At 40.1% G+C, this 72,089-nt stretch overlaps 1 protein-coding gene across 2 annotated transcripts; it reads left to right on the top strand.

The window, feature by feature from the left end:
- Positions 1 to 50,814: 50,814 nt before the first annotated feature.
- LOC147629117 (serine/threonine-protein kinase UCN-like) lies at positions 50,815 to 54,140 on the top strand. Of its 2 annotated transcripts, none has more exons than XM_086812369.1 (3): positions 50,815 to 51,202; positions 51,312 to 52,403; positions 52,515 to 54,140. In XM_086812369.1, exons 2-3 carry the CDS (start codon positions 51,943 to 51,945, stop codon positions 53,494 to 53,496), a joined length of 1,443 nt encoding a protein of 480 aa, XP_086668495.1. In that variant the 5' UTR covers positions 50,815 to 51,202; positions 51,312 to 51,942; the 3' UTR covers positions 53,497 to 54,140. The 2 variants fall into 2 exon arrangements, with proteins under 2 accessions (XP_086668495.1, XP_086668496.1); XM_086812370.1 differs by having other exon boundaries at positions 51,042 to 51,140.
- The last annotated feature ends 17,949 nt before the right edge of the window (positions 54,141 to 72,089 follow it).

Here is a 72,089-nt window from a genome sequence, read left to right as displayed (position 1 = left end):
AGCGACACAGTAAGTGTACTCATCAATCTTTGAAATATTAAAAGACTGTCTACTATCAAGACACTTTTCTAGATTAACAAGTACAATAAAAGGAACAATAGTAGCATGTGGATTGAGCTTAATCTTTTTCTTTAAATTCTCCACATGGACAATGTGTAGCTCTCTAATCTCCATTGACCTTCCTCCTATAAGAGTATCAATAGGTGGCCACTCAATCTTTTAAATGTGAAGATTAATAATCCTACCATTCTCCACCAATTTTTCTCGCTTGATTTTTTTTCTCATAGCATTTTGTTGTGATGCTATAATACCTAAGCTCAAGGTGTGATAGGAACATTGTCTTCATCTTCATCTTCCAAGTTGGAATATTCTGGAATTGGTGATCGAGATTTGAAATCTTTTTTAGAATGATTTCTACCCCTAGATGAAGCTCCAATATCTTGCTTACTTTGATAAGTTGGTGTGGCAACAATTGCTCATTGTTCGGGGTTGAACGATTGAGCTTTTGTTGGACCTTGTGTTGGTTGTGCTTGTAGAAAAGGTGCCAAAGCAACAAGTAGATTAGCAGATTTGGACAACATGCAGTAAAGCGAGTTGAAGGCCCACATTGACTGATCTGAAGGTTTCCTTGAGAAAATCAATTACACAATCCTCTATAGCAACTGTAAGAAGAACCTGTTCTCCTTCATCTTCTCCTGTATAGTTAGCATTCAAGACTTTTGCACAAATCTTTTGACCTTCCTTAAGATTTTGTGCACCACTAAGTTTTGCAATAACGAAAAACAATGTGTTATCTTAAAAAATAAGAGGATACCACTCATGATTTGGATATGAATGCCTTGACACATCAGAACGAGCAGAGCAAGGGAGGGTATTTGAGGTGGAGCCACATAGTAGCTTGTTTGTTTTGATATTACGGGATGCTCTTAGATCTATCTTAGCCGAAATCATCTCTCTATCATCCAAATCATAATTCTCTTTAGAAGGAGATGTTTCTTCTCCACCACTAGGAAACATAGGAGAAGCTGGAACTGGTTCTTTACTTGCCTTGTCATGGGAAGAACCCTTAAATGGAAAGTTGTATATAGTTTCAAAGGTGGCAATTGAACCTAGAGCCTTCTATGGCTCTTGTGAATCTCAAACACTTGAGTCTGCTTTATCCCAAGGTAGAGATGCTTCTTCTCTAATGTTACTATCCCACACGGAAGGTCAGAATGGGCATGAAGACAAGAAGAAATGCAACATCAAGTCCTAAAGCGGAGAATATGATCAAAGTTGCTCTAAAAACTCATAGACAAGAGCAAGCTAATGAAAGAAAGAAAGTTATGGATCATAGGAGAAAGTGTTTCAAAATTTCATAAAAATACCTAGGGTTAGTTATTAATGGAATGGATTAAAAAAACTCATGTTTTTCTCACTTCTTAAGGCTACCCAAGGACATCACCTGATGATACATTGTTACATATGCATTGGTTGGGTGTTTAGTGTACAATGGTTAAGTCCACCTAAAAGTCTTCACTTATTCAAATATTCATAATGATCCGATCTTGACTGTCACTATTATACATCATGTCATTTCTACATGGGAAGGACCATTGCCAAACATTCTATACTTGCAACTCAACAACACAAGGGAGAACAAAAATAAAACAGTTCCTAGCTATCTAGGCATGCTTGTCTCCAAAGGTATTTTTCAAAAGATGAAAGTTATTTTTTTACTAGTTGGCCACACTCATGATCACATTGATAGGAAAAGGAGTTGATTGAGAAGGCAAAGCAATATGCAGGTGATCAAGCATAATAATGGTGGGATGGCTTCTTCATAGAGCAAGAATATATACTAAAGAGGTGTCTTCATTAACAATTAGGATTTAAACACTACATTTGTATGGCCATCGATAACAACAACGAACCTAGTTCAAGAGACAAACATACCTATGGAGATTGAGCAACTACTACATTGTGAATCATGGGAGATGTATTTAAGATCTCAACGCTCTGCTAAAGGTGGTTACGAATTCAAGAGATGTGGAATGGTGATGCACAAGACATAAAGGAAGGCACTTTAGTACCTACTCTAGCACATGGGAATGCTTTAGGCCATCCATTTTGGATTGCTAAAGTTATAAGTATCCATGCAGATAAAGAATCTCAAAAAACAATTTCTCTAACTATGCATAGGTTTAGGACAACACACAAAAATGGATTTAAAGGGAATTATAGCCCAGAGATGGTAAGCAAGACTCATGGCAGGGGAAAACGAAAGAGAAACAAAAACACTCCAAGTACTAGTCTATTAGTGCTTGAAGATGTGGATATTTTAGTTTATTGTCCTTTACTCTCACAAAATCTGGTTACTTAAAAAAGTCTATAGTATCAATTCTTAAGCAAGAAATTCCTACTTTGAATGTTGGGGAGCATGCAAACACTGCATCACCAAATGTGCCGCTTACATGCCAATGAAGTAGTGGAGTTCTTCTTCCAAGAGTTCAATTAGAGGAGGGAAATGTACTTGTGGATAGTGAGAAGGAGTACACATCATGAACTTTCTCAAGGGATGAGACTGCCGCTAGTGATAGTGGAGGACTAAGTAGTAGTGAAGAATAAGTAGTGTGGGAGTTGCACTGAGTAGAGTACGGTTTTTTATTGAAATTCCAATCGTTAATGTAAGACTCCAAATTATGGCATGAATTTTTACTTTTATTTGGGAAGTTATCTACTTTTCAAGTAATATTTTGTTTAAAAATCTTGATTTTTTGAGTTTATTTGTCATTTTATATCATGTCGAATTTGTACACAGTGCCCAAAATTTTGTCATTTCTTGACATGCTTTACTCATAAAGTACAATGTTTTCAAAAAAACCCTTTTAAAAATATCTTTTTTGGAAGGAATATTTTAAAGATGCCAAATATTTCTTTTTTTAAGGAAATATTACCTATTTTACTTGCAAACATGTTCATAGAAGAAACGTCTCTTGGTGAGGACTCTTCTTCACAAATCAAAAACACATCAAAACATGCTCCTTCTACTCCAATTCAAGTAGAGGTAGAGTTAGAGGTCGTGGTCGAGACCAAAGTGGTTGGCTACCGACATTGAAACCAAAATTATGGAAAATAACAACCCAATGATTCACATCAACAATAGCAACAATTATACACAGGTGGAAGAGACCATTCTAGAGGCAGGGAAACCAAAGGGCTTGAGGTGGTTGGAAAAGAAATCAAAGTGCAAAAATAGCATAGAGTAATATTATTATGGCAAACCAACATACATGGCAAATGACTGCTTTAAAAAGTAGAATATCATTAAAAGTGAAAAGCTATAGCAAGGCAACTATGCATCATCTAGTAAATAAGGTGGTGATGACAGAAGTGAGTAGTTGTTTGTGATACAACACATGCTTAGTTCCACAACAAGAGATGTGTTAAGATCTAAGATATATGGTATGTACATTCTGGCTGCAAAAAATGGAAAACCAGCTTATGTAGAAACAAGTGATGATACTGCACATCCCATTAAGTATGTTGTTAAAGTTCTATTGTCTATGTAGGATGGAAAAATTAAGTACTTGATAGATATACTTCATGTTCTAAATATTACAAAGAACCTAGTTTCTATTAGACAAATGGTTGAGTAGGGCCTACAGGTGAGGTTTAATCCTCAAGAATGTTTTGTGAAAGACCTCAAAAATCAATGTCGCTTGATTGTAAAGGGTAACAGAAATGGCAAGATATTTACTTTGAATGTAAACATGCCTGAGGTAAAGGTAGCCATATTTGTTCATAGAATAGCTGTCATTGCATACATTAACATATGGCATAAGCATATTGGTCATGTGAATATACAGTAGCTAAAGTCTATGTAGGCCCAAAATATTGTTGTAGGTTTGCCAAAGTTTAAGGTTGATGGTATGCCAGCTTGGTAAGTAGGCCAAACATGCTTTCCCCATGAAAAACATGTCAATGCAAGGCCATTCGATGTTATACATTCAGATGTATGGGGACCAACAAGATTACAACAATTGCAGGTTGCAAGTATTATGTTACATTCATTGATGCTCACACAACACTAGGAAAGCGTGGGTTTATTTCATGAAGGAGAAAAGTGAGGTGTTTGCTTACTTTTGGAGATTTAAAGTCTTGGTTGAGAAGGAAAAAGGCATACAAATAAGATCAAATGGTGGGGGAGAGTATTTCTCCAATGCATTCTCAGTGATTTCTTGGGAAAGGAAGGAATTAAGAGATAGTTTACATGCAAGTACACTTCGCAATCAACAAAATGGTGTTGTGTAGAAAGAAAAAATAGACATTGAAGAAGTGGCGCATGCCTTGATGTTTGAAAAGGAAAAGCACTAGAAAACTATTGTGTACATTATGAACAGGACCCCTATTGTAGCTATTTATGGTATGATGCCTGAGTAGAACTTTATAGACATAAAACCGGATGTGTCTCACTTGAAAGTATTTGGGTGTATTGCATATATGCATGTTCTCAATGAAGTGAGAACAAGATCCAAAGGTAGAAAAATGCATCTTCATTGGTTATGCTTTGGAGAAAAAAGGTTATAGATATTATAACCCTACCAATCATAAGATGCGAGTAAGTAGAGATGTTGTCGTTGATGAGATGAGTAGCTAGTATGCAGTAGCGGTGAAGGCAACAGAAGATGAAAATGTAAGAATTACTAATATTGCACCACATGTAGAGCAGCAATCACACAGGTACTTAGTGGACCTAGAGAGTCCTCTAGTAGTGGATCCCGTGTTAGTCCATGGTTAGGTAGGTTGAGGACAGATGTAGGTACACATTTATCACACAAAGGGAAGGAAAAGGTAGATCAGTCTTTTGTGCCTATTCTATCAGTAGATCACTCATATGTGGATGGTGTCTCTAGTGGCTCTAAGAAAAGCCTTGATGAGGAGCTTGGCATTCCATCTATGGTTACTTCTGGTGTAAGGAGGACCAGGGCTCTTTTGAGGACACCTGGCAACAATGATCCAGGTGTACACAGGTCTAAGAGGGTTAGGTATCCTACTTACAAGTTGAGATATGATGAATATACAGCCCATCATTATGCTTACATTTTTAAATTAATACAAGATTTGGAGCCCACTTGTTTTGATCAAGCACTTGGAAATAAAAAAAATGGAAAGATGCAATAAATGAGGAGATAGTAGCATTGGATGCAAATGCAACATGGGAGTTAGTACCTTTGCCTAAGGAAAAAAAGAAATTAGATGTAAGTGGGTATATAAGATAAATCATAATGCAGATGGTTCAATGAGTAGGTATAAGGTGAGATTGGTTGACAAGGGCTGTGCGTAGACCTATGGCATTGACTATGAAGAGACAATTAGCCCGGTTACGAGAATGGCACCATGAGAGTTGTCATTGCTATGGCTACAGCAAAGGGTAAAGAATGCCTTTTTGCATGGTGATTTGTAAGAAGAAGTATACATGATGCATCCACCATGTTATGAGAGTGATGCACACCTAAATTTTGTGTGCAGGTTATGGAAAATCACCATATAGCTTGAAATAGGCACCCAGAATATGGTCAAACAAGATTGGCAACAACGAGTATCTTGTTACCATTGGGGCAGAAGAAGCTTTGGTGGCTTGTTTTGCTTGCCATCTGTGGCAATCCTTCTTACCATGCCCCGTGTAGTAGGGTTATAACACCTATATCCCTTTTGCTCAAGGAAATACCCAATAAACACACATTTTTCAGCTTTTAGATCCAGCTTAGTTCTCAGCTCATTTGGTACATGCACATATGCAATGCATCCACCCAAAGACTTTCAGATGAGACAAATCAGGTTTTCTGCTAGTAAACCTCTCCTCTGGAGTTACATCATGTATGGCTTCAGTTGGAGTCCTGTTCATAATGTAAACTACTATAGAAACAGTCTCAGCCCAATAGCTATGCGGCATATTCTTCTCTCCCACATCAATGCTCACCACGAAATCTCCAGCAATGTGCCTGTTTTTTTGCTCAGCAACTCCATTTTGCTGCGGAGTGTATCTGCATGTAAACTGTCTCCGAATACCATTCTTCTTCAAAAATTTAGAGTTTGCTTTTCAACCATAACTCTGAAATTCTGAAAATGCGTGAACACCTCACCCTTCTCCTTCATGAAGTATGCCCACACTTTCCTTGTGTGGTCATCAATAAATGTCACATAATACCTGCAGCCTCCCATAGACATGGTCTTCGTAGGACCCCATACATCTGAATGCACAACATCTAGTGCATTTCTGCTCACATTTCTGCTCACATTTCTCTCACGTGAAAATACATGCTTTGTTTGCTTTCTAAATTGGCATGCTTCACATATTTTCTACATACCTTCAACTTTAAACTTTGGCAGCCCTATCACAATTTCTTTAGTCTGCATAGACTTCATTCTCTGCACATTCACATATCCAATTATTTTATGCCAAATGTCTGTGTGTCTGCAACAATTCTTGAACCATTTGCAAACATCGCAGCACTCACTTCTCAGGCATGTTTACATTCAATGTAAACATTCTGCCCACTCTGTTGCCTTTTGCAACCAACCTGCACTTGTCTTTAAAGTCTTCAACATAACAAGCATCAAGGTTAAACCAAACCTGCAAACCCTGCTCAATCATCTGGCCAACTGAAACCAGATTCTTTGTTATGTTCGGAACATGAAGTACATCTGCAAGGTACTTCACTTTGCCATCCTGCATAGACAATGACACATCTCCAACATGGGCAATTGGATGAGCAGTGTCATCCCCTGTTTCCACAAAACTTGGTCTTTCAAGGTTTTTCATCTCCTTGAACCACTCCCCCCATGACTCATCATGTGGTTCGAAGCACCTGAATCAACGTACCATCATACATCATCTTTATGTGCTACTTCAACATTTTCAGACATGGCATTAACAACATGCTACATAACAAACAACCTTTCATTATCCTCATTGTTTTTGCTCGAGGATGCATAGTTATTTTGCTATAATTTTCCATTTTGCATGTCAGCCTGCTTCTTATAACAATTTGCCCCAATAGTGTCCAAAGCTACAACTTGGACGGGTGCCCGTAATGGTGCGACAGAGTATTTATGGTGATTCCCGCTTCAAGAGCATGTGGTAGCAAGTTAGGATGAAGTCCTAAGTGATGTACTTCATGGATATATTATGAGAGTAGTCATTGTAATAGCATTAGGCCTCTTATGAGCCTAAAGTGCCCAGCCGACCACAGTTTAAGTGAGTGTGAACACTTACGGCCATGTATATAAGTGAATTTCTCTCATAATACAAGATACTCTCCCATTGTGCAATTGAGTCTTGCTCTTGCTAATCCTCTTGCTAATCTCTCTCCCTAATGCATGCTATAATGTGTGAGTGAAGTAAGGTGAGAGGAGGGACGAGGACCCATAGTGCAATGCGACGGTGTGAAAGCTCACGGCGGGCGACACATTGGAATTGCTTCTCAAGGAGTTGTAGAGCTTGGAGACCTCAAGGGTTACAAGCTCAACCATTGGAAAGATCCTCTCACGACAGTTGCGGTTCACCAAGTAAGCTCTTTTTGGATGTGTTTCAAGGAGGGTTAGGGTGAGCCATAACATAGCCACTCGTGCCTGCCGCCATCCTCTACTATTTGGTGAAGGAAATTTGGATGGGACAAATTAAACTCTCTATAAAATCTATTCTTAATTCATATGAGTTATGGGAAGATGCACAACAAGGGTTGATGTAAAGCCAGGTCCTACTTTAGATCCAACAAATTCACTAATCCTCACTTTGGCATAGAGGCAAAGGAATTTATATACGCTATGTACCATCCTCACCACCGTCACTGATTTGGTGATGACCACAGCTTCTAAAGAAAAAACCAGTATGACAACAAGAAATCAGATAAGGATTTAAAAGCTTGATAATCATCCTGTAGCAGAAAGGCATTCTAAAGAAGAAGCAACATAGCTTTTCATATCATGGATAAAGAATCTACAAGATCTAATGGTGGTGGTGGGAATCACCAAGAACAATGAAGAACTAGCATGCAGGTGCATTAGAGTTTTACTCCCAAAGTATGATAGTTTGGTGAGGTGCACGACCGGCCTCTTACTTTTGAGGAGTTTGACGCAATGTTGGTGGAGGAGGAGATGTTTTTTAAAGCCAAAGATGGTAGGATGTTGCATTCTTTGCCCGCAAATGTAAAGAAAGCCAAGGAAAAGGGCTATAGTTAAACCCCAATTCTTTGAGAAGAAGATCAAAGGGCTATAGGATCTGGTGTTCAAGGAACAGCCTCATTAGGTGGAGGAGAAGTGAAGAAGAAAGAAGAAAGTTTTGTCATCCACCTCTCTTTTATGTGCATATCTACCCCCGTGTGTGTGTGTGTGTGTGTGTGTGTGAAGAAGTTTTCTTGAACAAATCTCAAGCTCACCCTCTCCCCTACATGCTTCTCGTGTATGTGTATCACCCTCTCCCCTACATGCTTCTCATGTAGTGTATCAAATACAATGAATTGGGCTTGCTTCAAGATGAATGTTGACCTTTGGAGGACTAACCATAATTGTTCATATCCTCTATCCATTATTATAATCACCATATATGCAACCATACAAATGTGATAAAACCTTTAAAAATGAGATGTGTCCGAGGAGCTAATAATGTGAATGTTATTCTTCAAAATCAAGTTTTCCTTTTTGAGATTTGAGATTTGGACATCCTTAAATTTGTGGGAAAAGAGAGAAATATTTTCTTTTTTTGTATGTCAAAATAAGTAGTTTTTAGCATTACTTAATAGATTTAGAAAAAATAGTACTCAATTGATATTTTGAAAAATGGAATTCCACTTGCTTCATTGTTTTCCTATAACTTAAGCATCTTTTAGATTCTAGAAACCATTTATTCCTTTTCATCAAGTAGTTTGAAGCAAAAGGTTGTGAACTTAAAATTCATCATTGTAAAATAGTCTTTAAAATCTTAAAGCACAAGTGGATTTTGGAATACACAACAAAGTCTTTGGATGTCCAAAAGGACATTACAAGCCCTCCTAAATTCCAATTTGATCTATTTATTGTAACAAAAAAGAAATGAAAGGTCCATAAAATTGTATAATAACAAGGTTAATGCTTAATTGCTAATTTTAATTGAATTGTACTATTGGAATCCCATTTAGATTCCAAAATTCATATGCCCTTGTTTAAAAATCATCTTACAAAAATATATCAAAATAAGTGTGCTTTTTTTACTTTTTTACTTCACATGAAGAATTATAGTAGATCTAAAATCCCATTTGGATTCTAGAATCCAAGAGCACATCATGATGTAAAGAAATTGTTGAGCACACAATAGTGATGCAATGCACTTGTTTTCATGAACGTTATAGTAGCTAAATGAAAATTGGAAAATATTTGGGACGTTGGTACACACAAGTGTGTCAATGGATTTGCTACATAAAGTGCACATGCTTTGGGAGGGATCATCCTGCATCTTGGATGGGCATGTCCAAGCCCTTATCCAATGACTTTTTGTAATGTTTTTTGTTATTTATTTATCAAATATTCACAATGTGTTTCTTTTCCAAAATCTTAGCAAGGAGTTGGTATGTATACATGCATTTTATTTCTCTATTTCCAAACTTTCATTACTGATTATACTATGAGTTACATGCATTTGTTTCTCTATTTCCTTACTTTCATTGATGATTATCATACTAAGAAGACATGAGTTGCAAAGTACCCTTTTGCAACTTGTGCATTCTTTTATGTATGGGGATCTTCCTAAAAATAAAAAATTGGGAGGAGTAAATAATCACCTTTCTCTATTTCCAAACTTTCATTACTGATTATACTATGAGTTACATGCATTTGTTTCTCTATTTCCTTACTTTCATTGATGATTATCATACTAAGAAGACATGAGTTGCAAAGTACCCTTTTGCAACTTGTGCATTCTTTTATGTATGGGGATCTTCCTAAAAATAAAAAATTGGGAGGAGTAAATAATCACCTTTCATTGATTATACTAATAATACATGAGTGTAATAAGTAGGTTTGGATGCACATGCACATGGAGAATGGGATCTAGGCACTTGGGCTTAAGGACATTTACATATATACTTTTAGGGGACCCTATATGAGGCATAGGGCTCATGGACATTTTGCCCTTTTTTACCATTATACTTTCATGAGTAATCTTACTCTTTGGAGCTCTAAGCTTCCATGGTGAACTTCTTCCTCTTGAGAAGCTATGTGTGTACTCCATATTATGAGTGCAATAGGTGCTACTCCCTATGATGAGTGGGACATGTGCATACTCCATACTAATGAGTGCAATCCTTAGGTTTCCTTCATTGCATTGGTATAAGAGCTCTTGGCTTAGATCCTTGCTCAAGGAGTGATTAGTGTTAATCATTTTAAGAATTGATTTTCACACAGTTTTCAGATTTGCTAATTTTTTGTTTGACAAGAGTAGCAAAGAAATTTTTGTTAATCATTTTTGAATTTATATTAAACACTATTTTTTGAACTCTAATCTAGTTTACTATTTGATTTCTTGAAATTCTTAATTTTCTTGATTCTCGAATTAAGAATTACAAAGATTTTAACAACCAAAATTGAGAGATTTTCTTGCATTATCTTGCTTAGAGAGCTCAAAGTTCCAATTACTAATCCATTAAGCCTCTATTTTAGTCCTATTTTCCAAAATCTTAGAGTTCTTGAAAAAGATTCACAAGCTTGGTTACTGAAGCAGTTTTGCAAAAATTTCATTGTAGTTTTCAACGACTGGTGCAGACTGTGCAAAGTATTCAGATTGCAAAGTTTATGCAGTTTGTTGTGTAGAAATCAAGATTGCTGTGCAAAAATTTGATACAGTTTCAAGAAGTGTGCAAAATCTTGGTACAGATTTCAAGATTATGTGTAGTTGATACAGATTTTCAAGATTATGTGCAGTTGATACAAATTTTCAAGATTATGTGTAGTTGATACAGATTTTCAAGGATTGGCGCAAATCTACAGTGCAGAATATAGAAATTTATAAATTATGCAAAGTTTATTGTGTTGAAATCAAATCTTGACACAAAAACCAAAACAGTAAGTGATTCTTGATCAAATCTTTCTGATCTTGATACTTTCTTACAAAGAAAATAGACAAAGATTACAAATCTGTTGGAATAGCACAATCTATACATATTAGCATAAATCTTGATGTATTAGAAGTAAAGAAGGCAAGAAAAGTATTGAGAAAACATTGCTTACAATATTTTAGCACATTGTCATCAAGAAATTGTTCTATTACAGATCCGAGCGTTAGTATTATGCAAAAAGCATACTGATAACTAGTTGATGAAAAAATATACAAGTGTTACAATTTCGAGTGCAGAAATCAAAAAAGTTTGTTGATTAACACTGTGTTTGCAAGTATGGCCTTGCTATGAGAATTGAACCCAATCCACTGGTGTGAGCCAGTGTGTCCCATACACCACAAGGTTCTCCTAACTTGCATACAAGGTTCCTTGAGAGTGATGATCTCTTGCAGATATAGTAAAGAACTACCTTCATACTACAAAGGATCATCAAGCATCTATCATTCATTTCAAACGGTCCAGTAGTAGCAAGCAAAAGCTACATTACTTGTAGTGTCTATACAGTTTCACTCCTCTCCAAGCGTAACGCATTGCTCAGGAATTCATGCTCAACCAACTTTATTCAACATCAGCACTTTATAGTTAACATCGCCTACCAAAGGCTATAGAGCCAAGGGAGATAACAAAGGAGCATGAGTGATGATGTGTCTGCTTGCTATTCATAACAAACAACCAATATGCAACTACATATCCATGAAACATATGATGTTGGGGCTGTTTGGAGCACCATTTTGATAGAAAGGTTGTGTACACACACCATCCTTATTGTGAGCAATAGATCACAGCTAGTACAGCTCATCACCACAACAGATCATAGTTGTAGCATTTGACGTTTGAGTGAGCAGAGTATCCAGATCGTACAAGAAAGGGAGGAAACAGTACAGCGTAGCACACCAGCACAGCACAGCGTAGCATAGCCAGCTCTCTTGTTTAAGTCCAGGGTATTCATACCCATGAGCGCCCATAAGTATATGCTGGGCTGCCTGGAGAAGAAGGCACCAACTATCGCTGTTGCTGGTGAGCGCAGGAAACACCCTTGCTCAAGCACGCCTTGAGCGTAAGCAATAGAAGGCGCTTCATCGCCTTCAGTGCGGCTCAGCACATCAAGCGCAGCAACCAACAAGCAACTGGACGTTTTTCTACAGCAACCAACAACCAAAAAAAGAATGCTCTCATTTTTTCTACAGCAACCAACAAACAGTCAGACGCTGCCATACGGGCGCGCTTCAGTGTCGAGCACACAGCATTAAAAAAAAGAGAGAGAAGAGAGTGATTAAACTAGCATCATAGAGCTTTGCACCTCTCAGCCGTCCTCAGAAAGTTGCAGCTCTCAGCCCACCAGCAGTTTGTGTGTGTTGTGTGTATGAGTATGTGAGAGAAAAAGAAAAAGTGTGAAAGGAAGAAAGAAAAAGGTGAAGTCTTTTTTAATCTCTTCTATCATCTTCTTAGCTTTAACCTTATTCTCACTCATATCTCCACCCTCCATCTACTTCACATCTTGTCCCTTCATTTCTTTGGGTTTTCTTTTTCCCATCTTGCCCATTTTGAAGCTTGTTCCCACTCACTTTTACATCTCCCATTTATCGCTTGGCCATTCAACACCCCGACCCTTACTTGTGCTAGTGGTGGTTCCCACGCATGATAAGTATGCAGTGAGTTAGGGGTGTTCACATGCGGTGATAGAGTTCGTCCTCATGCCTTGAGTTTGTGGAGATAGTTCATGTGTAGTGAGGGCATATTGGGTGATTGTTCACACGTGTGAGGTGTGTCACACGCGTTGATGTTTTATTTGGAGTTTTTCACATGTTTTGAGCGCCTCGTGGAGGTGGGGTTAGTGTGCAGTGTGGTTGATTTGGCACACTTTGGACATTCACGTGCACACTTTGGGCCATTAAGTGTATTTTGGGCATTCATGTACACACGTGCATCTTAGCCCTTGTTCATGCACGGGTGGTCATTCTGAGACTTTTAGTCATTATTTTGGCTTTTGCTCATATTCGAGTGACCATTTGAGCATATTGGTGCCTTTTCCACACACAGTGTGGGATTCTTGAGCACATTTAGAGGTGTTTCCACATTTTCGGGCTTTGGTGGGATGACATGGGTATCCACTACTACTTCTACCCCGCCTACGATTGCCGTGCTATCCACCATCTTCGTTGTCGACATCACTATGTCTCCATTCCAGATGTGCCGATCGTGCAGCATCTACTCGTACCCTATTACTCTGGCTTTATGGCCATCATCTTAATTTGCCATTTTAGGTGAGGAGTTATATATCATTTTTCAAGTTCATACATACATTTGGCACATCGTGGCTTCGACCTCTAAATCCTTCTTCACCGACATCATGCTATGATGACACATCATATTCGTGTCACATATGGATGCTTGAGCTTCAGCAGATGTTATTACCTAGCCAGTTTAGACACTTATTTGATGAGGAGGATGTTTGTGCTAGATGGTCTAGACGTTCTACACATGGTGATTTTGTTGAGGATCTATGTGGTTATCTTTACATGGATGTTTTGGCATTGCTTGCATGGGACGATGTATGTGGGGATTTGATTGGGTGCCCTACATTTGTGAGCAGAGATGACTATATACCTAAGGATGGGTCTCATTATGACATGCATTCAGTGGATGATGATGTGGATGGTAATGATGATCATCATGTTGATGATGATATTGATGTTGACACATGTACACATGGTGATAGTCATACACATACATGTGATGACATTGATGTATCACACCCGCATACCTATAATGATGTATCGTACACACACACACACACATGATGATATTGATGTGTCACACACACATACACATGATGATAGTGATATACGTACACATGATGCCACTGACACATTTGTACATGATGATGATGTATGTGATAGTGATAATGAGAGTGATGTGTGTGAGTCAGATCATGTGGGCATAATCTTGATGGGAGGGATGGCAGTGAGTACATCGAGCATTACGAGCATCATAGAGCTACCTATCTCTATTCCTAGTGATTCATAAGGATACATTATCTATGACCATAGTGATGCATTCCATGATCTTGATGGGCATTTGACCAGTCATGATCATTCGACTAGTTATACATCTTTAGTTACACATGGGATTGACACTTCACATGTCGTTGAGCACATCATAAACCATGAGGAGCATAGACCTGAGGTTTTAGTATTAGATGTGTTGGGCTACTCCTCTAGATTTATTACATGTGGAGAGATTTCGGATATGACCACTACTCCTAGTTTTCATAGCATTCCTGGCAGCATTTAAGTAGATCAAGTTGTTGTGATTGAGCAGTCAGGGATATTGCATGAGACTAGTGAGATGAACTCATAGAGGTGAGACATCATAGGAGTATGCATATCGATCATATTTTTATCATATCCTATGACGTTGACTTTGAGAGTTTTACAGTTGATCTAGGTATTTCCTCCAGTACTATTGGAGATTGATCTATCATGGGATTTAGGTCATATAGGGACACCAGTGAATGAAGTTGGTCTATACCTTTGGATGACCTTAGTGGCCTTGGAGATTCCATTAATAGTGAGTTGACTGATACCACTTATATCTCTTGTGTAGACACTTGGTCAGTGCTTAGTGATGACGATCTTTATGATGATCTAGTTTCTATTCTAGAGGGACACACACATATAGAGTGTCTTACACATGGAAATATTGTGCATGGGTCGGATCATACTCATACATACATAGATATGGTGGATCATGCTTTCGACTTATTGAGTGGTGCTACATGTGACAGAGGCATGAGTTCACATTTGACTCTACATGAGGCCGACCTTGAGCTATGTTCATTTGGCTCCTACGGATGTCAACACGATCCTGTGTTCTTTGGAGTCATGACTTTTTTTTTGGATGTATTCTTTGCCATTTGAGGAGCATAGTTTTTGGATATGTGGCTCGACATTCAGGTGCATCTATGACATATTCCGGTCTTGGCCTATACAATGATTCTTTTGTGCCAGGACTACTTGACATTTCGACCAGGAGTTTCGAGCTTCTTCGGTGGATACCTTTCATGCCAGATTCACAGTGTGGCCGTGAGGATGGGCTTATGAGTTTTCCTTTTGACCCCGGGGCTACTATCTCTTTGGAGTCAAGCTTTTCTTTCGATCTCCACGACCTACTACCATTCCACCTTCGACAGTTCGGGGTGTATACTAGAGGATACTCGACTAGATTCGTTATCGATAGTGGCTTCTTATCTACTACACTTGCACCAGACTATCATAAGGCCATTACCTTGGATTTTGCATGCCTCAGATTTCCTTTTGATCCAAGAGGTTGCATAGATAGCCTCATTATCAACGGGAGCCCTCCATCCTTTCCATTTGACCTATGGGTTCATATGATTCATGCATGGGTCTTCCACTACATTCAGTCACATGAATGTGATTTTTGTCTTTTGTACATAGCCACTTTCATATGTCCTTTCTTTGGGCACGACCACCCTTCGATTTTGAGGATGAAATCATTGTGGAAGGGGATGGTTTGTAATGAAGTAGGTTTGGGTGCACATGCACATGGGGAATGGGGTCTAGGCACTTGGGCTTAGGGACATTTACATATGTACTTTTAGGGGACCCTATATTAGGCATAGGGCTCATGGACATTGTACCCTTTTTTATCATTATACTTTCATGAGTACTCTTACTCTTTGGATCTCTAAGCTTCCATGGTGTACTTCTCCCTCTTGAGAAGCTATGTGTGTACTCCATTATGAGTGCAATAGGTGCTACTCCCTATGATGAGTGGGACATGTGTGTACTCCATGCTAATGAGTGTAGTCCTCCTTAGGTTTCCTTCATTACAATGAGTCTTCTTCTTAAAGAACAATTCTAAAGTTTTTCATTCCTTTAAGTTTGAATTTGCGAATCAAAGGTGTCCCAATCAGCCGCCCTTATACCAATTAACCAAGGTAGTATTGGTGAGTCTGCTTCAACCATAAATAACCCATTTAAGTATTCAAATGCTATAGCATAAACCTCAAGCATTTAACTCCCTTTAACATCAACAAAATAAGTTTATTATAGTAGCAAATTATGCTAGAAAAAGTAGCAAAATGATGATACAAATATGAAAGGTCTCAATGGCACTGCATGTCAGGTATATATTTTATCATATTTTTTATGAATTAATAATCATACAAAAATATGTTTAATTTGATTTGTACAAGATTCGGCTTAATGGAATGTGCAAGTGAGCACAAGATTAATATATGTGCAAATTTGTACAAAGTTATTTTATGTAACAAGGCCCAATAACAATTATATTTGGGCAAAGGTTTTTATATGTACAAACCATAGGGATTTTAATTTGATTAAAAATATGTAAAGCAATACCCCAAAAGTGGAAAAAGCAAGCCCAATTTGTAAGCTCATCTATTCTTAGCTCCTTGGGCTATTTTTATAAATAAAATTCTCTAAATACTCGTGTCATGGAAGTGGAGCTACACAGCATGAGGGGAGGGATATTGTTGGAATTAGGGTTGCAGAAAAGCACATAAAGCTTGGAGAAGAAGAAGCAAGAATGCACACAACACAAAGTGTATTAGATTGTGTTAATGTACAAAAGATAAGTTAGCCCTAGAAGGATGGGCGTATATACAAGTTGGGGGAAAAAACCTCTTAAAGAGGGAAAAAGTGCCCCGGCGGTCCTAAGTGTGTTCACACACATCACTGCCTATATATATGGCAACAAATTCCCCCTGGGAGTGATGGTGTGAGCGAGAGCTGACACTCATGTATAGGGGAGTGCCATGCCCGAAGTAGATCAATCCACAAAGGGGAGCAAGCCCAAAGCTTTGCGGAAAGCTTCGAACTTCTCACGAGGAAGCGCCTTTGTGAAAAGATCGGCGAGGTTGTCCTGTGTCGGCACATAGGCCAAGCTGATCTCTCCTGTTGTTGAGAGTCTCTCCCTGACATAGTGATAATGCACCTCAATGTACTTTGTGCGAGCATGAAAAATTGGGTTTCTCGCAATTGCCAATGCACTCTGACTGTCAGTGAAGATAGAGGTGGCAGCCAGACTCCTGTCCAACACCCAAGTCAGCCATAAGCCGTCTAAGCCACACACACTCAACCGTAACTGTGAAAGCTGCCTTGTACTCAGCTTCACAACTAGAAGTGGCCACAGTAGGTTTCTTCTTGCTCAACCAAGATATGCATGAGCTACCGAGCATGAAACAAAAACCACTTGTGGACACTCTTGTGTCATAGCAACCAGCCCAATCTGAGTCCGAAAAAGCATGTAAATCTGGCGGCAACGATCTCCCCTTGGGATAAAACAACCCAAGATGTATGGTGCCACTCAAGTAGTGAAAGATGCGTTTAACTGCCTTCCAATGCTAAGACCCTGGGCTATGCATAAACCTACTCACCTGTGAGACTGCAAACTGAATGTCCGGCCTCGTAATGCATACATAAATGAGGCAACCAATAGCTGTCTGATAGAGTGTGACATGAAAGTGATCTCCAGCATCATGAAGACTCAACTTCAAACCTGTCTCCATTGGAGTAGCAATAGGCTTACAGTCTTCAAGGCCAAATCTCCGCAATAATGTCTCAATATACTTTGTCTGACACAAAGCAATACCTCCATCACACTCCTTAAATTGTATCCCCAAATAATGATGCAAATGCCCCAAATCTGACATCTCAAAAGAGGCATTAAAATCAGCCTTAAAATCAGCAATATGACTCTCATTTGGTCCTATGAGCAGCATGTCATCGACATAGAGAGCAATGATTAGATGTACACCATCCACACGTTTAACGTACAAAGTGCTTTCTGTTGGACTATTCTGAAACCCATGTGCAGTCAAATATGCATGTATCTTTTCATACCAAGCTCGTGGAGCTTGCTTTAAACCATATAAAGCCTTTTTCAACCTGCACACTTTGTTTTCCTGCCCTCTTTGAACAAAACCACGAGGCTGTGATGCATACACCTCTTCATACAAATCTCCATTCAAGAACGTAGTCTTTATGTCCAGCTGATGTACATTCCAACCATTATGAGCTGCCAATACACAAATGCTACGAATGGTAGTCATACAATAAGTGGGAGCAAAGGTCTCATCAAAATCAATGCCCTTTTCTTGAGCATAACCCTTTGCAACAAGTCTAGCCTTATAGTGATCAACACTGTCATCTGGCTTTCGTTTCAACTTAAAAACCCACTTACATCCAATGGCCTTTTTACCAATAGGCAAATCACACAAAGACCATGTACCATTCTTCATTATAGCATCATATTCACTTTGCATTGCAGCCAACCAAATTTCTGAATTTTGTGCCTCATCAAATGAAAGAGGTTCTTCCTCTTCACACATACTAGACATAGCGAGTACGACTAGTCATAGGTGCATCAATCTTACTATCACGCAAGGTTTGCACCAGCCATTTAGGCATACCTCTAGCCTGCTCATTTTCAGTCCTATCCTCATGAATTACATCCTGTAAATCTGCATCAGAAATAGGCTGATCTATGATGTCGTTTGAAATCTGCATAGGCTGAATATTTACCTCATTAGGACTTACATTTGAATTCCCACCTGTAAACAGAGGCAACAATGTATCAAATACATCCCGTGAGCTCACACATGTCTCTTTGGTACATGATAACAAAGGCTGCATAGCATCTTCCACAAAAACAACATCTCGACTAATCAAGATACGCTTTGACTGCGGATGATACAATCTGTAACCCTTGCTCTCAGCACTATAACCAAAAAAAATGTATTTGACAGCCTTATCATCCAATTTTTTGCGTTGTTGCACAGGCACTAAAGCATAGGCCAAGCAACCAAAGACACGCAAGTGACCAATAGAAGGCTTCCTGCCATGCCAAGCTTCGTATGGAGTAATAGACTGTAAGGCCTTAGTGGGACACCTGTTGAGTACATATGCAGCACACATGACAGCCTCAAGCCAAAACGCATGTGGCAAAGCTTGGCTCTTGACCATACATCGTGCCATCTCCATAAGTGACCTGTTCTTCCTCTCAGCAACACCATTTTGTTGAGGGGTATACGGCACTGTACACTGGTGTTTTATCCCACGACTAGCCAGAAATGCATCAAACTCTTTAGACATGTACTCCCTCCCTCGATCAGAACAGAGGGTGCCCATAGTACAATTGGATACATTTTCAACCATAAGCATAAACTGTTTGAAGCACAAAAACACTTCAAACTTTGCCTTCAGTGGATATACCCATGCATGCCTTGAGTAATCATCAATGAAAGTCACGAAGTACAAGTGTTTACCAAATGACGGAGTTTGCATAGGCCCACATACATCACTATGTACAAGCTACAATTTGTGAGTGGCCCGCACAGAACCATCCTTTGGAAATGCAGAACACTGCATTTTGCCCAAAATACAGCCTTCACAAACATGTTTCAATGGTGCCTCAAGAGGGGACAATGAAGCAACCATATCAAATTTCTGCAAACACAGCAAACTAGCAAAGTTCAGATGACCAAAACGAGCATGCCATAGTTTTGCATCTGAAACTACCATTTTATCAGAAACTGCATTTGCTGAATCTTCCACACACTTGTCATAAGAATTGAGCCTATACAGCCCACGAAACAAGGTGCCAGATACAATAATCATATCACCAGAAGTCAAATCATGAACAGTACATCTGTCATCCACAAATTTGACTACAAGTCCAAGTCTAGCAAGCGCAGAGACAGACAATAGATTCTTCTTTATCCCTGGCACATACAAAGCATCTGAAAGTGTGAAAGCGCTGCCATTTGCAGCAGTAAGCATAATTTTACTAATGCCCTTCACTGGGTAAGAAGCATTATTGGCACATGTGACAGTATTCCCATTAGGGACAGCCTCAAGAGAAGTGAACATATCACGATGCGAGGTAATGTGCTTTGTAGCACCACTGTCAAAATACCATACATGAGAGTCAACAGAAACTGCCAAACATGCATCATGTACAGATGGGTCATACTGGCAATACACGCTAAACACCCATGCATAACATTTGTAGAATCTGCATTTGTAGAAGCATCCACTATTGTGGCTCCATTTGACTCTTTCTTCTTTGCCTTTTTAGCCTTTAGTTTAGGGCAATTCTTAATGACATGATCATTTGCCTTACAATAGTTGCACCTGGTCTTTTTCTTGCCTTTATCAAGAGCCTTCTCAGACTTATTGTTGCTACTTGTGGAAGGAGAAGAAGTTGCAGACCTACTAATAGGAGAAGAAACAGTGGAAGGGGCTGCCTTACCACTTCTTCTCTGCTGCTGCTGAGCAGCAATAAATGCTTGATCAACTGCACGCTGCCTGGCCCTGTTTTGCCTGGACTGCGCTTCTTGTTGCAAGAGCTTGTTGACTAAAGTATCATACTTGACAGCATCAGGTCTGTTCTCATTAAGAAGTCTCCACGTGGAAGCAAAAGTCTGATATGTCTCAGGTAAAGCATCAAGAACAGTCTGCACAAGAGAATGATCAGGAATAATCTCACGTGCAGAAATCAGCTATTCTTTGAGATCTTTAATCTCAGCAAGAAAAACATTCATGTCATCATCTTCTTGCATAATCTTCAATTCTAGCTCTTTACGCAGGTAAGCGATTTTTGCATCGTTACGACCTGCATACAAACCAGCTAGAATATACCAAGCCTATTTTGCTGTTTTAGCTGAACGAATATGTGGGATGATGTTACGTTTGATAGACAGTGTAATCAAGGCATGAGCCTGCGCATCTTTACCATCCCAACAACGAGCTTGTTCAGCAGTGGGTAAAACAGTAGCAACAGTAGAGCTGCTAGAACCTGCAACATCCTCAACAGATCCTACATCCACAGAACCTGGACGTACATCCGTACCCTGCACAATGTTCCACACTCCTTTTGCAACCAAAACATGCTGCATCATGTATGCCCAAAGTGGGTAGTTGCTGTCTCCATCCAGTTTGTCTTCGTCTTCGCAGACAACATGCGAAATACATCATTGTTGTTATCAGCCATGGTCACTGACTGAAACTGATGCAAAAGCTACATGTAATGAAGCAAAGACTGAACAGAAGATAACTTGTGCTATGTAGCACGGTCCACAGTAGAACACGTATTCCTGTTTTGCAGAAAATAGCACTGTCGAAATTTTTACAGAAAATGACGAAAACACCTGTGCAGAACTTGAAATGCAAAAACGGAGCTCGAAACAACCTCAGATGCAAATTCTGAGAACGCCAAGCCCTATGGGCTTATTTGCAGAGCATAGGGACCTGCAAGCGCTCGTAAAAACTCACCTCAATCGGAGAACGTGAGTCGGAGGGTGCTGGCGGCGTAGCCCTGGGAGCCGATGCCTGGTCTGATACCAATTGTTGGAATTAGGGTTGCAGGAAAGCACACAATGCTTGGAGAAGAAGAAGCAAGAATGCACACAACACAAAGTATATTAGATTGTGTTAATGTACAAAAGATAAGTTAGCCCCTAGAAGGATGGGTGTATATACAAGCCGGGGGAAAAAACCTCCTAAAGAGGGAAAAAGTGCCACGGCGGTCCTAAGTGTGTTCACACACATCACTGCTTATATATATCGCAACAGAGATTGCACCCAATCTTGTCTTGATGGTGATGTTATTCTATTTCTCTTGCCTTGTGTTATGATATGTTATTTGATTTCAATTTAATGCAAGTATTTGTTTTAATTTTTGATGTATTTTATGAGTTTTTAATCATTTCTTCAAGAAGTACAAAAGGGTCCAATGACACTAAGTACAAAAGGGTCCAATGACACTGCTAGGCAAACTTAAGTGTAATTAAAGAAATCCAATTAATAATTTACGTAAAGTCTAATCCAATTCATATTTATAAGGGGCGTGTTGAGAGAGAATATTGATGATAGTTTTACCAATCCAATTCCTTAGAAAAAAAATTAGAAATCAAATTAATAGTTAGTGTAATTCAAAAAAGGGGTGTATTAAAAACGTAGGGTAAATGTTGCTTTGCTATGTTATTAAGTGAAAATTATCATTGGATATATGGATGTGGAACACAATCAGCCAGAAGCTTCACCAACTTAATATACCTTGCTAAGATAGTTTTTGGCATGTGACTACGTATAAGCTTATGCCTCATCACATGGACTATTATGTCTTCTATAACTTATAGGTCACTATCACTCTACTACCCATAAAATAATTTCAACCATGGCATTGGGATTAGTGAGATATATCATTAACAGTCATGGCCCATGATTTCAAGTTCAGATATCTATTATTAGCTATATAAATAGTTGTATTCCCATTTAGCTTTCAGGCTTTACTTTGAACTACCTTTTCAAGTCTAGATCGTTCCCTTCTTTCATTGTTGTTATGCTAGTTCAGAGGGTTGGTTGTGCTAATTAAATTGACTCATAATATAAACTCTCTCATACACTTTACATTGTGTTTACACAACTAACATCTATTATAGCTCACCATTAGAGCTTCATACTTGTGATATTCTTTGTATTCAAGCTTGGTTATCGTAATATTTTACTCTACTCATATTGCATCTTTTTGACACATTGTGGTTGAGAAGGCTTCTATAGGATAGAATATCAAAGTGGTGCAAAAGAAGTCCACAATGGGTGTGACAACCAAACTTGCATGGCCATTACTCAAAATCCTATGTTACATGTTTGCACAAAACACGTTGAGATTCATTATCACTTTAAGTGGGAAACTCATCGCAAGATAGCAAATTGTCAGCTTCTTTGTAGAGTAGAACCAAATCCATTGCTATAATTATCTCTTTAGCAGATATTGCTAAGTTTTCATTTCTTAGTTCTCTACATGATGTAGATGAACCTTAGTGTTTTGAAGAGGCTCAAGAAGATCCAAATTAGGTTAAGGCCATGCAGAAGAAAATTCTAGACATTCATAAAAATGGTACTTTGGGATTTAGCTAGTCTACCTCTTGGTAAGAAAGCAATTGGTACTAAGTGGGTTTTGAAAAGTCAAGAGACAAAGGCTGATAGATCTATGGACAAGTTCAAGGCTATTCTTGTTGCAAAAGTTTATGCCAAGTAGAAAGGCATTGACAATGATAAAACCTTTTCCCCCACTTCTGGTATGACCACTATCAAAATTGTTACTACTTTGGTAGCTCACTATAGATGGAAAGTTCAGTAACTAGACATTAAAACAACATTGTTGAATAGTGACTTGGAAGAAGTTTATGTGAGTCAACCCACTAGATTTGCAAAACTTGGCCAAGAATAGAAGGTATGAAAGCTTAAGAAAGCTCTTTATGGTTTGAAACAAGCTCCCAGAGCTTGTTTCAACCCATAAAAAGCTTTCTTAAGCTTACATACCTTCTATTGAGTCAACCCACTAGATTTGCAAAACTTGGCCAAGAATAGAAGGTATGAAAGCTTAAGAAATATCTTTATGGTTTGAAACAAGATCCTAGAGCTTGGTACTAAAAACTTCGTGCCTACTTGACTAGACAAGGTTATTATAATAGTCATATAGAAGCACATATATGTCAAAAAGGACCACGATGATTTACTCATTATTATCGTCTATGCGAATGAGAAATGATGTCGCCTGGATGTACCCAATGAGGATTTGGTCAGAACCTTTAAGGCTAACCTTGCCTCAAACTTTAAAATTTCAGATCTCGGTCTTTTAATGTAGTATTTGGGTGCACATTTTACACACCAAGGTGATGGTACATCAAGGCACGACTCAAAAGGTTCAATATGGAAAGTTGCAATCCAATCTCTACACCAATGGAACCTAGTGTAACGCTCGGTTTGCAAGATCCTAGAGAATCATTCAACATTACCACTTCTGCTCAAGCTGTTGGATGCTTAATCTATTTGTGTAACTCACAGCCGGAAATCCAGTATGGTGTGTCACAACTTTCAAAGTTCATACATTGCTGGAGCCTCAAACATTGATATGGAATTAAACATATACTTACAAGGCACTCAAGACCTTGGATTGTTCTATGCTAAGGGGGGTGATTTACGACTGTAGACCTTCAGTGATTTACAACTGTAGACCTTCAATGATTTCAGACTGGGCAGGTGATTATGATACATGATAATACACATTTGGAAATCACTTCGTTGTTGGAAACTTATGCATATCATTGTCTAGTGGTCCCAATATGACAAATGAACATGTTCAGTTTACTGAATGAGTGTATATCCTGGCAACACTTGACCAGGCTCACCCCCCTAGAGACAAGGGCAATCCTTCTTTTGTTGTCTAGTGGTCCCAATATGACAAATGAACATGTGCAGTTACTGAATGAGTGTATATCCTGGCAACGCTTGACCAGGCTCACCCCCCTAGAGGCAACAAGGGCAACAGCCCCCCTAGAGGCAAGGGCAATAGCCCTATCTTTTATCTAGTGGGCTCACCATCGAAAGCAAGCTTTCGATACTCCGAGGTAAGGACTACCATTGAATATCACGTGAAGGTTAGTGAATCTGAGAATTGAAACTTGAGGTCTATGCCACCCATAACTTTAAGGCTTGGTGCCTCCAAGTAATTCTCCCTGGCTTCAAAGAGCTCTAGGGGTATGTATGGCTATGGTTAGGACCCTTGGCTCTCGTCCACCAACTTTTTTCCCTTCCCCTTTCTGGGGGTATCAGCTATCATTTTGGTCAAAGCCTTTCAAGGCACAGAGGTGACTACAATGCATCTAGCTCTGCTAAGATTTACTAATAATTCAAGTACAAGTGATGGACATACACAGTTTGTATTCACCATTTATTGTAAGGCATGCACTAGCTTATTGGTACCAATTCATCTGTATGCAGCAAAGGACTTTGCCAAGGCCTTTGTTGTTAAGGTCCCTTCAAAGCCAGCTCCATCGTCCTTCAAAAGGTTCCAAACACCGAGAAGTACTTCCAACCTTCCACCTCCAAAGAGACACCAAGTTCCCAATCAGAACTAGGAGACAGGAAGTTTCAAAAATGAGGGAAGACCTTTTCCTCGAAGCTCTTTTTCAAGAACTCCGGCTCTTTCTAGAATGCAGAGGGAAGAGCTTCGAAGTGAAAATAGGTGTTTCGATTGTCAAGGATTTGGGCACCAGCTCAAGGATTTTCCAACTCCTTCTATGGGCCAAGGAAGCCAAGGTCCCAGAGTTCAAAGACCGACTCCTTCGTATCAGTCCAATCAGGGCCCCCCTTGCCAAAATTGTTGGAATTAGGGTTGCAGGAATGCACACACAACTTCAAGAAGATAAGGAAGCTTGAGCACAACACCGTAGTGTATTATGCGTGCCAAAAATGAAAGATAACAAGCCCTAGAAGATAATGGGCGTATATACAATGCACGGGGGAAAAAACCTCCTAGTGAGGGAAAAAGTGCCCCGGCGGTCCTAAGTGTGTTCACACACATCACTACTATAATATGGTAACAAATCCCCCCTTGGAGTGATGCGGTGAACAAGAGCTAGCACTCATGTATAGGGAAGTGTCTAGCTATGTGGACGAATCCACAAAAGGGAGTAAGCCCAAAGCTTTGCGAAAAGCTTCGAACTTCTCACGAGGCAGAGCCTTTGTGAAAAGGTCTGCAAGGTTATCCTGTGTTGGCACATAAGCCAAACTGATCTCTCCTGCAGAGAGTCTCTCCCTGACATAATGGTAGTGCACCTCAATGTGCTTCGTACGAGCATGGAACACTGGGTTCCGCGCAACTGCCAATGCGCTCTGACTGTCAGTGAAGATGGTGGTGGCAGATGGCTGCCCAACACCCAAATCAGCCATAAGGCGTCTGAGCCACACACACTCAACCGTAGCTGTGAAAGCTGCCCTGTACTCAGCTTCACAACTAGAAGTGGCCACAGTAGGCTGCTTCTTGCTCAACCATGATATGCATGAGCTTCCAAGCATGAAGCAAAAACCACTCGTGGACACGCGTGTGTCATAACAACCAGCCCAGTCAGAATCTGAAAAAGCATGTAAATCTGGCGGCAATGATCCCCCCTTGGGATAAAACAACCCAAGATGCCGAGTACCACTCAAATAGCGAAAGATACGCTTCACTGCCTGCCAATGCTTAATGCTTGGGCTATGCATAAATCTGCTCACCTGTGAGACTGCAAACTGAATGTCTGGCCTCGTAATGCATACATAAATGAGGCAACCAACAGCTGTCTGATAGAGTGTGACATCAAAGTGATCTCCAGCATCATGAAGACTCAACTTCAAACCTGTCTCCATTGGAGTAGCAATAGGCTTGCAGTCTTCAAGGCCAAATCTCCGTAACAATGTTTCAATATACTTTGTCTGACACAAAGCAATACCTCCATCACACTGCTTAAATTGTATCCCCAAATAATGATGCAAATGCCCCAAATCTGACATCTCAAAAGAGGCATTCAAATCAGCCTTAAAATCAGCAATATGACTCTCATTTGGTCCTGTGAGCAGCATGTCATCGACATAGAGAGCAATGATTAGATGTACACCATCCACACGTTTAGCATACAAAGTGCTTTCTGTTGGACTATTCTGAAACCCATGTGCAGTCAAATATGCATGTATTTTTTCATACCAAGCTCGTGGAGCTTGCTTTAAACCATATAAAGCCTTTTTTAACCTGCACACTTTGTTTTCCTGCCCTCTTTGAACAAAACCACGAGGCTGCGATACATACACCTCCTCATGCAAATCTCCATTTAAGAACGCAGTCTTTATGTCCAGCTGATGTACATTCCAACCATTATGAGCTGCTAGTGCACAGATGCTACGAACAGTGGTCATACGACATGTGGGAGCAAAAGTCTCATCAAAATCAATGCCCTTCTCTTGAGCATAACCTTTTGCAACAAGCCTAGCCTTATGGCGATCCACTGTGCCATCAGGCTTACGCTTCAATTTGTATACCCACTTAGTGCCAATGGCCTTCTTGCCAGGGGGCAAGTCACATAAAGACCATGTACCATTCTTCATAATAGCATCGTATTCTGCTTGCATAGCAGCCATCCAATTTTCTGAACTTTGTGCCTCATCAAATGAAACAGGCTCACTTTCATCGCACATACTAGAAACAGCCAATGCATAACAATCTGACGCATAAGAGGCACCATGAGAGCCAGAACGAGTGCGACTAGACAAAGGGGCATCCAACTTGCTGTCACGCAAAGTCTGCACCAGCCATCTAGGCATATTCCTAGAGCCTTCAATCTCTTGTCTCTCATCCTCAAGTGCATCATGCACATCTGCATCAGATATAGGCTGATCTGTGCCATCATTTAAAACCTGCATAGGCTGAAAAACTGCCTCATGAGGTATTGCACTTGACTGTGCACCACTGAAAAGAGGCAACAATGTATCATAGACATCACGTGAGCTGAGATCTGTCTCCTTAGTACATGAAACCAAGGGCTGAACTGCATCTTCCACAAATACAACATCACGGCTAACCAAAATGCGCTTTGTCTGTGGATGATACAAACGATAGCCTTTGCTCTCAGCACTATATCCAACAAAAATACATTTGACAGCTTTGTCATCCAATTTTCTGCGATGTTGCACAGGCACTAATGCATATGCCAGGCAACCAAAAACACGTAAATGGCCAACAGATGGCTTGCGGCTATGCCAAGCCTCATATGGAGTGACAACCTGTAATGCTTTGGTGGGACACCTGTTTAGTACATAAGTGGCACACATGACAGCCTCAAGCCAAAAACCATGTGGCAGACTTTGACTCTTAACCATACATCTTGCCATTTCCATGAGAGACCTGTTTTTTCTCTCAGCCACACCATTTTGCTGTGGTGTATACGGCACTGTACATTGGTGTTTTATCCCACGCTCAGCCAGAAATGCATTAAATTCTGAAGACATATACTCCCCCCCTCGATCTGAACGGAGGGTGCCCATCTTACTTTCTGACACATTTTCAGCCATAACCAAAAACTGTTTGAAGCACAAAAACACTTCGGACTTTACCTTCAAAGGATATACCCATGCATGCCTGGTAAAATCATCAATGAAAGTCACGAAGTAAAGGTAGTTTCCAAATGATGGAGTTTGCATGGGACCACAAACATCACTGTGAACAAGCTGCAATCTGCGTTCAGCTCTCACTGATCCATCTTTGGGAAAGGAAGCACGCTGCATTTTACCCAATATGCAGCCCTCACAAACATGCTTGACAGGTGCCTCAAGCTTAGGCAAAGAAGACACCATTTCAGATTTCTGCAGGCGCAGCAAACTTGCAAAATTCAGATGACCAAAACGTGCATGCCACAGTTTTGCATCTGAAATAGCCTGCGTATCCATAATAGCACATGCTGAATCCTCTACACATTTGCCATCCATATTGAGCTTATACAGCCCTCGACATAGTGAACCAGATGCTACAATGATGTCACCACAAGAGAGATCATGAACAGTACATCTGTCATCCACAAATTTTACAACCAAACCTGTTTTGGCAAATGCGGAGACTGACAGCAGATTCTTTTTGATCCCTGGCACATACAATGCATCAAAAAGTGTAAAGGTGTTGCCATTTGCAACATTCAGCACAATCTGTCCAACTCCTTCAACGGGATAAGAGGAGTTATTGGCACAAGTGACAGTATTCCCTGTGGGAGCAGACTCAAGGAAAGTGAATAAACTGCGCTGCGAGGTGATATGCTTAGTGGCACCACTGTCAAAGTACCATACATCTGAATCTACTGCAGACATACATGTGTCATGCAAAGATGGGTCATAACTGCACTGCGCATTGAATGCCCATTCTGTATCTAGCACAACATTAGCAGATTCATTGTTAGAAGGAGAGGCATCTGCAACAGCCATACCAGCCTCTTTCTTCTTAGCCTCTTTCGCAGCCAGCTTAGGACACGCTTTGATGACATGATCATTTCCCTTACAGTACTTGCAAAATGTCTTCTGTTTGTCACCCTTCTTCTCATCTTTGTCTTCCTTCTTTGGTTGCGCAGCATTTGCAGATTTCTGCTTACTAGAAGAAAAGCCAGCTTTACCTTTCCCGCTTCTCTGACTAGCAACGAAAGCTTGATCTGCGACACGCATAATATTCCTGTTTTGCCTTGACTGGTCTTCTTGCAGCAAAACAGAAACTAACTCCTCAAATGATAAGGCATTGGGATTGCCTTTCATCATCAAGCGAAGAGTGGAAGCAAAACCCTGATAAGAATCTGGTAGACCATTCAAAACAGTCTGCACAAGAGAACTGTCTGACAGGATTTCATCTGCAGAAATGAGCTGCTCTTTGAAATCCTTGATCTTTGTCAAAAAGCTATCCATAGAATCACCTTCGTTCATATGCTCACTCTCCAACTGTTTTCGGAGATAAGCAACACGAGCCTCATTTCTTGCCTGATACAATGTGGCAAGTACATCCCAAGCATCCTTAGAAGTCCTGCAGGAGCGAATATGTGGGATAATGGTACGTTTGACAGACAGCGCAATTAAGGCATGAGCCTGCGCATCTCTACCATCCCAACGAATCTGCTCTGCTGAAAGTGGTGGTTCTCGAACAGCTGCTACAGCACTTGTGCCTGCACCATCATCAACAGTACCTGTTTCTGATGTGTTTGCAGCATTCCCAGCCACAATAGGACGTGCATCAATACCCTGCACAATGTTCCATAACCCCTTTGCTACCAATACATGTCGCATCATATATGCCCACAATGGATAGTTGGTGCCATCCAACTTATCCTCAGCAGCCAACATGCGGAATACATCATTGTTGTCAGCCATGGCCAATGACTGTACTACTAGATGTAAATGCTGTCTGTAAGAGGTAAACCTGTATAAAATCGATCTGTGCTATGTAGCACAGCCCAAAACAGACGAATGGGCACCTGTCCTGCAGATTTTAATCTTGACAGAAAATCTGCACAGTAGGACGAATTTGCCTGCGCAGTACTTGGAATGCAAAAACGGAGGGCGAAATGACCTCAGATCAAAATTCTGAAACGACCAGGCCCTACGGGCTTTCCCACGGCATATACTAACCTGCAGACGCTCGTGAAACCTCGTCGCAATCGGAGGAGATGAAGCGGCAGGTGCCGGTGATGCTGCCCGGGAGGAGGAAGCCTGCTCTGATACCAATTGTTGGAATTAGGGTTGCAGGAATGCACACACAACTTCAAGAAGATAAGGAAGCTTGAGCACAACACCGTAGTGTATTATGAGTGCCAAAAATGAAAGATAACAAGCCCTAGAAGATAATGGGCGTATATACAATGCACGGGGGAAAAAACCTCCTAGTGAGGGAAAAAGTGCCCCGGCGGTCCTAAGTGTGTTCACACACATCACTACTATAATATGGTAACAAAAATCAGGGGGCAACCCCAAAAGAGTGCCAGTTCACAGCCTGCAGCCTCCTCAATGCAAAGTAGTCTCAAAAATCCCTCCCAGAATTGGGGAAACCAAAGAGAGAGAGTTCCACCTCAGATTGCAGTAGCTAGAGCCGTCACAATAGCTGAGGAAGTGGAGGAAGAAAAAGGACGAATCTATGCCGCCATTGGGTAGAATTGTCAATTCTCATATCTCTAGACTCTAGTAGAGTACAAGGGTAAGCAATTCAAGCTTTTGATTGATTTACGCAGTACACATGTATTCTTTTATTTCCCCAGGATGTCTGCGTAAGTTAGTCCTAAATTAAAAATTAGGGAAACCTATGCAAGTGGAATTGGCCAATGGAAAGATTCTTTTCACACACCTTGAGACAAACCGTATTCAGTTTAATCTAGATGGAAACGTAACAGATTGCTAGTTCAGAGTCCTACCCTTGGGAATCTATAATGGAATCCTTGGAATGGATTGACTCCATAAGAATTAGGCTGACATTCACTATCACAATGGAACCATCTCTTTCCTTGACCTTCACGGGAATAAAGTTCAAGGAATTGGAATTTTCGGATCCCCAATGTTGCAATTATTCAAAGCTTCTAAATTGTTAAAGGGACTCAGAAAGAGGCAAGCTGTTTATGTCGTTAAGATGAATCCAGTAGACATAAAATTCAAGGCTAAGGAACCAGAGTGGTTAAGTGAGTATCCGATGTGTTCCTAGAAGAGCTGACTGAGATGCCTTCGTCTCGTGAAGTAGATCATGAGATAGAGTTAACCCCTGGAGCTTAGCCAATAGCCCAGCGTGCATACAAAATGCCAGTTCCAGAAGGCATAGAACTTAAGGAGTAGTTAAGACAACTGCTAGACCAAGGATTTGTCAGACCTAGTGTTTCACCTTGGGGTGCGCCTGTTCTCTTTCAAAAGAAGAAAGATGGAATGTTAAGACTCTGTATTGATTACAGAGGATTGAATCAGTTAACAATTAAAAATAAGTATCCTATCCCTAGGATTGATAAACTTCTGGATCGGTTTAGTGGAACCCAAATGTTTATGAAGATAGATCTGAAATCCGGGTACTACCAGATCAGAATCAAAGAACAAGACATCTCGAGAAGATAACTTTCAATACTCTATGGGCATTATGAATTCACAGTCATGCCATTTGGATTGACTAATTTCCCAGTGACGTTTAATCACCTCATGTAGAATATTCTCAGAGAATACTTGGATGATTTTGTTCTTGTTTTCTTTGATGACATCTTGGTATACTCTAAGAATGTAGCAGATTATGAAGATCACGTGTGCAAGGTCTTGGAGATTCTAAGGAAGCACCAACTCTTTGCAAAGAAGAGTAAGTGTACTTTCTCTCCTGCTGACCATAGAATGCTTGGGATTCATAGTATTTAAAGACAGGATTTCTCCTGACTTGCTAAAATCCAAGCAGTTGTGGATTGGTCAAAGCCCAAGATAGTGAAAGAAGTCAGAGGATTCTTAGGATTAACTGGGTGATATCGAATCTTTATACCCAAATATGCTCAGATAGCATCCCCTTTAACTAACCTTCTCAAGAAGAGTACCCTATTTTAGTGGACTGCTATGTGTCAGAGTGCCTTTTATAAGCTGAAGATAGCCTTAGTAACCAACCCTGTCCTTAAGTTGCCCGATTTTTCCAAACCTTTTGAGGTAGTTACAGAAGCCAGTGGTTTTGCCTTAGGTGGTGCTCTTATGCAGGAAGGTCATGCAATAGCCAATGAATCCAGAAAGCTCAGAACGCATGAGAGAAATTATGCTATCCATGACTTGGAGTTACTCTCTATAGTATATGCTCTAAAGTTGTGGAGACATTATCTCTTGGAACAGAGATTCACCTTGATGACTGATCATCAAAGTCTGAAGTGAATCTTCACCCAAAGGGATCCCAACATGCGTCAAAGAAGATGGATGCACACCCTGCAAGAATTCGATTTTGAGATTAAGTACCGGCCAGGGAAAGAAAATGTGGTAGCCGACGCGCTCACTAAGAAAGCCTCCTTGCTTGCAATAACATTGGTGTCAAATCCATTGATCAGAAGCAAGGGAGAAAATCATGCAGGACAAATTCTTTGCCCCTATTGCTATCCTACTAATGCAGGAAAGCAAGACTCCTCAAGAAATGAGTTGAGTTCTTGGGTACAAATTGGATGAAGGATGCATGTATTATAATAATCAGCTATGCATTCTTGGGTTGTTGCAAGATCAGGGTGTCCAGTTTTGTCCAGTTTATGCTGGGGACAGGGACAATGCTTAGAGAGTAAATTTTTGGGGGTAAGGTACTTCAAATGAGATCAAGCAACTAATAGAAAATATAGATGCACTCAAATTAATCCAATAAAACTTAAATTAATATAAATTAGTCAAATTAATCAAAAATACGATGAAATGATTAAAAAATGATCTTTTCATACTTAGAGTGATCGAATTTGTTTTTTTATAGATGCACCATTACAAGTATACTAGTCTCTATAGGTTTTATACGACTTACATAAAAAATATTATTTTACTAGAATTAGATTATTAATATTTACGGGCCTTCTAATAACCTGGAACAATTTTGAAAAAGAGATCATTAAAACTCCAACCATTGGATATGCAATTTTGACTAACCACCACATTATACTAATGTATCACTATCTACCACTCTTTTGATCTACAAGATTGAGCATTTTAAGTGGTAGTTATTGTGGGTACAAAAAGTGGTATATACTATAACACTTTAAAGACCTTGAAATATTTAAAGAAAATAAACAAATAGCTTAAAATTTTCTCAAAAAATCAAGTTAAGCTTTATATTATGTGAAGATCTAAGGTCCAAAGTGGGAATCTCATATGAGTTTATATGTAAAAATATTAGCATTTTATGGAATCAATCCAAATTTGGGATAGGGTGTATACATTGAGTTTGTACTTAAGGAAATGAGGACTTTCGATTATCTAATGCTTAATCAAATTATGCAACTATATTCCCAACTTTTCATGTGATGTTCCAACAAAAGAACTTGAAAGGAAATTCCTTCGTTAGCTAGGAGAGATTAGCCACTAAAGGTAAATAAATGACTATTTTTAATTGTTTAGAGGTTACCTAAGTGGATAAAACTTGGCACCCTGATCCTGCAACCACCTTCCCAATGATGAGGAAATAAAGGGAAAGATTCTGAGAGAAGCCCATGATAGCCTGATAGCTGGACATCCAGGGATCATAAAAACCTTCATGTCTGTGAAGAAAAGCTTCTTCTGGCCACAAGACTCAAAAAGGATGTACTTGATCATGTGCGACAATGCTTAATGTGTCACAGATTCAAGGCAAAGAGAGTCAAGATGCCAGAAAAGCTACATCCCCTAGACATTCCACAAATGAAGTGGGAATGTATTAGAATAGACTTTGTTCACTAGACTACCTTCACAGTGCAATCATGTGTTACAACTCCATTTTTGTGGTAGTTGACAGACTAACCAAGGTTACCTATCTAATTCCAGTAAAAGAAACCTACACTGCAATAGAAGTTGCCAGAGTTTTCCTCAAGGAGATTTTCAGATTGCATGGCTTACCTAGGAGAATAGTAAGCGATAGAGATCCTAAGTTCACATCGAGATTCTGGACTGCATTCTTCAAAGCATTGGGAACAGCCTATCACCCCGAGATAGATGGCCAGACTGAAAGAGTGAATCAGGTAATAGAAGATATCCTTCAGTCATGCTGTGGCAGAGAACCCAAGAAGTGGTTAGGCTATTTGCACCTGGTTGAGTTTGCTTACAATGCTTCTTATCACCGAAGTATCGGGATGAGCCCTTTCAAAGCTCTGTACGGACAAAATTACCTTACACCATTAACTTGGTCCGACCCATTGATCAAGGTGGTCGAGTTGTCCAGACAAATGCTTGATGATATGGACTAGCAAAATGAAATCAATCCATAAAGATATTAAGGCTGCCTAGGATAGGCAAAAGTAGTATGCTAATAAAAAGAGATCAGAGAGAGTGTTTGAAGAATCAGATATGGTCTTCATTCGAGTACGGCCCAAAAGAAGTTCTTTATCTTTAGGGAAGTACAAGAATCTCTCCCAGATACTGTGGACCGTATGCTGTTATAAAGAAAGTAGGAGATTTAGCTTATGAACTTCTTCTTCCTTCTCATCTCAAGGTACATAATGTATTCCATGTCAGTTTACTTAAGAAGTATGTACCCAGCCTGAGTCACGTGCTTGATGATGAACAATTGATTTTTCTGACTCAAGGCCAGATGGTACTCCAACATGAAGAAATCCTTGACGTTCGAGAAGAGAAGGTTCTTAGGAGTAGAGTCCTCAGAGAATTTTTGGTCAAGTGGAAGTTCTTCCCTTTAGAGGACACCACTTGGGAGAAAGAAGAAAAGTTAGTAAAGGATTCCCCCCACTTTGCAAGAAGAGGACATCTCGTGTTTTTCAAGTGGGAGAGGATGTAAGATTCCTCCTCATCCCTAAATGATGAATAAGCTCTCATTTCAATCCCTTATAATCATCCCCTATTTCAAAATGCAATAAAATATTGTTTTTCCTTGTTTTGGCCTAGAGAGAGTAAATATTCTAGAGAGAAGTAATTCAAAATTGAGATATCTCTGGATACAAAATTTCTCCTAAAATCTAAGATGAATCCCCCTGAAACAGAAGTTCAAAATAAAATTCCCAATGTGCATTACGAATTAATTGAATATGTGTATTAATTGAATATGTGCATTACGAATTAATTGAATATATGTATTAAAGGCCTTAGCCTAAGGATCCACATTTTCAGAAATTTTTAGATTAAGGTCCAAATAAGGTTCCAATGGGCCAATAGGATTAATCCAAGTGTTGGGATGACAAAAATGCAAAGAATAAAAGAAAATATCCCAAAAATGAGTAAGTACTCACATAAGATGAAGAGTTGACTAAGTACAAGGTTTATTAGTTAAAAATTAAGATTTATTAATTAAAAATTAGGATATTTTGATAAAATGATGAATTTTTGACATCTCAGTAAGGAGGGAGAGCCCCATCACGTAGGCACCTTTTTTATCATCATTACTTTGCTTTTTTAATTCAAAAAAATGAGATATTTTTATCTCTCCTCTCTCCTGATGCAAACTGGATCAAAAAGGGAGCCAAACTGATCCAAATCTTGTCCAAATTGGGTCAAACTGAAGCTCAAAACCTCTAGAACCTAGTTAGACTTGGTTAGTGGCCTCCCTCACCTATAAATAGACCCTCGTTCCTTTGTATTTTCATCTTTGAGTAATTACATGCCAGTATTATCTTCATTTTTAGTGTAATTTCTATTATCCCTCTGTTTGCCTCTTCTCTTGGGAGCTTTGGAGCTTCTCTATTCTCCATCCTCTCTTGGAGATTACCCTCCCCCTCTTGGTGGCCAAGGACTTGCTTGAGGGCTTCACTTCTATATCCAAATAATCAAGCCAAAATTAAGGGTAAGCTCTAATTTAATGGTTTTTTCTAATCCTCTCAATGATTTTCTTCTTCTCAATCCCTCAAAAGCTTGAGAAGCTTTCAATGGAATGGTTTTCTCTTGAAATCAAGTTTTCCAATGATTCATAATGTTTAATTAGATTAATGCTAGTCTTTATGCTTTCCTTTAAGAAAATCTCTCTTTTGGAAAGATTAATCATCTTTATGATTAGATCCTTGTTAGAAGGATGATTATCAATGATAATCTCTTTATTTTAATCAAAACTCTAGGCTTGATACGCTAGAGAAAGAGATTAGATATTTTCATGATTTTTAATCTAGTAAAAATGATGGTTAATTCTTTTTAGCTTGATTATGAGTAACAAAAATCATATTAACTCATTCTAAATTGAAAGAGAGTTATGCTAACATTTTTGGAAATGAGGAATGGTTATTTTAGAATAATCAAGAGATTTATTCATAATTATGCTTATAATTACTATAATTATGCTATGTATGTATAATTTGATTTTAGTCTAAAAGAAGAGTTCCTATCATATTTCCATTACAAGTATTCATTTTAAAATAGAAAATTAAACATTCTCAGCAAAGCTATAGCAAAATTTTTCAGAAAAAAAGATAAATCTTATTTTTATGCATAATTTTAATAAAGCAAAAAGAGGAATTCCTATCATATTCTAGGTATAGATATTTTATGCTAAAAGAATGATTTTTATCATATTTATGGAAAATAATTTTATAGTATTTATGCATATTTATTTAATTAGAGAAAAGTAAAAAAATTTATATATTTATTTTCATGCATAAAAACTTAGATGCAAAAAGAGGAATTTCCATGATATTCAAGATTCGAACATTTAAATGTTAAAAGAGGAATTTTTGGTATATTCCAAGATATGGATATTTTTATTTATTTAAAAGAAGATTTCTCATTATATTTTAAGTAGAAAAATGCATAAATTAATTTTGATGTTAAAAGAGAAGTTTTCTCCATAATTTCATGTAGGAAATTTCGGTATATTAAGTTTGAGGATCAAAACGATGAAAATAATATTTTAGATATTTCTATGCAGATAAATCAATAAAATGATATATACTCACAATTGGATTATTGGAAGAAGAGTTATTTTTATAAAATCCCATTATTCTTGAATAGAACTATTTTTTTTAACTCTATTGTGGCCAGGAAGGAATGAATTTTCATAAAGTTAGAATTTTTCCTTACGGTTGGAAGTCACGAGAAAATCTGGATTGTGAGAAAAAGGGTTTTGAGGAATCAAACTCAACGGGAAATTCTTACTTGCATAGAAACTCTATTTTTGAAAAGGATTCTTTTATGCCAGAATGCTGGAGGAAGTATTTGGCTTATGATTTAACTAAGGAGAGATTCGTTGTTGCAACAGCTGCTGGTGGGGAGTCGTCAAAGGACATCGCTCCGTGGCAAAGCCTGGCGAGGTCTTGACTAGCCTCGGTATGGTTAAGATGGTGCGCTTCCGGTACGATGGGCGAGGATCCACGAAGCATCTGTGAGTGAAGTGCTAGGACACCTAAGTAGGATCCTAGAGGGTTCTAATGACCAGATGATGCACAGGCTTGCCGATAAAAATGGTGCCAAAAGATAGGGAGAAAACAACCTTCATCATCACTGAATGGGGTGTGATGTTCGGCCTAAAAAATGTACCAGCTACTTTTCAAAGAATGGTGCAAGAGACTTTCTATGATTACCTAACAGACTTCATGAAAGACTTTGTGGATGATTTCAGTGTATCTGGGAATAAGACAAAGCACATTTATCATTTGAGGCTGTGTCTACAGAGATGCAGAGATACAAGGCTCAAGCTTCAGCAACAAAGAGTGCATTTGCAGTAAAATCAAGAACTCTGATAGCACACATAGTGTCAAAAGGATTGGCCATAGATCCTGCTAAATTGGAGGCCATATCCAGAATGTCTACTCCAGAGAACATCAAACAACTTAAGATGTTCCTTGGTAAGGTTAAGTGGCATTCTAGATTCTTAAAATATTTAGCACATGTGGCCAACCCATTGTATGCACTTACCAAAAAAGATGCAAAGTATGAATGGAATCTGGAGTGTCAAAAAGCATTCCAATGGCTAAAGAGAATGGTGTCAACTGCACCAGTGGTGACCACCCCAGGCTACAATGAAATATTCCATGTATATGTAGATGCTTCAGACAAAGCAGTGGCAGTGCAATGATGTAGGAGAAGCAAGAGGGGTACATGCAACCTATTCACTATGCAAGAAAAGCCCTCACAAGGGCGGGAAGGAACTATAGCACAACACGACGGGAAGGAACTATAGCACAACAGAGTGGGAACCTCTCTCAATGATATATGTTGTGAACAAGCTCCGACACTACCTCTTTAGAAAAAAAAATTATTTTCCATGTGGACCATTAAGCCTTGATTTATTTGGTGAACGAAGCTTTTCTGGTGGGGAAGATGGCAAGGTGGATGCTTCTACTTCAAGAATTTGAATTCACCATCTAGCACATGCTCAAAAAAGAAAATGCAATGGCGAACTTTCTATCCAGACTGGATTCCAAAGAACCGGCTCTAGATGGAGTGGATGACCAACTCCCAGATACCAACCTATTCACAGTAGTTGCTGTGGAAGTGGGAGAGAACTAGTATTATGATATGATGTAGTTTCTAGAGGATGGAACATTCTCGAAAGGTTATACTACTGAGAGAAAGAAAAGGATTGCCTTGAGGAGAAGAAACTTCATAATAATTACCGCAGCTCTACAAAAGAGGCATAGACTAGATTCTATAGAGGTATGTCCTGGACCATGAGCAGCAAGTGGTATTGAGGGAAGCACACTGTGGCATAACTGGAGGACACATGGGAGGAGAAATCACAGCCTGAAAAATTTTGCAAGCAGGGCTCTGGTGGCCAACAGTCATGAAAGATGCCAACAGCAAAGCAAAGCAATGTGATGTCTATTAGCAGATGGGTCAACGTGGTGATTTTGATAGATTGCTACTAATCCCATTTTGGATTAACAAAGAGGCTCCTCCAATGGAGGACATTAATAAGTGTCATGTAAAGGCACTATGAAAATTGTATTGAGATTCTGACCACCCAAGGCCTTAGTTAATAAGTTTTGGGTGCCCAAGTGTGAATAAGGGCCAGTTGTATAAAAGGCAATTCTCATAATGAAATGACAAAATCCCCCTTTGTGCTATGAAAACTCTTGTGCTTTGTTGAGAGAGAGAGAGAGAGAGAGAGAGAGAGAGAGAGAGAGAGAGAGAGAGAGAGAGCTCCAGTACATGTGCCTCTTTCATGCATGCATGTGTGTGAGAGAGTGAGAGGTTGATTGCCTTACATTCGTGGTGCAAGCGACTTCACGGGGTGACAAACGTGGAGATGGATTTTGGAGGAGTAGAGCTTGGGGAGCCTCAAGGGACGTCAGCTTGAAACAATGGTATAAGTACCCAACGATTGTTGTGTCTATTGCTTCTCCTGTTTGTGGTTATGTGGAGTCCCCTCGTGGTGGGAGGTGAGGTAGCCCATGACATTTTTAGCACTGCTACCATGGAAACACCTTTGTTTCTTCCACCCTCTTAGAGCTTCAGCTCCCACTATGCAAGATTCACCATTGCCTTTGCATTTGGAAGGTGCAATGTGAAGAAACTGTGTAGATAAGGTTTGAATGGTAGAGATGGAAGTGCAAAAAATCGTGTGTTGAAAGTGTGGGTGAGTACTTGGAAGAGCTTAGAGGAAAGCTACACTAGTTTTCTCTTTCAATTTTGATATTTTTGTCACCAATCTTGCTATTGTGAGCTAGCAGGGGTAACACTTTGTTTTTCTATTTTTTCTCAAAATTCACAAACATTACAAAAATAAAGAGCCATTGGTTGTGTTAATAACTTGCATTGCATTCCTAATCCTTAGCACAACCATTCTGGATCAATTGGATAGGGAAATAACACTACAAAATATCATTCTATCGTGGTAGTTAAACACATGAAAGTGCAAAAAATAGTTCACGATGTGAACCATTTCCTGCTACTTCACGATGTGAAGTGCCTTTCGTAATTAGCATTAGGATTTTTGGGACTAGGGCGCCTTATCCTACACATCTGGCTGATACAACAAAACTGAAGAATCTTATCATGCGAAATAGCAGTGAAGCATTTTATGACGTGAACCATTTCCTATTTCACGGTGTGAACCATTGCCTACTATGTCACAGGTTAAGCCTTCACGGCCTAACACTTCACGCGCGGATGCGCCTAAACTCACGAAGGCAAGACATAGAAAAGGAAACAATGCTCTGGCTAAAGCCGAGAGAAAGGCTAAGAAGGTGATGTCTCAGACAAAAGATGAGGAGAACAATGGGCTAGACCTACTCCCAGTGTGCCTGACCATTTTCAAACATACAACATTGACAAACGAAAAGTGGTCCAATTGACAACTAAAAGGGTAAAGGAAGATGGCCAATCCACGTCTTATGACGGTCCAGCTGAAGTTAAGGAGGTTGATCTTGTTGAGACAGGGGAGGATCCCAAACCTGTCTATATTACTAAGGATTTGACTACAGCTGAAGAACAAGAACTCATTGATCTCCTCACAAAATTCAAAGATTACTTTGCTTGGAAATACACTGAAATGAAGGGTGTACCACTTGAGGTTGTTCAACACACGATTCTGACCATGGACGGATCAAGACCATCCAAGTAAAAGCCATACCAGATAAATCTGAAATACGCAACAATTATAAAGGAGGAACTTGATAAACTCATCGTTGCGGATTTCATCTATGAAATTGAGCACACAGATTGGCTCTCACCAATCGTGATCGTTCCAAAAAAGAATGGAAAATTGAGGGTCTGTGTTGATCTCATAAAGGTCAATGCAACGACCAAGAAAGACCACTAACCCCTGCCCGTATACTGAACATGTATTTTGGAACAGGTAGTAGGTGAAGAAGCTTAACTCTTCTTAAATGGGTTTTTAGGTTATAAAATCAGGTGTCCATAGAGCCAAAAGACTGGCACAAAATGGCCTTGAATATGATGTGGGGAACCTAAAAACCCATTTAAGAAGCTTAACTCTTCTTAAATGGGTTTTTAGGTTATAAAATCAGGTGTCCATAGAGCCAAAAGACTGGCACAAAATGGCCTTGAATATGATGTGGGGAACATATGCTTATAAGGTTATGTCTTTTGGCCTCACCAATGCCCCAACAACCTTCACATGATTGATGTGCACAGCCTTCAAGGACTACTTGCAAAAGTGGCTGGAGGTATTCATTAATGATCTATGTGCACACTTTCGTTGGACTGAACATTTAGCTTGCTTGAGAAAGGTGTTTGAGTGATGTCGATTATATCATATATCCTTAAACCCTTTAAAGTGTCAATTCTGGCGGCTCAAGCACGGTGTAATCTTAGGGCACATTGTGTCTAAAAATGGTATATCTACGGATGAGATCAAGGTAAAATTGATCTTGGAGTTACCCCCACCAACCAACTATAAAGGTGTACAGAGGTTTATGGGCCATGTTGGGTATTATCATCATTTCATCTTATTCTATGCTGAAATCCCCAGAGCATTGTATAGACTACTCATTATCTTTGAATGGATTGAGGAATGCCAAGAAGCATATGATAAGTTAAAGAAAGCACTGGTAAGTGCACCTATTCTAAGGCCACCCAACTGGGATCTTGTATTCCACATATACATCGATGCATCGAATTTTGTGATAGGATGCGTATTGGCGCAACCTGGGGAATTAAAATTGGATTACCCAGTTTGCTTTTGCAAGTCGTCAACTAAACGATATAGAGATGAACTACACCACTACGGAGCATGAAGGGCTGGCCATGGTTTATGCTGCAAAGAAATATCGACATTACTTATTGGCCAGCAAGTTTGTATTCTTTGTGGACCATTAGGTCCTATTATATTTGGTTGAACAAACCTTGCACCACGAGAAGAATCACATGCTGGTTACTTCTACTCTTGGAACTCGACTTTACGGTTACAGTAAGAAAAGAAACACAACATGTGATGACCTACCTGATGCTCGTGTGTTCAAACTTTACATGAAGCTTGAGCGGAGTGAGGAAATTTCAAACTATCTAGCTCATGGTTTTTCGCAAGATTGACCTTTGAACAAGGATAAAATGCGTTGGCTCATTAAGTTGGCTGCACCTTATCAATTGATTACTAGAGAATTATATAAGCTAGGTAAGGATGATATCTTAAGAAGATGTGTGAGAGAAGATGAATTTATCATGATATTAGAAGAAGCACACTCAGGAATAGCCAGAGGACACTTTGCAGGAAAACCTCACCCCGAGGTCTCTAATACACAAGTTCGTAGTGGTGTATTTGTCAACTACAAAAACCATGGGATTTTTGAATGTTAATATTTCTATCAGAAATAATCCCTTGGTTGGAAAGGTATTTGTCATGCCTACAGGATCCATGGAGGGGAAGAGATGATTCTTGGACGATCCTGGATTTCCATTAGTAATTGTCACATCCAATGGGAAGAACATGCAACGCAACTCAATGATGGCAAGGACACCATTACCATGCCATTATGGAGTCCATTAAATAAAGGAAAATAGGCAATGACATGTGACATGGAGCCACCAGTACACCAAAGAAAGTAGAGGCCATAACAGAGAAATCCTCCATGTCACAACCTCATCTCCATATAAGAAAACCACAAGCAAATCATATGACATATCATTAGAAAGATCATGAAAAGTAGATCTTATAATTTCAAACCCCGAAACATTTGTAGTTGCTAAGCTCAAGATATACCATTTTCCTCAAAATCAAGTTTAAAGGCTACTGTACAGTCCACATCATCACTTTTGAACCTACTTTTTGTACATCTTCCATGGGTCATGTCAAAACCCCATCATGTTATATATCAATAGAAAGATCTTGAAGAGTAGATTCTATATATGCAACCTCCAAAAAATTTGGAGTTGATTTACAAAAAATTTACCATGGCCCTATTTTTTATGATGTGGCATTCCTTAGAGGGCCTAAAAATGAGCCCAAATTTCCCCTAATGATGACAACAAATGCTCACATGGATACGAGCTTGGTGCCGAATTCCTGAGACATCCTGGCTGTTGTCAGATTCCTAAAGTTGATCATAGTCCTTATCGATCAACCAATGGAAAGGTATGATGGATTTGAAGCAAAACAACTTTGCTTTGACATGAACACATGCCCCAATGAAAGAGGCATGATGCTGTATTATCATCACCTACAATGTCTTCCCAGCTACATGCACATCACGTTTGAAGACATGGTGGACACTGGGTTGTTCTGGACATCACACTCAACATTCAGAAGAACCCTGAAAAAGCTTCAATCATGCTGGAACTTCTATAGACACTAGTTCGATGACCAAGTCTTTTGACCTCACGTAAAAGGTTCTGAGGACAGAACCTACATCAGGTAGGGAGGGATGTTAATCCCATTTTGGATTAACAAAGATGCTCCTCCAATTGAGGATATTAATAAGTATCATGTAAAGGCACTATTAAAGTAATATTGAGATATTGGCCACCCAAGGCCTTAGTAAAGTATTGGGCGCCCAAGTGTGAATAAGGGCCAGTTGTATAAAAGGCAATTCTCATAATGAAGTGACACAATCCCCCTTTGTGCTATGAGAACTCTTGTGCTTTGTCTTGAGAGAGAGAGAGAGAGAGTGAGTGAGAGAGAGTGCTCTCGTACATGTGCCTCTTTCATGCATGCATGTGTGTGAGAGAGTGAGAGGTTGATTGCCTTGAATTCATGGTGCGAGCGACTTTGCAATGATAGTGTGGAGGTGGATTTTGGAGGAGTGGAGCTTCAAAAGTGAGCTTGGGGAGCCTCAAGGGACATGAGCTCAAAACATTAGTAAGTACCCAACGACGATTGTTGTATCTATTGCTTCTCTCATTTGCTGTTGTGTGGAGTTCCCTCTTGGGAGGTGTGGTAGCCCATAAGAATTGCCTAGATGCTGCCCTATGGGCATTTTGTACATCTTACAAAGTCTCAACGGGGCTAACACCATTCAAACTAGTTAATAAACTGGAGGCAGTAATGCCCATGGAATTTGTGGTGCCCACTTTGAGAGCAACCACCTGGGCCAAAGAAAAAACAGACGATGGTGATACATACACACTTAAGGGAAAGCGCACAGGCTGCGAGATCTGTGGATCTCAGGTGCGGAGAATCCAATGCGGAACGCTCACACCAAGAAGCTAAAGGATCCTTGAAGTCCACTAAAGTGACTTTCAGTTTATTCAAAGATGATGTGGATGATGAAGAAGAATGGCAAAAAATAGCCCAGAAGGCCAGCAACAAAAAGAGAAAGCAGAGAGTGGATGAAGACCTGTTGCTAGACCCGGAAGAAATAAAGAAACAAAAAGCGGAGGAAGAAAGGAAAAGGTAACTGGAGGAGAGACAAAAGCAAGAAGGTCTGCAGAAGAAGAAAAGAAAAAGAATCTAGAAGAGGAGAAAAGAAAAAAGGAGGAAGAAAAAAAGAGAAGAAAAGAGGAGGAAGAGAAAAAGAACAGAGAAGGAGAACAATAGAAAAAGAGAGAAGAGGAAGCACAGAAAAGCAAGATGTCTTCAGGGGCAGAACTTTCTGTACCACCAGAACTTTGGCCTTGGGTGGCAACTCTAGCACAAAAAATGCAAGAAGGTCCAAGCTACAACCCAAAGCTACTCGGAGAACTGGAGGTGCAACTCCCCAATCAGCACAGCTGAGCATGAATAAAGGGTTAATGACCGTGGCCCAGAACATTCTTTCTCAGGCCATCACACTGCAGTGGAGGAATATGAGTTAAAGGCTCGAAACTCTATTCACTAGATGTGCGCCTTGAATCATCAACAACACAAGCTGCTCATAAACGCTACAGCCAAAGCCATGTATTTGGAGAGAACAAAGCACCGATCATAGTTCAACATAATGTGGAGATGTAGAACAAGCTTGCTATGGTGGAAAAGGCCTTGGTCTAGCAAAAAGAGCTGAGTAAAGGGAAGATCAGAACCCTCACCAATAAAAAAACATGCTCTAGGGTTAGGTGGAAAGACTCAGGAAGAATTAGCAGAAGCCCAAAAGCTAGTCAAGTTCTAGGGTGACACCATCCAAGGGTTGAAAGAAAAAGTGTTGGAGAACACTACAGCTTTGGCATTCGCCCCCAGACGGAGGTCCAAGCCTTGAAGAACCAAGAGGAAGAAGAGATAATGTGCCTTTCGCTTGATGCTAAAATAGCAATTATAAAAACAAAAAAGACCACACTTAGCAAGGTGTGGGACCAAGCCCTGGAAGCATTGATTAAAATACAGGATCAAATGGCTTGTAAAGCTCAAGAGGTCATTCCTGACCTAGATGAAGATGATGATATAGACAAGCAGTAGCAACAACCACAGCAAAAGCAACAAGAGAAATAGCAACAGCAACAGCAACATCAATAGAAGCAACCGCAATAATAGTAGTAGAAGCAGCAGCCTGCAAGCCAAGGGAGTCCCAAGCGGAGCACTTCCGAAAAGGAGAAACAAACAAAAAGTGAGGAGAAAAGCCTGGTGCAAGCCCTGAAGGCCATAGCTTGGAAAGAAACTCACTCGGAGAAGGAGGCTAAGAAACTAGCTAAGAAATATAAGGAATTACAATAAGAATTGCAGGATATCACACCCTCCCAAGAATATGTAGAAATTCCGAGAGAAGCCTATGAAGTAAGAGACAAAGCAAAAACATAGGCATAAGAATATAAGGAAAAGTTAGAGAAAAGCACAAAATTTGAAATGGACATAATCAGTGAGCGGAATGGCCTTGAATTGGGTTACCCTTTATCATGAGCCAAAGTGTGGATACACAATCGTGCTATGAATGTAGGAAAGTTGTGAGAACAATAGACACTAATGAACTGTCTAGATAGGCCTCATCAATACATGCTATGTGAGATCTTTGATCCTTGAAAGAAACTCATCCATTAAGTCTATACTCAGACTCTAACTACTTATACAAGTAGGCTACTCATACTTGGTACACACCTGTAAAGCATAGCAAGCACATCCCATGAATGCTTAATGATTTTACATGAGTGAATATGGGAAATAATGCTCATTTTCACAAAAAGTGTCACCATTGCATGCACATGTGCACGTGTATTCCTCTCATCCCACCTAGCTTGTTCCATTGTGAAAGGTGTGGAGGTAGATACCACAATTACATGTGAACTAGCATCACCATCCAAAGTACCTATTCTATCTTATTTTGGCGAGACAAGGTGTGCCTCAATGCTAATAAAAACATTCCAAAGCCCTTTGGTAACCAATACATGACACATCATATAGAGCCACAATGGGTAGTTGGTCCTGTCAAGCTTATCCTCAGTAAAAAACATCCCAAATATATCACTACCTACCATTTTAGTCTTTGCAAATAATGAATCCTTGACACAAAATGCAAACATCCCAATAACATGTGGTTATTGTTAATTCCCATTAAATGCAACTAAGATGGGATCACTGATGGAAGAAGAAACATGTAAAGTGTATGAAAAATGATAGTGTGGAGTGTAGAAATGTTACCAGTAGCAAGGATGCAAAAATAAATAAGACAATGATGACGAAGCTATTGATGATGAGCACAAAGATGCAAAGTCAACCACGATGTAGGAGTGACGATTATGGCCCTATATGCACACCAAATGTAAGCTACTCTACACTGCAAAAAAAACCTAAAATCAAACAAAGATAGTTCAAATTGACTCTCCCCTAGGATATCTACAAGAACCTTTATAGCACGCGAATGAGCCCTGGAACACACTTGAAATGGACCAAAAGATGTAAAACATTTATGTTAGCAAAAGGCATTAAAAATTTGCTAACATAGATAACATTGCACTATGGGGTATACCTTCTCCACCTAAGAGGATAGCTCAATGTGAGACAATATGAAGAGTAGCTCAAGGAGGTGATGATGAGGGGGTGAGAGCAAAGGAAACCTACTCTGGTACTAATAATTGGAGTGGATACAAAGATAGCAACATAGACACACATGCAGGAAACAAGTAGAGTGATAGAGAGAAGCACAACACTAGTTCCATACCCCTCTTCTCTAATGCCCTCAATTTACCTACCTTTCGGATTGTTTTTAAAATTTGTATTTTATCTACAAACTTTGACTAATTGAAGGAATTCCCATCCCTTCTTTCCAAAAAGAGATAGCTTTTAAGGTCGGGTCCACAAAGAGGCTATCCTTTTGAGAAGGGAGCTATTCACTATAAGCTTTCTTTTAGGAAATATGTGTCAAAACCATTTTCCCATCACTGAACTATTCAAATAGACCTCATCAATACATGCAAGCTGTTCCCTGAGATCTTTGATCCTTGTGAGGAACATATCCTTTTAATCTCTCTCATTCATATGCTCGGACTCTAGCTGTTTGTATAAGTAGGCCACTCATGCCTCCTTACACGCCTGGTAAAGCTCATAATAAGCACATCCTAAGCTTGCTTGGCAATTTTACTTGAGCAAATATGAGAAATAATGTTTCTTTCATGGAAAGTGCCACCAACGCATGTGCATATACATCTCTTCCATCCTACCTAGCTTGTTCCATTGTGGGAGGTGCAAAGATAGATGCCACAGAGATAGATGTCACAGAGAGAGATGCCGCCTCTATTATGCAGACGTACGAAGATAGATGCCACAACTACATCTGAACTAATATCACCATCCAAAGTACATGTGCAAGACAAGGCATGCATCAATGCTAATAACAACTTTCCAAATCCCTTTGGAAAAAACCAATATATGACGCATCATATAGGATCACAATGGGTAGTTGATCGTGCCAAGCTTATCGTCAATGGCGGAAAGCATCCCAAATACATCACTACCTACCATTTAGCCTAAAAATAACGAATCTCTAACACAAAATGTAAATATCCAAACTACTTGTAGGTACTTTAAATGCCCACTGAATATAACTGAGATGGGGCTGCTAGTAGATCATTGTGATAATGAAGGAAACCTGCAAAGTGTGTGAAAAATGGTAGATTGTAGAGTGTAGAAATGTTACTAATAGGAATGTCAAAATCAATGACAATCGATGAAGATGATGTCGAAGCTATTGATGAGATGAGCTCGAAGATGTGATGTCAATGAGATGGACGACGATGGCCCTATGTGTACACCAAATGTATGCTACTCTGTAGTGTAGAAAGCTACTTCTCCCCTTAGATTTGGAGTTTAGTGTAGAAATCTACTTCTCCCCTTAGATTTGGAGTTATCTCGTGGATTAGCAAAAAAGAAACTTATTATTGCTCTTTCTTGTACAGAAAGTGAGTATAAAGGAGAGTGGTTTACTTCTTGTGAAGCAATCTCATTCATTATGAATTTGGGAGACATGGATGTAGTCTAGGAGTAGCCAATGAATGCTACACCCTAGGCTCTTTTTTCTTTGGTTTATGATGTATACACATAAGCCAAACTTTATTTTTGTACTTAGAAGTAAATTGGTTGCTTCGAGGCAATTTGGGAGTATACAATATGGTATGATGCCAAAACATAATGGTTCATATGCATTTTTCTTATCTTGCATCATTTTATTTTGTGTAAAGTATGTTTATGTGCTTTTTGTGATTGTGAAACTTAAGAAGTTGCATCTTGGCCCATTCTACCTTGCAAAAACTTCCATGATCAACCTTGGTATTATTCTTGCAACAACATTCATAGATATGTTCTTAGATGTGCTTACATCGAGGCAGATACTGATTGTTATGTTAACTCTTTCCATTAAGCCTTGAGGTATCCCTTGGTATAACCCTCAAAATATTTGAGACTAGAGACTCAGGCATTACACCAAGGTGCCCATTCCAAGGGTTATAGTGAGGCCTGACAATTTCAAATCAAGCAAAAATGAAATACCCACCCTTTGTCCCCAAGAGGCACAGCTCAAGTGGTTTGAGCTTAGGACTCTCAAACATGAGGTCTTGGGTTCAAATTCCCTTGCACCCCAATGTCTATGCTCAAGCGTTCCTGCGATTTCCCGCCAATTCTTCTCATGGCGTTCCTAGGTGCGCAACACCAACCCGTCAAGATCAGGGATAGTGCCTGTTGGAGCATCTCAACCCACAACATGTGGTGCCTAGTTTCGACTATGCATGGTGTTCCCTCCTTTCGGCTGAGCTACTAACTTGTTGGGTTCATCGTGAGGCTTGTCCACCACTATCTTAAATGTGGCCAATATTTGGAAGGCCCCTTGTGGTACTACTGGGTGTGTGTTTGTGTGGTTAGTACTAGTGCGAGGGTATTGAATGAGGTGTCCCACTAGGGCTATGTGTGTAGCTGAGTGAAATCCCCATGTGCAACTAGGTAAGGGAGTGGGGGAATGGCCCACTCATCTAAATGAAAAAAAAAAAGCCCACCCTTGTTATGATTCTCTAAAGTTGGTGCCTAGTTTCGACTATGCATGGTGTTCCCTCCTTTCGGCTGACTTGTTGGGTTGATCGTGAGGCTTGTCCACCACTATCGTAAATGTGGCCAATATTTGGAAGGCCCCTTGTGGTACTACTGGTGGGTGTGTGTCTGTGTGGTTAGTACTAGTGCGAGGGTATTGAATGAGGTGTCCCACTAGGGCTATGTGTGTAGCTTAGTGAAATCCCCATGTGCAACTAGGTAAGGGAGTGGGGGAATGACCCACTCATCTAAATGAAAAAAAAAGCCCACCCTTGTTATGATTCTCTAAAGTTGGCAAGTGCATTGTTGTGCTGTAGGCCTTATTTAAGGTGTTTGTAAGAAGATGCTTGTAGTAAGAAGACCTCGATGGTGTGGCCCACGGGTGAAGGAAGTATGTCGTACTTTTGGGCTCCCAAGGACATCTCATGGGTTATTTATTTTAGTTGTACATATATCAAAAGCATTAAAATAAGATGATAATGACTTTATGTGGTACACATGCAATCACCCTATGCATGGATGGATAAATATTTGAACGGAAAGTTATGGTGGAAAGCATAAAATATGGTATTTGAAGGAGCTAGGAGAAAAGCAGGTTTGTTGGCAAGGGGGAGAGAGAAGGTTTGTTGGCAAGGGGGAGAGAGAGGGAGAGAGATTTGTTGGCAGCATGTCATGGAGACAAGGCAATGACCAACATTAGTATAGAGATTGTGCTGTTGGTTAGAAAAAGAAAGACAGCAAAGAGCATCGGTAAAATGGAATGTTGTAAAAAGCCGAGGTATTTGGGGTGGTTGAATAGTAGATAATTGTCGAGTTACTTGGAGGAGGATGCCGCAAACCAAGATGTAATGTCGGAGAAGCTCGAGACACGAGGGAGCTGCACGGAAGTGCAGAGGAGGAGGGCTGCAGGACCAGGTCACAGGAGTGCTTTGACGCCAACGAAAGCATTCTTTTGCTTAGCTTTTACATTTGCCGGAGTCTCAAAAATTTGATTAAAATTAGGATGTTCACATTCTGTGCTTAATGGGCGGGCGGGCGGGCGGGCATATTATTTGCTGGAAAGCGAGATTCGCACTGGCTGATGGGATGCTAGGCTAGTAACCAAGTCAGCCCCGTTCCTAGTTCAAGCTGAACTAAATGCGGGCGCTCTCAGTCGAGGGTAAGAAATTTTATATTAATCCCTTTTCCAGGTTACGAAAATCGAGACCTTTCTTAGTGGGTTGGGTTACGCAATTATATTCGTCGCGTGCGCGCGCGCCCTTGCTCGCGCAGTCGCGCCCGCTCTCTCTAACTTGGCTGCCCTCCTCCTCCGGCGTCTTCCTCTCGCAACTTTTAACCGTTTTCAGTTGCCTCAATCATGAATGCATTTTGAGCTCGTCGCCTCCTCCAGTCCCATGAGCCCCCGCCCACTAGTACCCCTGCGCGCAACCACAGTAAGACGAGCGCCGCCCTTTTTGGCCATATTTTACCCCTCTTCCTATCATGGCTGCCGTCCTTTTTACTCCATGATCTTTTTCTGGTCTGAGAGCCCTCTGAGGTCCCTTTCAAAGCAAGCGAGTTTACCACTACACTTTACCTTCCTTTTAATGTTCTCCTCCACATTGCAGGGCCATTCATGACAGAGGAGGAGCAGGCTTGGCCTTGACACCAACATTGACGTTTGATTTGATCACTTCCTCTCCTCCCCGTGCGCTTGCTTGGCTAGCTAGTAGCAATTGGGTAACAGCTTTCGTCAATCACCCTTATTTACTTCTCATGCTCGTGCTAGAGGACGACATTTGGTGGGTGTGCTCCATCCGTGGAGCCTGTATTATAGTTCTCTGTGTACCGAGTAATGTTTGCTGCCACTTGCTGGTCCTGACGAGCATGTTCCGCCCTGTTTGCATGCAGGCAAAGGGTAGTACCCTACACTGATTTGCTGGCGCTGCAACGATCCATCAACGTTACTACTTACAGCTGCTGATATGGACGTTCCGTTACTGCTGATCCCATCGGCGTTCTGACGGCACCCTTGCTCCGTTCAATTATGTGATGAGGTACATCCCGCCACGCCCATCAAATGTCGTCAGCGTCAGCCCAGCTCGTGGGGGGCGGAGTGGTGGGGCAGTGCGGCAACGGCAAAGCCATCACTCATCTACCTTGAAAGTTGAGGAGGCAGCTGCATCTTATGTATTCACCATGCCTACATCATCATCATCATGACATGCTCGGTAAAAAGTGCAACAAGATGATGGCGTAATGCCTAAGGCAAAGAACGTTCACTCGCATGGTAATGACTGATCCGTCACGGGTTTTCACATGTCGATTGCTTTGATCAGTAGAAGAAGGGACAGCCGTCTCTTCTAGCTGCAGACTACGTCTCTCTGCAGCATCAGCTACAGCCCTAATTTGGCTCACGGACGCTAGGGAGCAGTGCGACTGCAGCTGATCCCTCAATGCCATCGCCGCCCAGGTAGTAACACTTCGCACAAAAATTAGCCTGTTTTCTTGTGCGTTGCCTAGGACGTCACATGCGTGGAGCATGAGCATGAGCATGATGGAAGAGGACGCTGATCGCTCTCTTCCTCATCTAGCTTCTCCACAAAGCATGCTGGCAACCCCCTGCAGCGACCAGCGCTCGCACCCACTAGACGACGCACCCCTCAAGCTATTCAGCAACGTCCATGACTTCAGACCTGTGGGCACTCTCGGTCGCGGTAACATGGGAACTGTTCTGTTGGTAGTTACTAGGCACTCCAGCACTCCTTTTGCCCTGAAGATCACGAGAAAGCATACAAGCAAGAGGCCGCTGCAACGGTCTCAACGAACGGATGTCGAGAGAGAAATCCTCTCCACTCTTCACCATCCCTTCCTTCAAACACTCCATGGCCATTTTGAGTCAGACAAGCACTCTCTGCTGGTGATAGACTTCTGCTCAGGTGGCGACCTTAATGTGCTCAGGCAGAAGCAGCCAGACAAAAGGTTCTCTGAGACAGCAACTAGGTGAGAAATCTCTGCATATGCTTAGTTAATTACATCAAATTTTCCTTTTAAAATTACAATTCCCATTTCACTACTACTAAAATGTTTTAATGATTTTGGTGTTGCGAGTAGGTTCTATGCTGCAGAGGTTGTAGCTGCCTTGGAGCATCTTCACAAACTTGGCATTGTTTACCGTGACCTCAAACCAGAGAACATTCTGGTTGAAGGGAGCGGTCATATAAAGCTCACAGATTTCGACTTGTCTCTCAAGCTAAAGCCGAGACCGGCGGCGCAGGGAGGCGCACCGGGCGCGGCTGATCAGGTCATGGTGCAGGAAGGTGCGTCTAAGCAAAGACGCTGCGCCAGCCTCGTGTGCTTCAGATGCAGCTGCGCCAGCTTGATTACAAGAGAAGACAAAGAGGCTCAGGAGCCCGACAAGCCTAAAAGGAATGCGGGGGGAGATAAGGTAACGCCGGAGGGCACGACAGACAGCGTCTGTTTTGTTGGGACGGATGAGTATGTGGCACCGGAGGTCCTGCGCGGCGGGGAGCATGGTTTCGCCATGGATTGGTGGAGCTTTGGGATTTTTCTCTATGAAATGATCTACGGCACCTCTCCCTTCAAGGGCGCCGGCAGCGAGGAGACTCTCCGCAACATCATTGACAGGGAGCCGGAACTCCCAGGCATGCGCACCCCCGCCAAGCACCTAATTGGGCAGCTGCTGGTGAAAGACCCCTCCCGACGGCTTGGCTTCGTAAGGGGGGCTGAAGACATCAAATGCCACCCTTTCTTCCATGGCTTACAGTGGGAATGCCTACCGCACATTTGCAGACCCCCCTTCATCCCTCCACCTTTCAATCTCTCAGAATTCGAAGAGAGGGCCAAGCGGAAGCAGCTTCAACTGCCCGTAACTCATACTCATGCCTCTAAGGCCTGGCTTGATGCTGTTGTCGACACAATTGCAGAGGAATCTTCTCATACACAGTCGTCCTCTTCAGCTCTCATGAGCAGCAGCGCTGATAGCCAAGATCAACAGTTTCGTAGGGATGAGAATTTGGAGGAAATTTTCAGCAGCGCCGAGTGGAGTAGCGAGCTGGATGCACAGCCAGCTTGAAGGTGACTCCAAGTTCTGGCCGGGTGCCAGCATTTGATCACACTGCAGGATTGCAATGTGAGGAAGCCACCATGGCCAATTTGTGGTGCCAATACCGATCTCTGGGAGCTGGGATTGATGCAGATTGCGGAGCAGCTAGCTGCCCTGGTATGCTTCGGGCACACGTGAGGCTGCATGCTCGACCAGGGTCAAACTGTCCTTATTCTCAACTCCCAAGAGTGGGTTTACTACTCCCGAGTTCTTGCTTAATTTGCCCAAATCAAATCAGGGTTGAGATTTGGAGCTTTATTGGGCATTAAATACTCCAAATATAGGATTAACACATGTAACCACAAGATCAAGTGCAACATTTAAAGTTTGTTGTTTAGCTAATCAGGCGAACTCTAGTGTTAGTAAATGGGGGAAATGTCATTCCCACACAAACAGATGGAGTCTGCAAACGTGCAGACTGCATAGATAGAGGGAGGCCAAATTGCCAATGACGGGGAGACACGCACTTTTGTATAAGTGTGTACAGTGTACTTACTGCTGGATAACTGCCATTGTGTTACTGCACTCCGATAAAATATATTTTTGTCCTGCGGCGCCAGCCTTTGTAAAAGGAAGGGCGCAGAAATATATGTATTGGAATTTTGGCCACGATATTCCATCGCCCTTTGCGCACACTTTTTTTTTCAAAATATTTATAATATTAAAACTCACTTTTTTAAAAAATATTTATAATATTAAAACTGAAAGCCCATATTTATAACTCTGGATTGACTTACGAAAGCTCACCAAAAGTACTTGTATCCCAAGCCTACTCGGAATCATACTTATTACAATTCAGTAATGTGCAAAGCAAATCCATATTTATAATATTAAAACTGAAAGCCCATATTTATAACTCTGGATTGACTTACGAAAGCTCACCAAAAGTACTTGTATCCCAAGCCTACTCAGAATCATACTTATTACAATTCAGTAATGTGCAAAGCAAATCCTATCTTTCATCCTCCCAAACAAATGAAGATTGACTCTAGGATACATGGTAACCCAAGTGCATCATGGGCTTAGTGGTGAAACCTTTAGGTGGGAGCCTTTCCAATACATACTTGCCTGTCCGAACCTTAATCAAAGGTCTAGTTCCTAGAGGATTTTCCACAAATGTCACAAATGTATATACGGGGTGTTTTTCCTTGAGATACCATCTCTTGGTCTTGGGTTCAAACTTCGGCCGCTTGAACCTCATATCTTTAGTTAGACAAATCTACATACAATCATATGTTAGGAATTCCTAGTATGTACCAAAGTCTGCTACACTGTAGATCATCTGATCCCATCATGTTGGGATTGTATTGCCTGAAGTGTGTTAGCATCATTCAGCTTGTTAATATAGTATACAGACCTGCACAAATGAACACATTTATACATTGTTTCATTGACATTCAAACCAGTTCCCTCCCCCCCTTTGAAACACTGAGCTATTCCTAGAAATCCATATCTCCCATAAACAGTAGCCATATCTGATAATACTAAACAACAAGTTAGTAACCTCTTTTGATTCCACCCCCTTCCCAAGACCCAATCTCCCCATAACCCTTGAACTCCCAAGCACCCTGCCAACCCATTTTCCCATCCTGGCCCAAAATCCCCTAATAGTGCTCAGGGCACTCCCAGAAGGTATGCCTCCCATCTTCCAAGGTTGATCTACACCTTGGGCAATATCCTAAAGTAAAGTTTCTCTGAAGGAGTTTGGATCCAACTGGTAGTACTAACAAGCAAACTCTCCATAAGAATACCTAAAATTTCAAAGGCATGTTAGACTCCCAAATGAGTTTCCATCTCTTTCTCCAAGTTCCAACTCTCCTTTTTATTTTCCAAGCTTTATTGCATATAGATCTGTTTTCCTCAATTCTAAATACAAGGCTTTAGCTAATCCCTTGTCCAGCTTAACCCCATTGAACCACATCCAATCTTTAAGCCAGCAGGAATTATCAAATATAGTAAAAACCCAAACTTTTTAGATTTCCCCCAGCATCTGATTAACCAAAAGTCTGTCTCTTCTGAACTGTAACCCAAACTCTGTGGCTAGCTGATTAAGCTCTTTCCAACCTACCTAAGACCAGTCCCATCAATCTGCAAGTCTTCTCAATCCTTTGTTATTCAATTTCTTGGCCATATTAATATTTAACAGAGCCAAAGGAGGGTTGAAGTTGTGGGATCACCAAATCCCAAGATTAAAGAAAGAGTTGCCTGTGACTCTTGAACAACCATCCCAATGTGACAGAGTTAGCATTTCCTTTCACTTGCCACATAAAAAGCTACAGAATGAGGAGTTTGTGATCTTAAGGGGGCAAAAGAAAAAATCTTGTTTCTCCAGTTGAGTCCCATCCACATACCCTTCTGAGAGACATGAGAATCTTCAACCACCTCTCTAAGAATTATGACCCATATTTCTTCCCGAGATAGACATTTGGGGAGAAGGAGAGCAATCTTGGCAGAAGCATAAGTGGGAAGATGCAAAATCCCCAAACCTCCATCCACTTTAGGCATGCTTACTTTGTCCCAGGCGACTAACCAAGTAGGTACTCTTTTGCCATTGGCTTTATTCCTCCACAGAAAGTCTCTAATAAGGCTTATAATCGTGTTCCACTGGGCTTTAACAAAATTGCAAGCCTGGAATGGCACTCTCACTCCTTCCCATTTCTTAAGTTTTTGTAGAAATCTTTCAATGGCCCACTCAGAAAGCTGTTTATTAGTGACCTCTACCCCAAAGGGTGCTCCCAGGTGTCTGATGATCTGACCCCTCCTAACCACCTCACATCCCCACCTATCCAAATCAAAGTCATTATCTTGTGTTAAGCTGATCAGTTTAGTTTGCTGAATATTGCATTTAGATCTAGAGGCATCAACAAATTCTTGTACTATGGACAAGACTTGTCTCATATTATCCCCATCAGCCCTTAAAAACAACAAGGAGTCATTAGCAAAGCATTACTCCCCATTCCTCAACCTCAAACCAGCAACCCTACTTTTCTCACTTGCTTCTTCTAGAGCTACAATCAAAGGGTGAGAGGCTATGGCAAAGAGAAGAGGAGCTAAAGGGAAACCTTTCCTGACGTACCTTTTAATTTCAAATCCCCCCACTATCCTACCATTTAAGAGGAGGCTAGAAAAAACCCCTAAAGATAGAGTGAAGATGCAAGAAGCTATCCTGATACCAAATCCCAATTTTTCCATGACTCTTGCCACAAAGGACCAGTGAATCCTATCATAAGCTTTTTCTAGATCTAATTGAAGCATGATACATTTCTGATTGGTTCTTATGGCTACATATACCATAGCAGCCAAGATATTATCATAAATGGATCTACCCTTTATAAACCCATGTTGTTTCCTAGATATCACCTTCTGGAGGATTGGGGAGATCATTAAAGCAATGACTTTAGCTAGAATTTTGTATACCACTATCAGGAGAGTAATAGGTCTCCAATGATTGAACCTGCTACAAGCTGTTTGTTTAGGGATGAGTTTCACCACCCCCTCCTTCGAGTCTATATCCAAAATTCTAGAGCTAAAGGCTTCTCTACACATGTCTCATATTATATCCTTAATAGAGGGCCAAAATGAGATGAAGAATTCTGTAGAAAGACCATCCCACCCTGGAGACTTTTCCTTGCCCGAATCGATAAGAGCTAACCAACATTCATCAAGCTCAACATTTCTCTCAAGCCAATTGAATTCTCCAGTATCAATACTTTATTTAACCAGTTTAAGCATGTTATTTTCTGCAATGAACCTTGATCTGGAACCATCTTCCTTGAGACTCAAAGTAGTCCCTAAATAATCCATCCATCTCCTGGCCCACCACTACCTCTATATCCTGAATCACTAAGCCATTCTCATCCCTAATGTATCCAACTATCTCCATGTTATCCTTCTCTTTAAATAGATGTATATCAGGTTTTCCTTTTAGAGGAAAAGGCACTCCTTTTGAGGACACCCAGTTTGTTATCCTTCTCTTTAAATAGATGTATATCAGGTTTTCCTTTTAGAGGAAAAGGCACTCCTTTTGAGGACACCCAGTTTGAACACTGCCAGTTTTTCATCTTCCTCTCTGAGGCTCAGTTTGGCATTTTGTTTAAAGGTTGACCTCTCATCTGAGAGCTTCCCTAATTGCCTTTTTCTTTGCAATGCTTCCAATTCGTCACTCCACCGTTTTCTTCTCTCTTTCCTCTCATAAGCTCTCAACTTCCCTACCCTTCTAATGACTCTCCTTGCATCTCATTAGCAAAAGCCCTCCAAGCTCCTTCACCAATGCCTCTTTTCCTTAATCTACTGATAGCTTCATCTGTATATTTTACAGTTCATCTTTCAACAAAGAGCTATTTACCCTTAATTTCCTAGAAGGAAAGAGGCTCAGTTTCTCCTCCTCCCAACCATGAACATGCCACTCCCACTTTAAGGGCATATGATCTGAGAGAGCAGAAGAATTATCTATCTTAATCTCAATGGTGTGAGGAACCCAAGAATCTTGGTGGCTAAAGAAAACCCTATCAAGTCTAGAGGAGGAGCCAAAGTATTGTAGGCTGAAGTATGTGTGGCCAAGGTCAAATCCCCACTCCCCCAAACTCCATCCATCCACTATTCCCAACTTACCTCTGAGTTCTCCCCATTTCTTTTTTTCCTTCCCCATCAGGATGGTGCTTCCTCCACATCTGTCAGATGGTTTCTCCACCATGTTAAAGTCACCCAATAAAATCCAAGGGCCTTGCATATTATGACCACAGAGCCAGTCCCATAAGCCTCCCCTTTCTTTATAATTATGAGCTCCATAAATACAACCCAAATTCTCTCTCCCTCAACTTGGCATTATACTACCAGAGCACTTCCACTGGGGTGGTTAGTAATAAGGCAAGGGTTCATGGACTCCTTTATAATGGTCATCACCCCATTGTAACCCTTGTCAGTTCCCCCATAGTAAACTTCCCAATCCTTATACCTCTCCCTTATAGTCACTTTTCCCCCAAAAAGATTGTGTTCTTGAATTTCCAGCATAGGCAATTGCTCCAAAAGGTTGCATTATTCTTTTTGTCTTTAATGCCTTTTACATTCCATGTACATCCCCTCATCTCTACCTTGTTATTCATTGAAGAGCAGTTTCAGGGACCATCTTAACCTCTTGACTACCTCCCTCATCTCAGGAGTAGGGTTCTGGGCCATCTTCCAAGCTGTCTCCAGTTGCCAATTGAATTTCTCCATGGAAGAAGTCTCACTATCCATTTCCCCCAAAGTACATTAAGGGGTTGTGGGTCACTAGGAGTACTGACTGGGCCCTTCTCCTCCTTATTAGATTTATTTCGTGGTTTTCTAGCTTCTTCCTTGGTAGTCCTTAGGTTGGATTTACCTCTGGATTTTTCTGTAACCTTAGTCCAGCCCCCTTCTACAGCACACTTCCCTGAGGATTCAGTAGCCTTTTTCCCTTGTCCTCTTTACCCTTGTTAGCTACCGTTTGTAAGCTATCTAATTCCTTCTCCCCCCTAAATCCCTGGCCTCCTTTCTTTCTTCACTCTCTTTTCCTTGGGGGCTGATTACCCCACAAAATCTAGCTATATGACCAAGATCACCACATTTGAAACATGCCCCTGGAAAAGGGCCAAACTTTAGGGCTACTTCTATTTTACCCAATTCCCCAAAGTCCATCTCCAACGTTTTCAAGGTTTTGATCCTAGTATTCCAAGATATGCAGACATTATTCACTTGACGGCCATAATTCTCAGCTTTAGGAATGAACAAAGGTGGACCCAAGTGATTTCACCAAACCACCTAGAGCTGGCCGAAGCCAAGGAGGGAGGCCTACCAACTCAACCCAAACTAGATAGGCATTTTTTAGGCTTTGGTTCACATCAAAAGAGTGGATCAAATGGTACAGCATGCACAAGTTTAGGGCCATAAACAGAGGAGCTTTGGAGAACAAGTTAGAGACAACCTGCCCTTTAGAGAAAAGGACATTAAGAAACCCTTTCCCAAGATAAAAGGTTTGAAGCACCACATTTTCATGCAAAACTTCTTCAAGCCATCTGCTAAGCTCAGCTTTAGAGCGGGGCCTACCAGCGTAGAACAATATAACGCTACAGAACGAGAACAGATTCACCTGCTTCTTTACCAAGTCGGTAGAGACCTTGGTACATACCTTGGATATAGACGAGTGCATATAAGAAGTACTGGGACGTAATCTGCTTGCTACCCAATCTGGATAAAGCCTTTTCTTCTCTTGAGTCTCATCTTCTTCGTTGCGAGACCGCTTCATTTCATCACAATCATTTGCACCCCAATCGCCCTAGCTTTGGGCATCTTGATCCCCCAGCTCCCCAACGTTCTGCATCCAATCTAATCCCATGCCTACCTATAGCAATTCTGTATGCGCAACGTGTGTCGCGCATGCACCCCACTACCCCAACTTGAGTGCAGCCGGCCACGTTCCCAATAATCCTTACCATGCAATGATGTAAACTCTACGGCACTTCTAGTTCGCCCTATGCCAACTCACAAGTTCATAGTATCACAAACTTCTATCATCCTCACTCTTTCTCACACATATTTAAAAACAAATCTATACAATTAACAATACAAAAATTATACTAATACCGACATTATACTATGTTTAGGTTTTTATTTACATTCATTAAAATAATACAATAGTTGATATATAATTATAAATATAAAATAATAGCATCAACATACCAATTTAGATGATTAAAGTACATAAACACATCTCTCTCTCTCTTATATATATATACATACATATATGTGTACAAGGGTCTAATAGTTTCAAGGCTTGCCAAGGGTACAATCGATTCTTGTCTTTGGCTTCATTCTTCATGAGCTCCCACACTTGGATATCCATCCCCTTCCAAGGATAATCTCTTCTAGTGTTATCCCTAGAGTCATAACATATAAGCTACCTTCCACGGGGGTAAGAGTTGATGTGGAACTGAAGTTTTAACATCCCTTTTAAAGGCATGTTGAGACATTTTGTACCAGAGCTTTTGTACTAGAGCTTGAGTTGGATCAAGGGGAGGTTTTCCTAATGAGACCTAAGTCTCATATAAAATTAAGTTTCTTTCTGTTCTATATCTAATAAAGTAAGTTTGACTATTGTTTACAGGGAAGTTTAGGCAAAGCCTTGTGGGTTAAACCTCTTCTTCCTCATGATCATTATGCAGTTTTGCTATATGGATAGGTATAATACTTCTCCTTTGATTTTCTCTTTCTTCTCGGTCTTTAGCTTCCCGTTGGGCTCATCTCTTCATCTCAACCTCCTGTTTTCTACTTACTTTAACCTTGTGAATGACTTAAAGTTGTTCATAGGACAACATCCCATAGTAATTTCTAAGTTTACTCCCATTCAGGAATCTCTCCATTTGGACTCCATCAAGGGTCTCTAGGCATGCTATCCCTCTAGTCTCGTGCATCCTCTCAACTTCAATTTTTTTTCGTTGAGGTTATAAAGTAGGACTAGGTCCCCTTCCTTAAACCTCTTAGTCTTGATGTTGGCATCGAGCCACCTTTTTCTTATCTTTTTTCTTGGTATACATGCCCACCACTGTGAGTGTAACCTTGCTTCATCAAGTTTCTCGAGCTCTACAACTCTTTTAGACAACACTTTGCCCATCCATTCCATTTTCTTTGCTAACATAGTGCATAGGACTTTATTAGTTCTCTTAGCCTATTCGTGGATAGTCTAGGAAGACTTATGGGTGTACTATAATGAGTTCTTCTAAGAGGAGCTCCATCATGCCACTTAAGAAATTGGTTCCTTGTGGTCACTAATTAGCTCTAGAGGACATCCAAATCTAGTGATGATGTGCTCATAAATAAACTTGGAAGTTATTCCTAGATTAGCTTTTACTATGGCCTTAGCCTTAGCCCACTTGGTCACATAATTAGTAGCCACGATGATGTATGGTGCTTGTGTTCTTTTAGCAGTAGGGCTAATGGGTCCTATGAAGTTAATGCCCATTTGGCAAAAGGTCTTATGGACATGATTGCTTGTAAAGGAATTTTTATCCTTTTGTTGTGGGCGGCATGGTGAAGCAATGGCACTCATTGCAATGTTTGACATATTCCATTGCATTGAAGCTGAAGAGTGTCAGCAAAAAATCTAGAACATCCTCAATCTCAGCATAACCTAGATGGTCTTTTGGGTCCCTTACCCTCATCTCTTCACCACTAGGAAATTTTTACGGCACTTTCATTTTGTTACCTTTGAGGGGGGGGGATGGGGGGGAGAATGTGGCTTTTCCTTTACTATGATCCTTACCTCTTTTCTTCCTTTAGAAGTTTTTGGTGCTTACTACTTAGGTCATAGATTGAGGAGTAGCCTCATTTTTCTTTTATTGGGCATGTGCCCCGAGTCATAATCATCTCACTAGTACTTCCTTTTCTTTCTCTGAAAATTTTTGGCTTAAATGATACTAACTATCCTAAAGCTTGTTGGTGGTGTCTTAAATGACATTGACTATCCCAAAGCTTGCTAGTGGTGTTGCACTATGATTTGGAGTGGTGGACTTGTGTGAGCACTCCACTAATTAAATGATCTATGTTGCACCCCATGCACCATCTATGCAAAGGTGGAGAATCAGTCATTATTGCTTTTGTGAGGGCCTTGACATCTAAAGCAAGCAAGAGAGGTTCTTCGTGGGGGCATTTAGACACTTTGTGAGGGCCTTGACATGTAAAGCAAGCAAGAGAGGTTCTTCTCGGGCCATTAATGCCCTGTGGTCTCTGTAAGCTCTCGTGATTGTATTTGTATTAAGGTAGTCAATTGTTGTGCATCCCACATCATTGGTCCTTGTTGTCTCAAATGATATTCACTTCTTCATGAGCTTCCAGGGATTGAGTTTGGATAGTCAACATAGAATTCCGATGTGCTAGTAGGGGGTTTATTTGATATGTGTTCCATATATCTACTAGCCTTGTTGACATGGTTCCTGGAGATGTTGGGTATGGTGGTAACATCGGATGGAACATCTGATGTTCTATACAGGTTTCTCTACCAATGTAGGGTTCATCCCTACATGATTAGCAATTGGTTCAGTTTTGTAGGTGGGGCTAGTAAATCCAATGGCTAAGGAGCTATGTCGCTAGCAATACAGACACTCCTATCATTCTTTCCATTCATTATGCGTGATAGCAATTCGACAATTCATGATTTCCATATATTCTATAATATCCACACCACTAGTTCCCTCTTGCTCTCAAGATTGGGCACTCATGCATTGTGTATTTCCTTTTGCAAACAACACACCAAGTCATTTCCTATCTTGGAGCTAAAATGGACAACTTGTCTCTTTATAGGAGAGGCTTGCCACACTTCTTCTAGCCCTTTGATTGCTGCCTTAGTAATGTCTCATGTGCTCTCAGGCTCTTCTGTTTTCCTAGTGTCTTGACTTTTAACATTGGGTTTGTTTTGACCAAAGAGTCTAAGTCTTTTGTTTTCCTAGTCTTGACTTTAACAATGGGTTTTGTTTTGACTAAAAAGTCTAGTCTTCTATTTTCCTAGTGTCTTAACACAGGAGGTTTTGTTTTGACACCAGAGTCTGGTCTTCTGATTTCTTTGGAATGGATGCCGTAAAGGTTCATCAAATCTATTACATCTAGGCAACACTCCACTAGTGTTTTATGTCTTCGGGCATACAATGTATCATGCAATTGTTTGCTCCTCAATCCCTCCAAGAACAATGAGATCAGCTTGTATTAGCTTGATTTTTCCTCAAGAGGACATTTCTTCTCTCACAGACTCATGCTCAAGCTGCTTGAATTGATAGAATTATGTAACTAAGCTATGCTTGACACACCAATCTTTGAGAAGCTTGTGGGGGTAAATGCTAGCTCAAGATCCTACATGGTCCATTTTTATGAGTCTTCTCGCATTTGAAACCACAATAATTCATTACCTTTTAGGGTCAATTCGAAGGCACCTATCTTAGTTCTCGGATCAGTTACCCTCTTAGTCATATATATTTGTCTAAATGCGACAAGGTGACTATAGGGATCCCCTAATCCTAATCCTTCAATTTCGGACACTAGATTAGATATGTGTGAGGCTCTAAATGTGGCAAGGTGGCTATAGGGATTCCCTAATCCCTCAAACTTGGACACTAACTTAGATATGTGCGAGGCTCTAATCCTTAGATGGCTATGGTCATATTCCTTCTCTCGTTCCTCTTAGCAGTCTAACCACCATGGGAATGACATCTAGCACTCTCCTCTTTTTATCAGGAATATAAACTCATGCTCTATGTTATGTAGGCTCAACTATTGGTTCTGGAGCCATCGAGGTTACATATCTAGGTTCATCTTTGGGAGCTACATTGTGCATAGGATGGTCCTATGTACCCATAGGCTGGTACTCCGTATGCATCATTGGGTATCCCATTGACTACTAGTAGGCTCATAGTTTATGATTGTGTAGTCTCTCTATTTCCTAGGCCCCCTGAGTTGGTACTCTAGTCTCTAAGGGAGTGGTTACCCTTGTTTTTTTGAGGGGTATTGACTCTCTTTGGATGGCACCATTTTCCCTCGTTCTTTCTTCTCTGATTGGGTTTATGGAGGAAGGAATCCAAAAGTTGGCATCCCATTGCAGCTTTAGAATGAGAACTCTCGCTTCTCCATTGGACTACCTCTTCTTGAGGTGATTTCCTCCTACTTTCCTTTCAATCTGGTAGGCCAAGGGTGGTGTAATGCCCCATGTCTAGATCTTTATATATTTCTTGCCTCCTCAGCAAGCCTTGGGGTATAGGTGTTATCTTCGTCATCTCAACACATGTTGTTGAGTCAGTGGTGGATTGCTAGTAACACTTGCTCTCACTAGTAGGGAAGAATCGAAATGACCCCTACAAGTCCCTAAAAATATCAATGATTATGTAAAGGTCAGGTAAGGCATCCTTATATAGCACCATTACTTCACTGTCAATAGTAAACCTCCTCAAGAAGAATTTATCAATGACATTAGGGAGAGCTAAGTTATCGGCTGCTCTGTTTGAGCTCTAGTAGCTTCTTGCAATCTTTTGGGCCTTTCTATCTCATCAACCATGGCCAAAGGTCTAACCTTCTTGATAAGTCTTGTTAGAATATACATCCTCCCATTAGAGTCCAAATACCACTCATGGGTTGTCCAAGAGGCCAGGTTCAATTCCACACATTGATGACATTGGCCATCTCTCCAAGAGTATCCCATTGGTGTCAATGAAGATTGGGACTTAGGTAGCTATGCGGAATCCATAACATTGTAAGATGTATGCTTCAGTGATTTTTGTGTTGCTAGGTTGGCCTCTAACTTGTTCTCTTGTGGCCCTTCTCTCACCCATTCGTCTTTTGGCTTGGGCTCCTTCACCCTGAACACTCCATGGTCTTGTTGGGTCATATTTGAGTTTGGGCGCTAAATTGGGCTAATTCCCACAATTCTGATCTGGTATCCTCTATTGTGAAGGATTCTTGATGTTCTTCCAAACTAGAATCTAGGTGATTAGATCGACTTTGGTCTAGTTCCACTTCTTAGCATTGGTCCGTATGATAATGTTGTATGCTCAAACATTGGGTTTGAGTATGAAGTCAAAATGATTCGATCCAACCATAAATGTATAAGCACTTGGTCCAATGCCAAAATCACTTACTAAGGTTCTTTTGATGATTTTCATTCATTTTTTTATATTTTTATGGTTTTTTGGATTTTTCAAGATTTTATGTGTCTCTTCGAGACCTTATGTCTCACATGAAACTAGGAGACTATGAAAATCAATCTCAGGAGATTATGAAAATTTTATCCCTGGAATCTCCAATTGGACGATTAGACTAGCTGATCGAGCAATTGAACTCACAATTACACTTCTTTATAATTGGACTAGTAAAAACAATTGAACTTCACCAATAATTGATCGGACATTTGACAAACGGCTAGAATTTTTGGCATCGATCGTACAACAATTAGCTATACATGATTGCTTGTACATGTTTATAAAATTTACATTTAATGATTGGACTTCCATAGGTACTCGTACTACACGTGATCATCACAGGACAATTGCACGTTCCTAAGCGATCGAAACCCCATGAGTACTCCATGATTAGACAAGTTCTAGGCGATCAAACTATTTGAATTGAAGATTACTCTTTTGCATGTCAGTGCATGCACTGACTATCAATTTGGTAGATCTCCTAGATTTATGTGTGTTCAATGTGTACATCTCCTCAATATCCTCTATCAAGTTCGGTCAGTAAAAATCAGCATAACTTCCCATTTAAATGATTATTTTACCATTTATGGCTTTGTAGACCAAAAACTACCCCCGATTTGACTTTTCAGTCCATGATTTCTCAATCCTGAGTGTTTGGACCTAGTGATTAGACCTTGGACCCAATGATTAGATTTAATAGTCCAATGATTGGACCTTGGATCCAATGATTAGACTTGACAATCCAATGATTGGACTTTTTAGAGAGTAGTTTTTGCCTGTTTTTTCATCTATGATCTTGATTCTACCCTTCCTTTTGGGCCTAATTTGTCCCTTGACCACTTAATTTAAGGCTCTACTTGATGGCACAATGTCATCAATTACCAAAAAATCAAGATTTTTTTGTAAAAAATAAAAGTTTCTAAATAGCCTAATTAAGCTAAAATTGAGTAAATTTGAAGTAATTTGATGATGAAATTGGTACCTAGGTAGGTCGTGGAACTTCAACCTAAGCAGTTGGAGAGTTTCCCTTCCTTCCTTTGTCACATATTGATCAAAATCAAGAAAAAAAAGAGCACAAGATGGTTAGACTTAGCAAAAATCACATAAAACTCCTACTCTAATCATACTTCCACCACACCAATCACTCCAAATCTCAACTCTTAGTCAATCTACCACAAGTTTTGTAACTCGTTGGAAAACTAAAATAAACAAATCAATAGAATGCTTCTATTTGACTCTAGCACTAGTTCTACTCCTCAACAGAGCAGGCGGTGCCTCTTGTTTAGGGAAGTTGTAACTTCACAACAAACATTGCCTTCACCACCACTACAACCCGTCTAGAGCATGAAAGAACATTAAGTGTGGGAATGGAAACCTCAAGGGGTGTCAAAACCTCAAGCTCTACCAATCTAATTTTCAGACCCCTATAATATAATCATTCATCACATGAGGGAGAAGCTAGCAAGGTTCCTCTCCCTCTCTCTCTCTCTCTCTCTCTCTCTCTCTCTCTCTCTCTCACACACACACACACACACACACACACCCCTTCTACTGTAGGTGTGGATCCTCTTTAGAGCATGTAGATAGTTGTGGGCTGTACGGGATGAGACGCCTGTAGAGAAATAGTTGGAGAGATGTGATATAGTGAGGTTCATACTTTGCACTCTAGTTGAGTTGTAAGAAGAAGCCTTATTAAGACTTATTAAAAGGCTTAAACTAAGCTATAAAAAGGCTATGTGGTAGTCTGCTAGAGTGCAATGATGCATTTGCCTCTATTTCTTTTTAAGGGGCACTACTAGGATAAGAAGAGGTTAAATCTCGAGCCACAAACAAGAAGAGAATGTGAGGAGAGCAATGGTGACGGTGAGTAGGATGAGGTCATTGCGGGCATGCACACATAGAGTGAGCAATATAGTAGGCGAGGTTGGCACACACAGCAGCTCTAATACCAATTGATGGAGTTAGCACAAGTGAGGGCTATGGGGGCTCATAAGTAATGATGGCCATGGCTGTGGCATTGCACAATAGAGAGGTAAAGATAAAAATGCAAACACTCAATAAAGGGAGGGAGAGAAAAAACACGACTGTTAATGTGATAGTTGCTTGATTAATTCCATGAAGTATAAGCACCTTTTATAAGTTTAAAGGTTACTTCAGTGACATTATTGCTTAGGTCAACTACTCAACAAATATCTAGATATTATTAAACCCCCCCTTAAGAGGCGGTTCACACACATAATTCCTCACTCTAAGAGCGGATTCACATACAAACTCATAGGTAAGACCTTGATTCCCAATAAGAATAAGTCATAACACGACACACCCAATGGGTTACTTGGATTATAGATAAAGATCAAACCCACATAATTGCACAAGTTACCCTTAGGGTAAAGTAACAACATATACATAATGACCTAACCTTAATTTATCCTATGGACGCCTAGGTATAATATCTACTAAAGTATATTAGGATGAAGAAATTTTTAAAGCTTTATTGCATATTCCTCAATTGCATCTCACACTTCTTTTCAGACTAGATTGTAATTTTTAGAGAAATTACGTAGTGGTTTTATCTGTTGTCAAAACCTATCCAAAAATGTTCCCTTCAAAGTATCAAATTGGTGAAATGAGTAGGTCCATACTTAGCATACTAATAAATTGTAGCATCTTTAAGTGTGGAGGAGGACAAGAAGTGTTTCAACTTCACCCTATCTTGATTGGCATGGTAAATTGCCTAGAATGTTACAATAATATATGTATTCGGGTCCTCATTTGGTTTCCCCTTAAATTAGGAGAAATGGACCTTGAAGGATTATTGAGCGAGAGGTGGACTCATCATGCTAGAACTAGGAAACACAAGTACACTCGTAAAAGTGGGGATTGGTACATCCAATTCGATTGGAACTATTGAATCCCCTTCACTCTCCAAAAAACAATGGTGTGACAATGGATAAGCCTATTTTAAGGGGCTAAGATAAAATCCTCCAAAGATGTGGCATCGATGCCAGCATACAATGGTGTGTTAATGGATAGGGCTATTTGAAGGGGCTATGATAAAATCCTCCTGCCAAAGACATGGCATTAGTGTCAACAGAGAGCAGATTGGATCGGGCCACTATCTCCAAGTATTGAAGATGCCTTTCTAGTGAAGTATCCCATTTCGTATCTACCACACTCGAACTCTCGGGGGGGTCACTCACAAAAAAATGTAAATATCACGTGCGTTCAACAGAAGCATATTTTTAATTTATGAAACTTACAGAAATATATTTACATAAGGGTATGATTTAAAATTTTTTCAAAAAAATTTACAGATTCATAAAGAAAAGGGGATATTATATGGATAAAAAAATTCACAGATAAGGGATTTAAAATATAGGCCTTGAACGCACGCGATAGGGGTATTCTACATATAGTGGCCCCCCCGAGCTCGAACTTCGATCACTAGAACCTACCATGAAAGGGCACGAGGTAGACCAACCCACCATCATAACTACCCTCGAGTTTCTAGATCTTCTAGTTTCCTCTTTGTATTTCCCTCTTTGTATCCGGATCAAAGAAAACCAACCCTACTCTAGACACCAACTTTACATCATTAAAGAGAAGACCAAGGAAGGAACCAATTCTTTTCACAATTAGAGAAGGGCCCCTCCAAGACGAGAATTGAAACTAGGCTCAAATCCCTTAGATATAAGCGTTGACATCATTGTTTCTATGGTTTTGAAAGATGATCTAAATGCTCCACTCCCCGAAAGGCCAGTGCACACATTTTGTACAACATTGTAGGCTAGGATAATTACAAGACTAAGAGAATTCATGCTTTAAGAGACATCACTGTTCTCTTTACCATCCTGTCATCTCAAGTATTGGTTCCTTGCTTTAAGAAAGCTTTTGGGAAAGGACTTAAATCCTCTCAATGGTTTCAATAAAATAATGTGGAAATAATTGTGAATGTTCCAATATGATGATAGATATAATCAATATGCAAGGTCATTAATCTTTTTGGTAACCCTAAATGGTCTATAAAACTTTGGTGCCAAATTCCCTACTAGATTCTTCTCAACACTCTTGGGTTGTCTCTTTTTAATTCTTAAAAGAAGATAATCACCTTCTTTAAAAGATAAAAGACATGGCTTTATGTTTCTTGTTTGCTTGTTTAGTGTATGCTTCTTAAGATTTGTGTAAAGCCAGGTGTACTTGCTAAAATATATTCTCAAAATCTTGAGTATTATGTTATAAGGAAACTGAAGTTGAATGTATCTGTCCTAAAACCTAGGTTGCGAGACAAAACATAGGTCCTAAGTCCATCTAAAATTGTACTATCCATTAGACTTTGGATGATACAAGCATGAAATCTAACTTAAGTGCTAAGTTCTCAAAGAGTGTGTCCAAAATGACTACAAAACTTAATCAAACCTTTCTCTAAAAGTTCTTCTATCTAATACTATATTTCTTCTTGCTCTAGCATATGAACTCTTAAGGTGCTTTTTTTTCAAACCTTTCTAATAAAACCTTTATCTAAAAGTTCTTCTATTCTAACAACTGTATTTCTTCTTGCTCTAGCATATGAACTCTTAAGGTGCTTTTCAAGGTGGTGTATAACTTGGATGGTATTTGGGTCTAGAATGGGGTAGTCCAAGAGGCAGTTCCTCTAAGAAATAATCCTTGAACTTAAACAAAAATGTGATGGTACAAGAGGCAACTCCACTAAGAAATAATCTTTGAATGTAAAGAGGAAAGCTTGTTTTGAGAGACTAGTAAGTGTACTCTCCATGGCTATAACCTTGTTGACTAGCGTTGTATAAGTTATCTCCCTCTTATGCAAATCTCTCTTAGCTTCAGTGTGTTTAATAAAAAGACTAACCTAACTTCCTTCATTTGACCCCCTAGACACAAACCCTTACCATCTTTGGTAATTCACATAGTATGTGTACCATAGTCAATCTGAGGGTTATATTGATGTCTCTAAGACACAATGATATACCGTTAAATGATAATACATTTTCTCCTCATGATACATAGATAGTGTAATTTTACTTTGTGCTAGTGAAAGCAGCTTTAAACTTATATTGTGAGAGGATAGACTCTACGTTAAGTAATCTCTTAGTTCTTTTAAAAGGTCGATTTAGAAACAATTCCAATTTCTGGGGTTTTGACACTTGATGTTTGGAATTCTTTGCCTCTCATTTTTCCTCTCACAATTCATGGATAAAGAAATAAAAGAGCTAAGGAAATGCGAATGAAACATTTACTTTGCCTCTAATGATAAGTCTAAGTCCTTCTATAAATTTCTTCTTTCGTTCCTTCTCATGGACGTTATCTATGGCTTGCAATTGAATAAAAGTCTGCCAAAATCTATCAACATAGGTAGACAGAAACTCCTAATTGGTGTAAGATGTCACATTATTGCCTAGCCCTAGCCTTTTATTGTGGTGCTAGAAAAATCTTTTCGATTTACTTCTAGAAAGATTTCCAAGTTTGGGGTATGTGACGACTATACTTGGTGGAATTCCACCATAAAGCACCACTTTCCACTAGATGCTTAGTAATACACACTTGATTTTATCCCATTCAAAGAATTTCTTCCCCAAACAGTAATCGTCAAGCTGGCTAAGTCAAGAAAGTATAACATGTGTATCTTTCTTGCCACAATAATTTTGAAAAGTACAAGATTTAATGTTAATTTTGAGAAGTACAAGCTTTAATACTAATTTTGAAAAGTAAAAGCTTTAATGCTAATCTTACTACCCTTCTTAGAATCTTGAGCACGTAGAGTGGCCTCAACATTCCTTATATTCTAGAGCCTTTAGAATTTGATGAGTCTAGATTAGATGTGCATCTGCTCCTCTTTCTTTGGGATAATCTATCTTTTGACTACCTCCTCAACTCTTTCTCTCTAGCTACTTAATTGTGCAAAGTGTTAAGTTACTCTTGAATAGACAAAAGTTATGGATATCCCCCATGATAGAGAAAATATAGGGGATATAGATATATCAATTTGTATGGAGAGAGAAATAAAGCAAAAATGTGGCTTATCTTTTACTTGAATGATGGAAGAAAGAGTTGTCGGTTTGCCTTGAGTTGATTTGCACATAAACAGTTGAGCTCTGCTCTTCATCTCATAAGGTAAATCAAGTGTCAATATCTCCAAAAACTAATATGATCCTAGTGGTAGAGAAGTTGAAAATATTTTCAAGGCACTTGCAACAACATAAGCAACACCGCAATGATTTGGTAACTTTTCGGGGATGTTTTCCCTTATTTATAGGGTATCAAGACTACGTAAAAATTGTGTGTAGTAATAACTCGGCCTCCAATTCTAAAAAGAACACAAGTATTGGGACCCAAGACAATGTAAAAAGGCTATTTTTAAAAGCCTTACAAGTACTAGGCTTGATTAACAAGCTTAATCCTTGATTTTTTATTAAGAAAATGTAAACATCTTGGGAAAAGCTCATGAAAATGGTGTTTTTTTGGCTAGAGGTTGGATACTTGATTTGTGCACATAAGATGGCCATGTTTTTGTATATATGGGACCTCCAAGACATTGCCAAAAGACCTGTGTATTTGAAGCTTGATGAGATGGCATGTAGCAAATTCTGTTATATAGAATGATAAGTACCATTTTGTGCGAGGTTACAAAAAGGGCGATGATTGGGAAAGTTGTACCCGGTCGATTAGATCCAACCCTTATAGGACAAGTACAATACTATGTTTATATAGTTTTGGTTCATCATGTTTATCATGGTGGTGTTGTTTACATGTTCACATTTTCTTGAAGCCCTCTTCAACTATATAGCCTTTGTATTAAGGTTCCAAGCAACCAAAGGTCCCTTCCCTTTGCTTCCTTCTTTGTCCAAGAGTCCTTTGTAA

The sequence above is a fragment of the Cibotium barometz genome, chromosome 18 (assembly GCF_041138505.1).
Source record: "Cibotium barometz isolate CiBa-2024 chromosome 18, ASM4113850v1, whole genome shotgun sequence".
Lineage (NCBI taxonomy): Eukaryota > Viridiplantae > Streptophyta > Polypodiopsida > Cyatheales > Cibotiaceae > Cibotium > Cibotium barometz.
The sequence above is the reverse complement of the archived record's forward strand: the minus strand, read 5'-3'. Positions and strand labels throughout refer to the sequence as shown.

What these genes read in the sequence shown, in the direction of transcription:
- LOC147629117 (XM_086812369.1), top strand. Translation starts at nt 51,943, where the DNA reads ATGAGCATGAGCATGATGGAAGAGGACGCTGATCGCTCTCTTCCTCAT. An exon ending in TTCTCTGAGACAGCAACTAG is followed by an intron (nt 52,404 to 52,514) that starts GTGAGAAATCTC and finishes TGTTGCGAGTAG; the next exon opens with GTTCTATGCTGCAGAGGTTG.